Genomic DNA, 72,089 nt, shown 5'->3' on the forward strand with positions numbered 1-72,089 from the left:
TTGTCTTTCCATATTTCTCATGATCTTGACTGTTTTGAAGCCACTTTAGTCAGTTATTTTGTAAAATATCTTTATTTGTGTTTCTCTGATGATCTTTTTATGTTTAGACAGAGTTTACAGGTTTGAGGGAAGAAGATCACAGAGGTTAAGTTGCTCTTCTCATCACATTATATCAGAGAGATACAAAAATGTCAACATGAATGACACCACCAGTGATGTTAACCTTTATCATGTGATTAAGGAGTGTTAAGATATATCTGCCAAGTCTATTCACTTCAAAGTTACTGTCTTTCTGTTTCCATACTCCATTCTTTCAAAGTGAATCACCAAGTCAAGCCCCACTCAGGTGGCATGGGGAGTAGGGAACATGATTAAGTTTAATCTCCTGGAAAGAAGACTATCCAGATATATTATTTGGAAATCTTTTCTAAGGAAGATTTTTCTTTCTCTCTCTCATTAGTCATTGAGTCTATTGTTTATTTATATCAGGATAGACTCATACATTTATTTCACACTCTATGTTACAATCAATAATATGTTATTGGTTTCATTGCTCAACTTGTTTATCTTTTCCTATGTTCATAAGAAAATAGGTAGATCCCAACCCTTTCTTCTTTCCTAATATAAGCAGTTCATGTTATAGTTATCTTTATATCTTTCAAAGCAGTGTTTTATTTGTTTTATTTCAGTTCTTTCAGGTGTTCCTTCATTTATTTTAATTCTGCTATGTTCATACAGATTTAGGTTTGTCTTCTTGTTAAATTAGCCCCTTTTTTTATTGTGAGATGTCCTTTTTCATCCCCATGAGTATTACATGTTTGGTAAGTTAACTTCTCTAATACTAACATAACAACACCAACTTTCTTTGGATTAGGAATGAATTTAATACTTTTCCATTCTTCAACTTTTAATTCATCTTTGTCATTTTATAAAATTGCAAATCTTGCATAGAAGATACAGTCGGTATTGAATTTTAACCTGGTAGACAATCTTTAACTTTTGATTTCCATGTTTATATAATCCGATTTAGTAATTGTATGGCTGGGTTTAAATCTGCAATCTTGCTACTTGTTTTCTATTTGCGTTTTTTTGTTTCTTCTTTCCTCTTTCCTTGACTTATTTTGGATTATATTTTTTAATGATCAATTTCATCATTACTCTTAGTTTTTTAGATATTTTTTCAGTGTTTCCTCTGAGTTTTATAATATACATCTGTAATTTTTCAATCTACCCACAACTTCATGTATAGTTTTAGAAATACAGCATATCTTACATTTCCACTCCAAATATTCTTTTATAGCTTTCATGCATTTTCATTCTATACATGTTATAAATGTCATATTATACTATTTTCTCAATTATCTTTAAAGTAGATTTAACATAAAATATGTCTATTACATTTTCCCACATATTTTCCATTTTTGAAGCTTTTTGTGTCTTCTACCCTAGATATATTCCAGTATGTATTTTTTGTCTCTATTTTTTTTAGTAATTTTATTATAATGTATATTTATGTGGTTTTCTTTATTTTTCCTCTGCTTGGATTTAGTTGACTTTTTTAGGTCTGTAGGATATAGATTCCAACATATTTGGAAAACTTCTGGGCACTATTTTTTTAAGTAACTTACTATCTTTTCCCTCTCCCCTTTCTCCTTCTAATAGTCCAGTTACATGTATATCTTTCTGCTTGGTATTCTACTGGCCACAGAATCTATATCCATTTATGTTTAGTCTTTTTCTTGTCATGCTCCACTTGTATATAAATTCTATTGCTATTCCTCCAGGTTCACTGGTTTCTTCTTCTGCAAGCATCTAATCTTCTTTTTGATATCATATAAAGTCTCTCTCATTTCAGATATTCTCATTTTCATCTCTAAAAATTATATTTGGTCTTTTTAATGCCTTCCATTTCTTCTCAATTATGTATATATTTTCCTTTACATCTTTGAATCTATTTACAAGATTTATTATGTCTACTCATCCCATCTTCCTCACATTTTTGGCTTATTTCCACTGATTGCTATTACTTTTATTTCTGGACATGAGTCATATCTTTCTGCTTTTTTGATGTTGACAGTGTTTTACTGGATTCCAGATATTGACTGAAAGTTAACATTTTTGACTGAAAGGGATCTTCTATATTCCTTTGATGAGCATTAAGTTATATTCTAGTACATGGTTCAATTACTTGCAGATGTGCTTGGTCTTTGTGAGGCTTCGTTTTAAAGTTTTTGTTTTTATTTTAATAGTGGTTCCAAGGCAGCTTTTATTCTGGGTCATTTTAACCCCTTTCTGAAGGCATATTCCTGAGGCTCTACTCCACGCCCCATATTTAAAGATCCTTATACTCTACGAACACAGATGATCCTCAGCCTTGTTGGATCTCTGAGATTTGCTCATCCTACTGCTTTCTGGTGGTTCTTTGTCCATCTTGAGGGTTTCCTCTCTCAACTGTTTACATCAGTGCTCAGCCAACATCTTCAGCAACCCTTCTGGAAGATCTCTAGAGCTCTTTCACTGTATGGCATTGTCTTTTTACTTTGTCACACAAATTCTCAGCATCTCTGAATTCTGATCTCTTTCTCCTCAACCCAGGTGAAACCCCAGGACTGTGTTTTATTCTCTCTAATTGCACTGGGGTCTGGAAACTACCTCCAGGCAATAAGTTAGGGAAGTGTAGCGTCCAATCTGTTTCTCTTTCTCAGGTATGATACTCTTATGGTGTCTTTGTCTAAAATTACCAAATTATTGCTTCATATATTTTATCTAGTTTGTTATTTGTTTATGGAGGGGGACACTAATTCCTAAAGTGGTTAATCACTCATGAGTGCAAGCAGAAGTTATATCCAGTTCATCAATTTCTAACAAGTAATTTAGAAATAAAAATATTTTTTAATTAAAAATTCATCTAACCAGCCAAAGAGGCAAGACAAGAGAAAACTAAACTTTATAAAAATATTTGGATAAAATTAAATATTGTGTCATATTATACCAAAGAGTGTTTCATCACTTTTATTTATATTAAGTAAATATTTTAATTAACACCTTCTCACTGTAATTTGCTTATAGCAAACTAACTATAATAAATGAATCACAGCACCCATGTAGACAGTTTTCTTACTACTTTAGTTAGCCTGCATATATTCTCTAAAAATTATTTTTGCATTCAGGAGCATAAGAGAAATTGCAAATGTATGTATTTCTAGAAATTACCCCAGTCTTATAGTATCTACCTTTATTTCTGGATATACACCACAAAATAATTTAGAAGTAAAAGATTTTTAAAAGTTGGTAACATCCACTAATATCGAAATTTTTAGTTGTGGTTTGTGTATGTGTGGGGAGTTTAACATGTCTAATTTTTTGATAAAATGTTGTACTGTTCCACTTGCTCTGTACATATTTAAAAACATCTGTTTTCTTTCTAAATGAAATTTGTCCTTGTCTTAGTACATTTGGGTTGTTATCACAAACATTTTTGTTATAACAAAAATACTGCAAAGTAGGTGGTTTAAAAACAACAAATACTTATTTCTCACCAGTTCTGGAGGTTAGAAGTGAAAACCATGGCACCTGCAGATTTGGCAGAGTTGATGTCCCCTGAGGGCTCTCTGCCTGGAAGGCTGCCTTTACTTCTCTGTAACCTCACAGCAAAAGAACTCCCTCTGTTCTCTTTTCTAAGAACGTTAATCTCATTCATGAGGGCTCTGTCCTTGTGAGCTGATCACCTCCCAAATGCTCTACCTCTTACAACTACCAACTTGGGGGTTAGGATTTCATCATGTAGATTTTGGGGTGGACACAAATATTCGACCTGAGCATCTTCAAGGAATATACCTTGAAACTAGCTCCTTTTAATATTGTTGTTGTAAGCTTGACGTGTACAACCTGTTGGCTTGATAAACATATATTGCAAAATGATTGCTACCATAGCATTAGCTAGCACTTCCATCCTGTCACATAATTACATTTCCTTTTTGTAGTGAAAACATTTAAGATTTACCCTTTAAGCACCTTTAAATATATAAGGCAACATTATTAGCTATCATCATCATGCTGCACATGAGATCACAAGAACTTATTAATCTCATAACTGGAAGTTTTTACTCTTTGACTAACATCATTCCACCCCCAACAACCCCTAGTAATCTGTTTCTATGATAGTTCTTTTTTTAACTAAAAATAATAATCACTGCAGAAATTTCCCAGTTTTAGTTTTTAAGTTTTTACTTACATTCTAGTTAGTTAACATACAATGTAATATTAGTATCAGGAGTGCAATATAGTGATTTAACACTTTCATACAAAACCCGGTGCTCATCACAAATTCACTCCTTACTCCCCATCACCTATTTAACCCATCCTCCCCACACCCACCTCCCCTTTCTTTGGTAACCATCAGTTTGTTCTCTATGGTTAAGAGTCTATTTCTTGGTTTGTCTCTCTTTCTCCTTTTTTTCCCTTTTGTTCATTGGTTTTGATTCTTAAAATCTACAAATGAGTGAAATCATGTGGTATTTGTCTTCCTTTGATTGACTTATTTCATGTAGCATAATACTCTCTAGCTCCATCCATGTGATTGTAAATCACAAGATTTCATTTCTTTTTATGGCTGAGTCCCACTTTTTTTTTTGAAGTAATGACCTATTACTTCTTTTAAAAAATATCCAAAGTTACAGACCTGTTGCCTGATTGAATGTAATCTACTATATCCCTGCAGACACAAAAAGCTTCTATCTCCTCATCTATAAGAAAGAACTTCTGGTATACTATATTGTTAGTTATTGTGCATTTCAAAGTTCAACATAATGTTAAACATTTTCTGGGTAACTAGTTTGTAAAAGTTTTAAGGATTTCCTTAAAACTTATTTCTACTATTGTTATATTTGCAACCCCCACCCCCACCCCCCCAAAAAAGGGCAAGAGGATCTTCTTCCTTCTCAAAACTTAATGAAAATGTCTTTGAGGCAGCCTGCCCAGACAACACATGCAAAGGTGAAATTTATTACCTCTGTCAGGACAGTGTGCTCCAGGAAGAAATGCTCTCTCTGCTGCTTAAGCAGGGATGACTGTTTCTACCACTGTGTTTCCAAAATGTCATTTCTATGACGAGTGTTCTCACTTACTCAACTCTAGTGTTTCTTGTAATGAAAATACATGACAGTTTTAGTTTCTAGATAACTTTCTTTGTTAATATTTAGGAAAAACTGAACTGTCTCTCATTATCTTCTTGTTCATGGTAGGCTAAAGAAATATATTTACAATGCCACAATGAGTGCTGATAGAATTCCTTATTATTTCAAAGGTGGGTCCCAAAGTTTTAGGAAGGAGGCCTATGAAGTAAAAGCACAGCTTGTGAAGAAAAAAGAAATTAAGCACAATCTTTTCTCTTTTTTTGGATTAATTTTGTGTGGTCTCTGCATTGTAAGCAAATATACCTCATAGTGGTTTTCTTTAGGTGTTCCAGTAGAGTATAAATAAAATGCTCAAAATAGGTTTCTTCATTTATTGTCAGAGGTAGATAAAATGCTGACTTTTGGAATACACTGATAGAAATACCCAGAGACAAACCAAGAAACAGACTTTTAACTATAGTGAACAAACTGATGGTTACCAGAGGGGAGGTGGGTGGGGGAAATGGGGGGAATATGGGATGGGGATGAAAGAATACACTTACCATGATGAATAAAATAAAGTAAAATACTTTTGAAAAGACAGTTACAGTTAGAAAAAGGGAAATATCCATGGATCAAAATCTACTTAAAATTATGCAGAGTAATAATGGAAGACAATTTTATCCTTTATTTAATAATTTTGATCAATGTTATCACAACTCAAAAGTTTAGGATTCAGACTACCCATGATTTCTCCTATAGAGACAAATTTGGAAGGGCAAATATGGGAGAGGATATCCTGGGGGATAGGATCGCTCTTTGTCTTATAATATGGTTCTATATCCAAACTCAGAAGTCAAACCCATGACCCTAGTGAGCTAAGCTGAATCTTGGGGGTCCCAAATGTCATTTTTGCATGAGCAAGGAAATCCTAAATTGCCTAGGATAAAAGCAAGCTAAGATGCCTCTGGTCCTGATCCTCTATGTCCCATCCCAAACTGAAAGCCAATATGTAATTTTGTTATGATTTTTTCCCCCGTTGCTCATGAAGAAGAAATTGAAAAAAAAAAATGAAAGGGTTACAACTCTGAAACAAAGAACATAAAAAGTGGTATCATTAATTTTATTTGCTTTTTAGCTGTTGCTCATTAGAAAATAGATGTTCCTATGGAAAAAGAAATAATCTCTGCAAAATCAGGCGATGAAAATGAATTACTGCATTTCACAGATGTTTTCACTTTAAAATGGAATATTATGATGGTGCTAAAACTTTTTACCACCATTACTGTAATTTGCATGTCATTACCAGTGATGTTTATATTTTGAGAAGTTGAAATGTTTTTGAGCTCATCATAACCTAGTACTAATGATTCTTAGTACATCTGTGGAAAACCAACATCTAGGCAGTTTTTTCCAGCTCAATCATCTTTGATGAGTTTGCAGTGTCTTCTAAAATATTCAACTAAGATTTTGTATGTACTTAAAGATTCTGCTTTATGTATACACAATCTGAAACTTAAATGGAAGGTAACAAATCAAAATTATGTGGCAACATATGAATATACTTGAATTCTGGCATCTGTTCTAATAAAAGCATTCTGGTGGACTCATGCTATATTTTCAGAATAGCCAGAGCATTTTAATTCTGGATTCATAGAGAACTGATGCTTTGTTTGCAAATAATGAAGTGAATTAGCCTTAATTTAGAGTCTGATGTTTGGAAAAAATATAAATGCTGCAGGTGCCAATAGAGGAAGACTCTAAAGGAAACAATTTCAAATGTAAAATATTTCAGGACAGAAATAATCAGCAGAATTGATGTGGACATTAAAGAGTGAAAACCAAAGGTAATAAACAATTAACAGATGTATTTTTTTAATAAAATACCATAAAGTGGAACCAGAGCTCTCAGTGCATAGTTTCATTATCTATTATCTTCAAAATAAGGGTAATTTTCAAATGCCTTTGAACTGTTCTGAGTGCAACTACATTTTTCATTTTCCTATTTTCCACATAATCATGAAAATATCTTAACCATTAACCATGCACATAACAGTAATGCTAAAATTATCCAAGCAGCAGCTTGCATTATGCAGCATTTCCTGTATAAACAAAGTTTCAATTGCATGAACCTTCTCCTTCAGTACTATACATGTATTTGATTAGCTTCAAGCAAAATAAAAACTAACTTAAGCAACTTAAATGTGAATTACCCTTCATGTAAAAAAAGTCCAGAAGTAGGCAATCCAGGGCTAGTATGACTACTATTCAATGATGTGAAGGATCCAAGCTCATATCTATCTGCTCTATCCTCTGTATATTTTTTCCATTGTTTCTTAAGGTCACCTCATAACAAGCTGGTGAAGCAGCAACAATACCAGATTTTCAGAAAGAAAGAAAGAAAGAAAGAAGAAAGAAAGAAAGAAAGAAAGAAAGAAAGAAAGAAAGACTACATGCCTTCTCTTTACAAGATTTCCTCAAAGTCCAACATTGCATTTCCTGTGTGTTTTATTTTTTAATGTTTATTTATGTTTGAGAAAAACAGACAGCATGAGCTGGGGAGGGGCAGAGAGAGGGGGACAGAGGATCCCAAGCAGGCTCCATGCTGACAGCAGCAAGGCCGATGAGGAGTTGGAACTTACAAACCTCAGGGCCACAGTGGGAGGCTCAACCAACTGAGCCACACAGGCGCCCTTACATTTTGTAGGTCAGAATGTAATCTCATCATCACACTGAGCTGGAAACATTGGGGAACATACAAGAATAAAAATTGGAGCTCTGATATTAAAGATAAAGAGAAAAATGAACATGGGGACTTCAGCTAATAGTTTCAGCTACAGACTATATATATATATATATATATATATATATAATTCTGGGCAAAAAAAAAAAAAATATATATATATATATATATATATATATATATATATATATATATATATATATATATATAATTCTGGGCAAAAATCAAAAATTCTGGAGCTGGAATATTTCTGTCCTGACTTGGTGGTGTCAGATCCAGAATCAATGTCTAGAGTGTCATGACAACATGATAATATTGACTATAGATTTTCTTAAGTGTCCCAAATATTTCACTGCATGATCTATTACTTTCACATATGTCAAGACTAAATCAGAGACACAGAGGAACTTAATCTTTTGATATTCAGTATTATCTGGTTTAAATATGGCTAATTTCTAACTAAGCAGACTCATTTATTTCTGATCTACTAATTGTGCTTTCTGTTGTAGTCAAACCTGACTTCTCTGATCTTTCATAACACCATTTCTTGTTATTCAAAATGTTTTTTTAAAGAAATCTCTCTCTTCTTGCCTACCATCCTTTATAATTTTGAGGTTCAGCTCACGTATTATTTCAAAACCTTCTTCGAAACTAGTGAACAATGGTTAAAAATAGGGTCTTGAAAAATCAGGCATTCTTGGCTCAAGATCTGCCTCTATCCTAAACTAGCTATGTTATCTTTCATAAAACTGTCAACGCTCATTTTCCTGCATCTGTAATGTGCAGTAATAATAGTACCTGCTATTTAATGTCATTGCAAAGTTTAACCAAAACAATGCACTTAAAGTAGTTGGCGTATTGTCAGTTATATAATAAGTCCTAATATATTTACATTGCTATTACTCTTAATGACTCATCCTTCATTGATTCACCTCTATGATTCCCTATAGGATTTATAACTAGGATTACATAATTTTAGTGTGTTTTAAATTGTTTTTGATGTATTTATGACCCCCATATATTAATTCTATTTCTCCAGTAGTTTATCTTTATAAATATGTTTCATGAAGTATAGCATCGCTCACTATATCTAGCAAATTATTCAATAAAATGGGATTTATTCTGTGAGAATATATGTTTTGGCACTTAATGATATTTATTAATTATTTTATTTGAGATTATATAGATGAATATTACATGATTTCTGATATCAAGGAGCTCATAATAGGTGGAGGCAATGAGAAACACAAAATTCAAGAAACAGGCAGTGGAGGCAATGCGAAACACAAAATTAAAGAAACAGGCAGTGGAGGCAATGCGAAACACAAAATTAAAGAAACAGGCAGTAAACTCTTGGACATTGGTCTTAACAGTATTGTTTTAAATCTGTCTCCTCAGGCAAAGACAACAAAAGCAAAGACATATACTCAGGGTTACATCAAACTAAAAAGCTTTTTAAAAAAATTTAATGTTTATTCATTTGTGAGAGAGGGAGAGAGAAGGAGACACAGAATCTGAAGCAGACTCAGGTTCTGAGCTGTCAGCACAGAGCCCCATGCTGGGCTCGAACTCATGAACTGTGAGATCTTGACCTGAGCCGAAGTCAAATGCTTAACCAACTGAGTCACCCAGGTGCCCCAAAAGTTTTTTCACAGCAAAGAAAACAATCGAGAAACCAAAGGGACAACTTACTGAATGGGGGAAGATATTTTCAAATGATATATCCAATAAGGGTTTAATATCCAAAATATATAATGAAGTCAGATACCTCAACACCAAAAACTCTAAACAATCCAATTAACAAATGGGCAGAGGACCTGAATAGACCTTTTTCAAAAAAAACATATACAGATGGCCAACAGACACATGAAAAGATGCTCAATAGCAGTTATTTATGAAGGAAATCCAAACCAAAAACCACAATGAGAGATCACCTCACACCGGCAGAATGGCTAATACCAGAAAGACGAGAAATAACAAATATTGTCAAGAATGTGGAGAAAAGGGAAGCCTTGGATACCATAGGAGTGTAAATTGATGATGCACTATGGAAAACAGCATGGAGGTCCCTCAAGAAATTAAAAATAAAAAACAATATGATCCAACAAGTACACTTCTGGATGAAAATGAAAACACTAATTTGAGAAGATATGTGCACTCCTGTGCTCATTGCAGCATCGATATGTTTGCTTTCTTTGTGATTTATATAATACTAGTACTGACATCAGCAAAGACTACCAGCTAATGTTACATCAACATTTTTTGGTAATTGGATTCATCACAAAGCAACCTGTTTGGGTTCCTTATTATCTACCTCCTTACAACTCTGAGTACAGTATTTGCTGTTAAACTCTAAGGAGATTTCAAAAGTCATACACACTACTGCTCTCTCTGAAGAATCCATGAACAATCACTGAAATCACGGCCACACCAGAATTTTGTTTTTTTTTAAAGGGAAGTACACCTAATTGTGACATATTTCCCCCCAAACTCTATGTGCCTCAATTGTCAATCAGATAGACTCCTTACCACTGAATCTGATGAAATATATAGAGCTTTTCAAAAAAGTATTTGACGGACAGGAAAGTTTGTTACACATAAATCTGACACTACAGTTGAGTAACAAAGGTTTTGACTGACAGCTTAACAAGTGAGCTATCCACCTTTACTGTTTGTTGCTTTCTAACATTCCCAAAATTGAATAAAGGATCCCAGGATTCTAATGCCTACAGGAGAAAAAAAAAAAGGTAAGCCTTTTTTTTTTTCTTTTTTTTTGAAAAAGGTAATAGATTAAAATCAGAAGAAAATGTAGATAAAATTATAAGATTGGGAAAGAACTATTTTGATCAGTCTAGTTTGGAAAATTAATTTTATATTTAAGATTTTTTAGGAGTCAGGAAAAAAACACCCAATGCAATAAATTATTGCATTATAAAAGCTAAAGAAAAAAATCAAAACAAACTAGCAAGGAAACCCTGCCAAATAAATGAAAAAAAAAATAGTCCCGATACTATTTAGATTTTTAATATGATGATTTATTTCTATGAATTATAAGTAATTGCCTAATTTTAGTTACAACTCAAATTTTTGTTATGAAAGATTGTAAAAGTTTATGGGAAAAATAAGTATCAACTGTACATATACTATTTCCAGTATTGTAAATTCAACTTGAATATACATGCTTGTATTTTTAATGTAGTTTCATTACAAATGGAATGAGAAGAAGGTTTCATTTTTACATTCAATTATGTTCCAAAAGAAGAATAAATATGCTACTCATCAAAGTAAATTTAATATCTATTATGATTTTTTTAAACCCTGCAACACAATGATTTCATTTTAATCAATAATTGTGTTTCTGTTTGGCATGACTCAATTGACTGGTGTACAAACCTCTTAAAACAATGGGTAATCCATGTTATGGCAAAACTTGTAAGAATGAATGTGTTTAGAAAGAAAAAAAATACTGGGACAGCTGGGTGGCCCAGTTGGTTAAGTGTCTTGATCTCAGTTAAGACTCTTGATCTCAGCTCAGGTTGTGATCTCATGATTCATGAGATCGAGCCCTGCTGCAGGGCTCTGCACTGCTGGTGCAGAGCCTGCTTGGGATTCTCTCTCTCCTCTCTCTGCCCCTCCCCGGCTTGTGCTGTCTCCCTCACTCAAAAAAAATAAATAAATACACATACAAATAAAAGTTTTGAAAGAAAGAAAAAGAAACTCCAAAGAAATGAAATTACACTTCAAAATAAGAAGCCAAAGATAAAACTGCTTTGCAGACAAGGTACTAAACTAGAATATTAACAGTTATATTTTTAAAAAGAATGAAATAACATTTCATTGAATCTTTTGTTAAAAAAAGGAAATTGAATTAAGCTTTTGTTTTTTTTCTATCATAAGGCACTTATGGGGCTCCTGGGTGGCTTGGTCGGTTAAGTGTCCCACTTCGGCTCGGGTCATGATCTCTTGGTACGTGAGTTCGAGCCCCGCGTCGGGCTCTGTGCTGACAGCTCAGAGCCTGGAGCCTGTTTCAGATTCTGTGTCTCCCTCTCTCTCTGCTCCTCCCCTGTTCATGCTCTGTCTCTTTCTGTCTCAAAAATAAATAAACGTTAAAAAAATTTTAAAAAAATAAGGCACTTGTGTTTTTTTCTTTCTTTTAAAATATTTTTTTAATGTTTATTTATTTATTTATTTATTTATTTATTTATTTATTTATTTTTGAGAGAGAGAGACAGACTGTGAGTGGGGGAGGAGCAGAGCGAGAGGGACACACAGAATCTGAAGCAGGCTCCAGGATCTGAGCTATCAGCACAGAGCCCGATGCAGAGCTTGAACTCACAAACAGTGAGATCATGACCTGAGCTGAAGTCAGATGCCCAACCGACCGAGCCACCCAGGTGCCCAGGCACTTGTGTTTTCTATTGTTGCTATAGTGGAATTTATTGGAAAAGCATTAGGGAGTTGCAGACATTTTGCATCGCTTAAGCTTAATTCAATCTGTAACACTAAACCCTAAATAACAATGGCTTATTTACAAGAAAAACCAAGAGTTTCTCTCTGCCTTTGAGAAACTTCTATCTCTGCTCTACTTAGGAACTATATAATACCTTAAAAAACTAATAATACTGATTCAAATGCTCTTAACTCTGTTTTCTAAACATGGTCACCTCAAACAATCTCATTCCCCCATCAATCCTGTTGTTTTTTCTGATGGACACATGTCTATAATTGCACTTCTTAAATTTTGGCACTAAGAACTAATAAATATAAACAAAAACAAGGATAAGCTTCAGTTAAGTATTTTGTGTTAGGCACTGTTTTAAGCAGTGGCAATTCACAGGCAAATAAAACAATCAAATCTCTGCTGTTATGGACCTTATACTCTACTGGGTGAAGTCAACTATAAACCAAATTAAGTTAATATTTTCTTTCATTTTATATAGTGCAATATGTTTTGGAAGTAAAACCAGTGGAAGTAATTAGAAAAATGTAAGAGTTGATATCGTTTTGAACTGGTGATTATTGGGTAGACAAAAAAATGAAGACAGGGAGAGGGATATGTAAGTGTACAGGAAAGTTCATTCTACGAGACGGAGATGCTGGATCAGAAATATCCCACAAAGACTTGAAACCAGAAAAGAAAAGCGAATGAGTGAGTGAGTGTGTGTGTGTGTGTGTGTGTGTGTGTGCATGTGTGCATGTGTTGGGGGTATGCATGGGGTGGAGGGGAGTGGATTACATAGGCCTTCAGGTCATGAGAACTGTAGAACATAAAATGAAGGAGAAAAATAAGGAAAAGTAGGGAAACAAGTTGGAAGGCCTGTATCAAAAATAATAATTCTTGGGGAGAGATGGTAGTACTGTGTAAGAGGGCGGCAGTGTGAGAGGTTTGTTGAGAAATATTCAGGATTAAGATAGTTTGAAAAAAAAAATGACTGACTTGATTTTGACTGTGAGAGAGGACTAGTCATCAGTAGTTTTTTCTGGGCACCTGGATGGCTCAGTCGGTTAAGTGTCAGGTTCTGGATCTCGGCTCAGGTCATGATTTCACGGTTTTGTGAGTTCAAGCCCCGCGTGGAGCTCTGCGTGGACAGCATGAAACCTGCTTGAGATTCTCTCTTTCTCTCTGTCTGCCCGTCCCCTGTTCCTACTCTCTCTCACTAAATAAACTTAAAAAAAATTATTTTTAAAATCATCAGTAGTTTTTCATATATCCTTACCAAAAAAGAACAATTAAATGCTTTCTGTTGCATAAGCATATAGTGTGAATAATTAAAAATGTGGAATTTGACAGAAGTTATATACACCTGCTGCCTTAATGTATCTTTAAACGTAACTTGGATATTTCATTTTCAAAAACTAAAAAAGAAACTTTTTTTAAAAAATGGACTTTTTACATTATAATTTGATTTGATAATATTTCTAATATAATTACTATCTAATTTTATCTGTACAACTTATGTAGGCAGAAAAAAAATTTCCTCTAAATTTCACGAATATGTGGACAGGAATTTTGCCTAGTTGTTTTATTTATAATAAGATTAGTCATCAAATTTAATGAATCAAACATCCTACAGCTGATGAGTCTTTTCAAATATAATTTCCTTTGACAAACACAGTCTCAATTTTAAGTGAACAAGTACTACACTTTGCCACAAACATGTTTTACGAACTTACTTTCATATAACATTTCAAGCATCAGATTTACAAAAAAAATTGAATATTACCAAAAGCAGGATTCAGTCTTTATTAAACAGACTTAGAACAAAATTCAACATTATAATAAGATTCAGAACAACTCTGAAGCTCTACCTTGAATTTTCTGAAAACAGTTATCTAAATATTCACCAATCTTAATTCTTACTTTTCTCCAAACAAAGGCAAAGGGATGCCATATTTGTGCAGTGCAAAAGTCTTTCTAAACAGCTTCATTTAACTTCTTTTTCAAGATTTTCTCATTTACTATGAGTTGAAACTTACTGTCCCTGGAGTCAACAAAATTTTAATTAAGACTGAAACAAGGAATCTGACCTGTATAGTAATTTATTTCCACATAATGAATTCATCTTTGAGCTTGAAACCATAAATAGAGGAGAAGGGGAAGTGGATATTAATCAAATGGAAGAAAGTAATGGAAACCAGAACCATGTTGTCAGTAGTTATATTCACCATTTTGTATAATTACTGAGAGAGATACTCAGGATTCTGTTTCATAAAATGTCTCTTGAAAACATTTATGTTTAATATAGAAAGGATAAATCTCAATCCACAAAGACAGGAATAAAAGAAATAGAACATTCTTCCATTTTCAACATATCTTTGTTATTTCTATCTGGAGGCTGCCATTAAGTCATAAGACGCAGAGACTTAATTTCAGTCAATGAGAAATCCTTACATCTCTCTGTGTATGTTTTTCAACTATCAGGACACTGATATCCCACCAAAGAATTTTGGCTCATCAACCATCTGTCCATGTATGTGGGCATTGAGAAGGCCTATATTTCAGCTGCCCTGGTTTATTCAGAAAGCTCTGGTATACACAAAATGAAATCTTCAAGCAACACATATAAGTTTGCCTATTGTCTCAATAATTCTGATAAATGTATGACTCTCACTCTTTAATCATGATTCCATTTATATCGACACCATGGAATTATGCTATTGTGTCTAATTTCCTAATACAGTATAAGGGGGAAAATAGTCTCACACAATAGTCTTTTTTCCCATCCACCTGTCCATAATTTGGGGATAAACTTATAATATCTGTTTTTGTTATCTAAGGGCACAACTTGAAAAAAAATTCTTTCTCAAATGATGATTGTTACTGGCTCATTTTGTATCTAGAATCACAAAGAGAAATTTTTCTCCATTTTCCCCACTGCCAATTTCAGCTAGAACTTTTCACACAGCCATCAACTGTTCTCTCTTGACAAGATTTTGTACATAGGTCACAATTTCCCCCCTCATTCTCTAGTTGAAACTTCAACGCCTATGTTGATGGCCCTTACAATCTCTGAAAAGAGTACTTTTGTAGCCTATTCCTCAATCTCAACAGCCTTCATGAATTGAATCTGATCATCATTCTGAACTACTCCAACCTCCAAAATTATAAATTCACTCTTGCATGTTAAGCTTTCTTTCATGGGAACTACATCCACCATAAAATCTTTAATTATAATCTCTATATGAATAATGCTAAAACAGGCATTCATGGGAGGCTCAGTTAATCATCTGACTCTTGATTTTGGCTCAGAACATGGTCTCATGGTTCGTGAGTTCGAGCCCCATGTCCGGCTCTGCACTGACAGCACGAAGCCTGTTTTGGATTCTCTCTCTCTTCCTCTCTCTCTGACCCTCCCCTGAGGGTCTCTCAAAGAAGTAAATAAACATTAAAACAAATTTCTTCAAACAAATTTTAAATATTAAAAAATAAAAAGGAGTAATGCTAAAATCCACATATTGGTTCTTATCCTGGCTCCTCAATCAAGACATCTATTTTCTGCATTTATCAGAGATGACACTGATAAGCTAAATCACAATTATTTACCTTATCAAGATCCCTTCAAAAAAAAATCCTTCTCTGTTTCCTGTATTGGTTAAGTTTCCTATTATACTTTCAGTCACAGGAGCAAAAACTTTTTAAAGTACCTTTAACTTTCAATGTACTTTTCAGGTTTTTCTCTATGTTTCCACAGACTAAACTAAATTTTTTTCTCTATATTTGTTCTAACTCAAGACCTAATTTCCTCTAACCCAGAAAAGTACAAACATTTTCTAATTTTTCATCTATTTTTTCCTCTTTTTTCTATATGTTATCTCACACATTGTTATCATGGTTTTTTCCCAGACATAGCTAGATTCCATCATACCACTCTAAAATAAGGAAGACAATGAATGCTTCCCTTGCCATTAGAATATATTCAATTTTTTACAAGATTGAAAGCGTTCATTGATCCATATCTTTTATTTGTACACTGAAACATCCAAACTCCTAGAATACTTCTCTCAGTATTTTAATTTCTAAGCTTCATACACCTATTTGTGATCCTCATCTAGCCTAATATTTCCTTGCCCCAAAACACTGCCAGAGACCATACCACTTAGTGGTTTCATCACCTTGAATTAGACACACGTGAATATGTGCACATGTACACACACAAACATACACACAATTGTTCTTTTGAAAATAATAATGGGGGTACCTGGGTGGCTCAGTCAGTTAAGCATCTGACTCTTGATCTCAGCTCAGGTCTTGATCTCAGGGTTGTGAGCTCAAGCCCCAGGTTGGGCTCCACACTGGGCAGAAAGCCTACTAAAAAATATAAATAATAAAAAATACCATATGATCCAATAATTCCACTACTGGGCATTTACCCTCCAAAAATGAAAACACGAATTTGAAAAGATATATGCATTCCTATGTTTATTGCAGAATTATTTACAATAGCCAAGATGTGGAAGTAACCTAAGAGTCCATGGATATATGAATATGTGTGCCTGTGTGTGGGTGTGCGCACCGCACCAGGATAATATGCACACCACATGCACACCAGAATAATATTACACAGTCATAAAAAAGTATGAGATCATGCCATTTGCAACAACATTGATGGACGCAGAGGATATTGTGCTAAGTGAAATGAAGAGTAGTGTGCTAAGTGAAGGGTAGTGTGCTAAGTCAGACTGAGAAAGATAAATACCATAGGATTTCATTCATATGTGGAATCTTAAAAAAGCAAACAAATGAATAAGCTAAGAAATAAAGAGCAGAATCAGGCCTGTAAATAAAGAATAAACTGATGGTTTCCAGAGGGCAGGGGTGTGAGAGATGGGTAAAATGGGTGAAGGAGTGTGGGGATACAGCCTTGCATTATAGAATGAATAAGTCATGGAATAAAAGGCACAGCAAAGGAATGTAGCCAATGATATTGTAATAATAGCATCGTATGGTAACAGACGGTAGCTATATTGTGGTGTGCATAGCATAATGTACAAACTTGTCGAATTACTATGTTGTACACCTGAAACTAATGAAGCATTGTGCATCAACATACTCAAATTAAAATGAAATTAATAAAAATAAAAATAAAAAATGCTCTTGTGGAATGGTTTCTATATGAGTCTAAATTATAGACTATCACATCCATCTGCATATTATAAAATAACTAAATACTTTTTATACAAGCTAATTAAGGGGAAAAACACAGCCTAATAATACAGGTGTCACAAAGAAAAAAAGTGGAAAAAAAAAAAAACTTTGAGCCTCTGGATTAGTGTCCTTATTCTCCAGTCCCTCTGGTCACTGATGTACTTCATAGTTGGGCATCTGGGCTGCAGGGATGGCAGGGGCCCAACCTAACCAAAAATGCAGTGTTCTTGTTCCTTCTGGAATATGACCAAGTTCTACAGCTGCCTCAAAGATTGCTGTTGGGGGTGAGATTTTAGGGATAGGCAGGTAAAGAAATGGGAGCTCTATAAAACATCATAAAAAAATGCATGCTATGAAAAGTTCAGGGGCCATGATGGGACCAAAACTCAAAACTTTCTTGGATTTTCCTTCCTTTTCTAATTTCTCTTTATCAGCACAAGTCTACACGTAAAGTTAGTACTTCCCAAAATCCCTTTCAGAAGAGTTCATGTCAAATGATTATTGTTTCAAATATTGTATCATATTTAGGGAAATATTAATCAAGACATTCTTTTCTGTTGGCTCATATGACTTACATACGCCAAACATATTGAAACTCTAAATATAGGGGCAGTTTTCAGGAACTAATTCCTTGGGAGAAATTCATATCAACAGGCCACAGGACAAAAAAAGAAATCATTTCACTAAATTTTGCTTGTCTTGTCTCTCTTCCAGTGGCTGAAATAAATGAACAAATGAATAAATAGATAAATAAAACTAAGAAATCTTATAGAGACATTCATTGTTATGTACTTGGAGAAGCATAGATTAAACTACAATAGATTAGAAAGTTTGAATCGTTAGATTATGTTGCAATGAATTTTGGGATAGACAATCAAAAGAATACTTTTGTCAAAATTCCACATATTGTGAAATGGAGGTTTCGAACTGAAATTAAATCCGTACAGCTTTTATTTATCATTCAATGAGAAAATAAATGGTTACTTACCTCTGATAGTAGGATAAGCAGGAATGCACAAAATTTGGATGTGCATTAAATTTTACTAAATCTCTGTAACATATTTTTAGCCGATCTTCCTGACTTCCTTCCCTCTTTGATGTGTGACCATATATATCCATATACTATACATATATATAGTATAAAAATGCCACAATACATAGTATAGAGTGTGTGTATGTACATGCATATAGATATGTTGTCCAGTATATAGACAGAATGATAGATACACAGAAAGACATAAGAAAGTGAGTTATCTGCTGGGGAGACTACATGTTCTAATACTTGAAAAAACCAAAAATACTATAAAGGTTAAAAAGGTAGATTGCTATATTTCCTTTCATTTGAAACTGCATTTCCAGTATGTCATGTGGAATTTACCGTTTGTAAGTTTTCTTACAAATGCCACCAGCCATATGTGGCAATTTAAATTTAAATTAAATTCATTAAGATGAACTAAAATTAAAAATTCCGTTTCTTCATCACTCTACCAACATTTCAAGTGCTCAACAGCCTCAAGTGACTCATGGCTACAATATCGCAGAGCCTTGGACAACACTGTAAAGACTTTTAGATTCCACAAAATTCCCAGAAGCACATTGAACTACTGCATTTGAAACAAGTTATTTTTTTTTCTTAAAAAGACCTGTATAGGGTAACTTTTCTAATTTCATTCTAGTAGGAAAAACACAAACTCAATTTATTCAGTTAAATAAAATCTTCCCTAATTTTCAGGTCTTCTCGTACATTTGGTAACCGCACTTCACAGAGAAGTACAGGCTTAAAAGTAAAGTGATGCCTTGTTCAAAATCGAACGAGTTATGAAAAAACTCAAAGATAAATAAAAACCAAGGAGACTCTGATGAACACAAATTTCTTCATTAGTTCAAAGTTTTTAAAATGTGTTTATGACTTAGAAATACCTGAAGATTTTCCCATAGTTTAAAAATGAAATGACTGAGCAGCATTTGCATGTTTATATGATGTTTGTAAAACTGGCTCCTTTTTGATATTTCAAATACCATAGGACTGGGCCACTTAGAAGACTTAACTAATTGGATAAATTACTAAATTATTATGATCTATAACCTTCATTAACATCACAAATCACTGTCACATTCTAATTAATTCTAGTAATTGTATTTTAAAAACTAACAATTATAGTTTATATTTACTGCATACTTACTATGTAGATTATCTCATTTAGAGCTCATTAGAACCCTGTATTTATTATCTATTTTCTGATGCAGAAATCAAGACTCTGAGCATTTAGTTAACTTGCTTAAGATCACACTTCTAGAAAGTAGTGCAGCAAGATTCTGAAATGGGGCAGATTATCTCAAAGGGCTCTACTTCAAACTTCCATGATAAGACCGATGCCTCATCTATTTATTCAACAAAGGTTTGTTTAGCCCCCTTTTTGTATCTTGTGTGTGTATGTGTGTGCGTCTACCACCATTTTATTTTATTTTTTTACCCTGGGAATATAACAGAAGACAAAAAACACACATACATACACATACACTGTTGAAACAAAATTGAAGCTTTATGTCACTCATTTTAATTTATGAGGGTAACATAAATATAAATTCTAAAATTTAATGTTTTAATAAAAAGTTTTAAATACTTGAATATTTGAGCCCCAGGAATTACATGGTGTGGTTATATAAAGCAATCGCTCTGTATATAATTTTGTTTAAAATTTGGTAAGCAGTGAGGAAAGAGGCAGATCACAAATGAAATATTTTATCTTTCATAATAATAAATAATAAGTGAAACTTTGAAAAATATTTTCAAAGACAACTAATTATAAATCTCTAATTTTGCAAGACATCAGCTTTGCTAAAATTCTGTGACTTAAAAGGGAATTCTGGACTCCAAACTGAAAGCCTACTACCTAATATTTAGTATGCATATGACATATTTCGAAGACTTAGCTACCTGAATAATGTATTTAATCAAGAAACTTAAATGCAATGTGTTTTTCAATGTCTGCTGATTAGAAAAATCATTATCAGCTCCCTAACATTTAAAACTAAGTGCTAATAGTATGCATAATGTTCATTTAAAGTGTAGATTTAAGTCTTGAAATGAAAGCTGAATATAAAAACTCTGGTATATTTCTGGGTTTAACTCATAATGCATTTCTCAAACTCCATAAACAGCAGTGAATAAGAGATATCTTCAAACTAATGAAAACAATATGTGGGGCGCCTGGGTGGCGCAGTCGGTTAAGCGTCCGACTTCAGCCAGGTCACGATCTTGCGGTCCGTGAGTTCGAGCCCCGCGTCGGGCTCTGGGCTGATGGCTCGGAGCCTGGAGCCTATTTCCGATTCTGTGTCTCCCTCTCTCTCTGCCCCTCCCCCGTTCATGCTCTGTCTCTCTCTGTCCCAAAAATAAATAAAAAAAAAACGTTGAAAAAAAAAAATTAAAAAAAAAAAAAAGAAAACAATATGTAAATTTTAATCATAGTTTTTAGATGAATAAAATCAGTTTTTTTTAAAACATTTTTTCTTCTTCTCAAATGCACAGTTGAAAGAAGTCTCATAAATATCTAATAAATATGAAATGCCGGATATGGACTTGTTCCACAGAATAACATGATAACAAGTTTCCTAGAACACTATACTTGTAGAGAAAAGAGAAAAAAAAAATTATAACATGCCCCAACCAGTTAGATTATTTGAATTGCAGTTCATTCTTTTCTTATTCCTAAGACATTCTTCTCCTACAATCAGTGTTAAGGATAAGAGACTGAAAATGTTGCTGAATATTGTTCAAATATTTCAGAATGTGCAATGTTGCCCCTATTTACTGATATAACTGCCATGGCTGTTGTCAACAAGCCTAATGTGTATTTCCCTCCAGGAAAGGTGTTTTTTCAAAATGCTTTATTCATCTTTTAGGAGGGAGCACTCTCAGTGTGCATTCTAAGAAATCCTAGCACAAGCTACTCTCCATAAATAACTCACTTGGTAGGGTTAGATCTTTCCCTAGGAAAGTAAAAACCCCTGAGCTCCCACTTCCCGAGTTTGAGATTATGGGCCTTATATCTTTAGGGTGAACTCCTTTGAACCTCCTATAAACAAACACACATACTTCCTATCTGAACTTTCCAGGCTGCGTCTACTTCTCTCACCAGTATGAGTAATGAATTCTTTTTTTCTGTGAGGATTTACCATGTGCCTACTCTGTTCCAGGCACTGTGCAGGGAACAGCACATTAATGGTGAACCTGCCCTAAGGAAGCTTAGTCCAAAGGACAGAAACAGTATTCAAATGAAGGCACAATTGACAGGGGCACTTGTTTGTTTAGGGATTGTTCATATTCTCTTCATTCAGAAAAACTTTGCAACACTTGGAAAGTTCTGAATAATCTTCCTGGAACTGGATGGGAGACAGAGAAGACAAAAATCCTAGTGACATTGTTGAGATTCATCTGAAACGTAACGTCTTTTCTCCCCTGTTTCTTAAAGCTCAAACTTTAGTGCTGTCAACATAAAAAAGAAGAAAAATCTAGCCAAATATTTCAAAATGCTAATCCTCTGGAAGTGAAAATGGATTGAGTATAGATTCCGGTGTGTTGGCCAACTAGAGCAATTCACATACTACCCTTTCTTCCTTCCATTCTTCCTATGAGTTGGTGCATTCTCCCTGGAAATCCATATATGAAACCCATTGCATATATGTCTAATGTGCAATGTATATTTCTTCCAGGCTGTACAAGTAACTATGAAAACCTTTTTGGAAATGGCTGGTAAATTCATATCTTAGCATATTTATGACACCAAGATTTCTACTTTCTGAATTCAAAAGCAAAAATTATTCATCACTAGTCCTTTAATCCATGCGACTCCATGTTGTTTCAAGTAAAAAGTGCATGGATTTTGAAACAATTTTCACAGTGAAATATGCACCATCAAGTTTCCTGTAGTCTCTGTTCCTTCAGTTTTACATTTACAAGTCAGGGATAACATTTTGTAAAATAATGCAATCCATGTAAAACACTTGAAGCCGTATCTTGCACATAATACATATGCAGTTATATTGTTTGATTGATATTAACGGCACATTACTTGATATATAAAAAATATTGTGCACACTAATTCTAAAGTTTTGCTGCTATGAATAGTTCTCAAATGTGCTACATCAATTAAATTTATTTTTTTAGAAATGCACCTTTTAAAATTCCCGGACGTACCTCTAAAGACAATAGATATTTAACAAGTAACCACGTAATGTATTCTTAAAACGTCACCTGTATTATTGCAATATGCATTGGTAGCATAACATATAAGACATTGTCTTTTATACACACAGCTACCATTTATGGAAAAATGACTACTGTACATTTTAAGTTTCACTCCACTTCATTTGCCTTGTCTAGAATTTCCCAGGATAATTCCTGAGATCTCTTAAAAAAAGCAGCCCCATTCTAGCTTGGAATTACTGTAGAAAACATCCTGGTCAGCAATGACATGCCTTCAGCATCTATAAAGTCCTTTTGCACCACCTTCACTTACATTTATCTGATGGCCAGCTTTTCCAGTCCTGTGATAGGTGCTAGAAATACAAAGATAAGTGCATCTTTTCCCTGCTGTAAGGACCCAACATCCATCAGGTAGACACCTTTGAAAGATGATCTGCAATAAAAAAAAAAGGGGGGGGAAATCCTGATTAGTATCACAAAAGAAGGGCTCAGAATATAGAACATAATTAAATCCAGCTGATTAAGGTCACTTTATAATGAGATCGCATTGGACATGTGCTCAGAAGAGAACTGCTGAAGGGAGAGTATTTGAGGCTGAGGGCACAAACAGCCCAGTAGAGGTAAGAAGATGTAAAAGACTGTGCTGTGACTGGAAGAACGGTGAGTGCTTCCGTTTGGATCAGTGTTGAGCATCCTGCAGAAGGAAATAAAACTGAAGCACGAGTCAATATTAAGTGTGAATTCTATAAGGAAAGGACAGCATCTGTAAAAAGTATTTTATGTGAATAAATAGGGAGCAGACCGTAGCATAGATAGCCTGAGGTGACAATGGAAATATGGAGACCACATAGGAAACAGTTCAAAAATTACACATGGATATGCTAGTGATAAAAGATGATGAGGAAAGTAGGGGATTAATGAGAGAGAAACGAGGGAAGATTTTACTAGATGTGGAGCCTGACCGGAGCTTGCAGTAGACAGAAAAAAAGAGAGACGTAAACGTAAGGGGAATGAAAATTGCGGCAGATTGAAATGATTTGGGATGGAAAGTTTCGTTCTACATATCTTGTATAATATGCAAAATTCAAAGAGTCACAGATCAGATAACGTGCCATGCCACGATTTCCACAATAGACCTATTTTGATGTGTCCCATTTTCATTCTAGAGTAGAGACAAGCTTTCAGATATAATAGTTTATTCTGTCTGAAACAATATGCCATTTAAGGCAATATCCAATTAAATTTATGTATAATTATCTCAGGAAATGTCAGAGCACCTCCAAGCTTCTTTATTCAAACATTTGTGTCTCCCCTGTATGTTAGCTCCATTTCTATTTTTAACAGAGTTTGTATGTGTTGATATTCCCATGATATCAAGAAATACAGGAAGAATGAATTGGCATATAGGCACATAGATTGTAGGGAGGTTTAAACACATGGCACTTTTATTTGGCATATGGGAAGCTCAGAAATTGGGTCCACGTGAAAATCATCTCTAAGAGAAACCTGGAGAGAACACTCCCACCACTCATCCCACCAGTGGGCGCCGAAGCTTCTCACACCAGTTTTAACGGTCAATTGTGTACAATCTTCTCATCTTCCTGCTCAGTGACCTCATATTGGTAGCTTGAGATGGGCCATGGTGACGATATTTATGCTGAGGAAATCTTAGCAAATCCTATGTACAAGGGTACTCTTGTCTCATCCCCAAAGCAGTTTGTTAAACATTTCTCAGCCTCTCCCAGCTCCCCTACTTAGCTATTTTTTTCCGATTCTTCTCCTCCGGAAATCAACAGCAACAAGCACGTTTGTGGGGTCTGTCACTCAGAGAAGTCCCCATGATAGGCGGGTGTTACTTTTTTTCAGTTCATAAACAATTCCTACATATTCTTGGGGTGTTCTCTTATATACCTATCCCCAATCTTTCATCTGGAAATCATGTCTGGGATAAAAGACACACTTTTCTTCAATGTTCTGATAGAGTCACAGAACTTCCCTCATGGAAGTTTCATGGCAAGAGCTAGAGCACCAGTTCTGAATCTGCCAAACTCTGTTTGACTCAACCACTTAGAATCTGGTGGTTCCACCCACTTCCCATGCCTAATTGTACACTTATGTGAGAAGTATTCTGTGTCTCCGGTTTCTGCCTTACACAGAATTTATGTTTAACCTGACAACGAGAAATGCCACAGTAATACAGGATGAAGTTCACTACACATAATTTAATATATTTCTCAGTCTATCCTAAATAAGTGTGATGTCTTAAATTAGCATAAAATCCAGGAATTAAATCACGAAACTGTTCAACACTTTGAAGATGTGAAAATTACTATTGAAATCTTTTAATTCATTAAATAATTTAATGGTATTTAATGAGTAGATACTCTAAGTCAACTATGACTTAGGTGTTATACTGTATGATCAGTGGCCTCAAGGTCCTAACAGTTTAGTAAAAAGTCAAAATTTAACTACCCAAAGTTTAAGTAGTAAAAAGAAGTTTAGTGAAAGAAAAACAAAAGCCTCAGTGAGAAGTTTAATAGATTCAAATATCCATTTGAAATCACAGGGCTGGAGATAGATCATGAATGATTATTCCTAAGAGCAGAATGAGAAAGAGGCTACATAAATTATTAGGTATATATGAGAGACAATGAGGACTTTTAATGGTCAAACATAATGGAAGAATCCAGAGAAATTGGGGAATATGGATATCAAAAGAAGGAGGGAAACATTCATGAAGTATCTTCAAATGCAGAGACTTTAGGAATTGATGTAAAAAATGGCATATTATAAGTTCTTAAGTGGCGGTAACGCCATGATAAAATGTTGTCAGTGAACATTTCTTCATCACTCTTGATATTTTATGTGAAGGCAGCCACTCTCTGTCCCTCTAATCCTTTGCTCCAGGAGCACTAAAGTTTATCTGATTGAGAAATTAAAAGAAAACACTTCACATGAGTTCACCTCTCCTCTTTTCTTTCTTGGCAGTAGGCTTAACTTTACTCTCCTCTCTCCTCCTGGATGAAGCTGCCACATGGGGGGTCTGTGCCAGGCAAGTGTTATCTCTTTCTAGGTTGGTAAATCTGTCATGTTCCTGGGTTCAGATATCAGGCACATTTGAGTCTACTATTAATTAGATTGTCCAACATTGTCTTCATTGGTTTATGGATATTTTGCTCTCCTATTTGTTTTATGCTTTTGTCTTATTTTCAAAGTAGTTGAGAATTTGAGAAAGGAAGAATGCTCTTTATTGAACTGGTTAATACACATCAACACCAGGGTGTTGGGAAGAATAGTTTCATAAATTGGTAAAATGAGCAAAGCAAGCAAGGGAAGGGTAAAAACCCAGCTAACCAGCTAATTATGGAAGTATTTCTGTGTTTAGTGATACGTAAAATTGGACATGGTGGTGGCTTTAAGAATAAGAATGAAAAAGTATATTTGGGAAAAAAAGAAGCAGAAAAAGAAATTCTAACGTATGAAAGAATACGTCAAACCTTAGAAAAGTCAAAGAGGTGGCTCTCTTCACTTGAAGACTACCAGTTCATAAGAGAATGGAATTTCCATATCTCAGAGTTTTTTTTTTCTTTTCATATATATGTCTTCACCTACTTTTAAGAAAATATGCTCTTGGTTGGGATCTACTATTTTCAACCATGCAATAAAAAAAAAAAAAAAATACCTGTCCACCTAAATGAAATGTTTTCAAAACATTTTAATCACATTTGCATTTTTCTCCTTCTTACTTCTTAATCGTGGTTCTAATCAAAACTGAATGAATTCCTCCATAGAAGAAAATTTACAGTCCTTACACACACTGTTATACTTGAAAGATTCCGACGAGCCTGCTAATTAGGTGATTGCAATTCCGCCTGAGATCACTAGAACTCCTAGACAGAGAGAGAAAGGGAAAAATGCAGCATCTGAAATCAAATGAAACCAAAGTCTCTCTCTTCCTCATTTTGTTTTGGAAAATAACCCTGGATGAAAATGTGACCTCGTGCTCCTTTTCACCTGCAATGTGTTTCAGTGGGTCAATCACTTTTCACTTGGGGGTCTAGAGATGCAATTTCCAATAAGGTATGGAGCTTTTCATGTCCAATGAGAAGAATACTGTACTAATTTACATAGGTTTATAGTTGTCATTTTATGAAACAAGGTTTATAAAATTAGTAATGAAGAGATGATTTCCCCAAATCAGGTTGTTTCCCTCTGGTGTTACCTTCTGTAATGGTTGCTTAAATAAACCAGATGGGCTTTGCCACGTTAACAGGATAACTGAGATAATAATAAAGATAATAATAATAATATCATTAATAACTATAATGACATTTAGCTATAGCTTACTATATGTCAGATATTTTCTAAGCAATACTACTGGTTTTTATTACATTGAGCTCAAAATTTTCCAGCAATGTATATAAATTACATGTGTTTGTATGCACAGTAATGGGTAGAAGTTATTCTTCATTAGTAGAATAATACTTTTTTTTTTTAATTTGAAGAAGCCTCTATCAACATATCTGGATGGAAACATTGATACAGTTATGAGCACTGCGTATAACTCCTTTCTTTCACCTTGTCACATTGTTTTCTAATAAATTCAGAGGAGAGAGAGGTTTTAGTTTTCTTAAGAAATATTCCTTAGCTTTTCAGTTTGCGACACAGACTTGTAGCAATTAGCTAATGAGATGGGCAAATAAATGAACTCTGCGAAGATTAGGAAGGGCCAGGATGAAAATTCAAGAGACTGAGTTACATAGTACAAACTGATAGAACAGGCAAGTTTGAAAATACTTACATTCTGTAACTAAGGACAGGAGTAGCATCTCCTGGCTAAAGTCTATTTCCCTCTTTCACATCTTAGTGTTATCAAGAGAAAAATAGTCTCGGCTGCAACGTGAAAATTCTAGAGACAGAGAGTTTTGTCTCTAAAGGCAGGCAAGCAGATTAATATTTTGCTTCGTGCCATTTTGCATATCCCAGTCAAAACTGAAATCAACGCTCCGGAATGTTTGTTGTTGTTGTTTATTTTTTATAAAGACCATAAATATTAGAATATGTTACTTTAACCCAAAATTCCCACAGATGAAAGAAAATGAAATGAATAAATGAGTAAAATTAAGAGGCTGTGAATAAAAACTGTCACACTGTAATAGTGATTAGAAGCACAGACTCTAGAGTCAGATTACCTGAGATTAAATCACAGCTCTGAACTACTGTGTTGAACAACCTTATGTAAGTTATTTAACTTTTCTGTTCCTCCATTTCCTCATCTGGAAAACAAGGAGAGCAGCTACACCCTCCATGGGCAGGAGATGGTGAGGGGTGAATGAGTTATCGATAACATTGTCTTTATGACGTTATTGACACTACTTGAAAGCTACTTGAACATTGAATAAAGGGATATTTTCAGATCTATTCAATTGCTTAAACTCTGCATAATGATTAATAATCTCATAAAATCAGATTTATATCAGTTATTGGGTCTAATTACAAAGCATGCTCTCTCTTTTTTAAAATAGAGACATGGAAATATTCCCAACAATGGTTAAGCCTTCAACACAGTAATATTTGTTCCCACAACTCAAAGTTATTCTTCAAAAAATCAAATAGTTCAAAAAGGCTTCTCTATGATATTTTCTAAAAATATTGGGAAGACTTTTCAAATTGACAGACTACTCTTATGACTTTGCCACTGCATCAGTTTCATGTTTAGGGTGATTTTCAGGGGCTAATTGGCAGTGTAATTCATACCTGAACCTAACACTGCAATATAAAATCTAAATAGAACTTAAAATCTGGTTAATATCTATCAATATTAAATTGATAGAACATGAATGAAAAGTGAAATGCTGTTGGAATCAGCTCAAGATGATGATAATTTTTCATGTTCACTCTGCTTACCTTAGATTAGATTTATTACTTGAGATTTCCATTTGGATTTTTAGTACAAAAGACTTTTCCTTCTTATATTTACACAATTTAAAGGCAATGATGCAGGGGCGCCTGGGTGGCTCAGTTGGTTGAGCGTCTGACTCCGGCTCAGGTCATGATCTCACAGTTTGTGGGTTCGAGCCCCGCATCAGGCTCTGTGCTGCCAGCTCAGAGCCTGGAGCCTACTTCGGATTCTGTGTCTCCTTCTCTCTCTGCCCCTCCCCTGTTCACACTTTATCTCACTCTGTTTCTTAAAAATAAATAAATGTAAAAAAAAATTTTTTTAAAGGCAACGATGCAATAGGGGAAAAAATAATGAGTGAGCAATTGTTAGTAGTACTTGCCTCAATTATGGACAGTAAAAGGGGAAATAAAATTATAAAAAAAGAATTTAAATACATATATACATATATTTCTAGTATTCATTATAGGAAAGTGAATCATTCAATCAGAGTGCAGTCATTAATACAGAGCAGCCAGGTTTAGTGTATAGATTACACAACTCTTAAAGAATATTAGCGTAATTGAGAAATCCAATAAAAAAATCTAAATTTTCAATTCTCCTCATGATTCAAAGAGCAGAAAGGGCTTATTAATAAATTACATAAAATTAAGAAATGTTTCTGTGCTGCATTATCACTTTAAGAATTTTTCTTTTATTTTTCCCTCATTGTTCATTGACATGTTTGGTAAACACAAACTAGTGTTTTCTCTGCCATCTTGGTCAAGGCCTACTAGGCATATACCCAGCAGATCAAAAATGCTCATTTGAAGATAAAAAGCATTTATACACGGAATGGCAAAGCATTTGTCCTTAAGCTTTTTCCCGTTGAAACATATTAGTCCTATCACTGATAAATATCCACTTGAAAGTTAAAATGTCCATCAGCAAACTTCATATTAATGTTTATGAAAAAACTGTGACTCTTCATGTTCTGCACAGAGAACAGATTGTTATTATAAAATTCTGCTTATAATAAGGGCAAAAGCACCTTGAAAGATCTGTTATAAATGAAAAAGTCATCTCTGATTATTCGGAGAGCACATTCTATCTCATGTAACAGAGTAAATGGATATAATATTTGCTGGGATTTAAGAAATAAATTGGAGGGAAATGACTGCTCTTTTCTATTATTCTTTAACTGTATCCCCAGTAATAGTTTGTGCTATAATTTGGGCAATTTGCGTATGTTTTATTTTTTCTCCATCTCCTGTTTCCTGAGCACTATTTCCCTTTGATTGAGGAGTTGCTGTGACAGAAGATAATGGCGCTCATGGCACTCGGTGGGACGCCTGTCACTGCTGACTCCAGCTGCTGCCTTTGTTTTCTTTCCTTCCACTCCTCTGATTTTCTCAGGCACGGTGAGAAACAATTATAAAAGCCATGAGCCATTATAAAATATTATACCACAAAATGGTTATTTTTAAGAGCCCGTCAATCTTCTAGGTCTCTTTGTTTATCTTTAGAAGTGGTAAATTGTATCACTATTTTCTATTCAATTGGCAGCATTGGGATGAGAGATTGTTTTCTGCCTTGGGAGAGGAAATACTTTTGTACCTTGTACCTAGTACTAAAGTCTTCCCTTGTTGACCTTGCTGAGGTGGTTTCTTGTGAATCCCCCTGTCAGGAACGACGAACTTTTTTGAGAGGATGATCTGATAGACGTTTCTAGTGTTCACCAGAATCCAGTTCTTTCTCTTTCTGTCACAAAGAAGACTATACTTTTCAGGCCATGCGTATGTGGATGATTCAGGAAACTGCCCTTACCAAAGAAATATGGGAAAATATGCATCTATCACTTCTAGATTGTGAAAATATCATGGATAATTCCCCATGTTTCCTCTCCTCCTGCCATGGCAACTAAGGAGACCAGACATACAGATGATGACTTATATGTTCGATACTTCCATCAGCATGTGTGAAGGTGAGACACCTTATCCCACCCAGCCACAAATACCATCATGTAGACACATAGGACATATTGAGTAAGGAAACAATTATCTTTTGTCTGGTAAACCACTAAAACTTTAGCATAATCCTATCCAACATAGAGTAGTTTTTTTTTTCCTTTCCATTTTTCTAAAGAATTAAGATCACTAGGCAGTATGAGTATTATTGACAACCTAGAAATACTTAGCAGGCTATACGGGTATGGCAGGACTAAAATGTCCCAGTATTTGCTGACTTACCTCTCCCTACAAAGCAAATTCCTTGCAATAACCATAGAGATAGAGAATCAAGTGTGTGTCATTGACAAGATCTTGACCTAGATTAAGAGGAGTGGGGCACTTTGGAAAAAGCATGGGATTCGGGTTATAACCCTACTGTATACTGTGTTCCATTGAAAAAGTTGGACAAAAATACTTGACCCTGAGTTTACTGTAAACAATTAAACATAGTTAATGTAATGTAACTTGCAAAGTGCCAGGAAGATATTGGGCACTCAAAACATGTAAATTTATTATTATTATTATTATTATTATTATTAATTATTAATTAGGTTAGCAGTCCCATATGTATGCTAAAATGTTTAGGCTTATTACACATTTGGTGTAATTAGTGTAAAATAATAATACATAAAAATTCTCATCCCTTCTCAACCGTAAGAAGTGTTCTTTTCCATTAACTTAGGGCTTTTTTTTTAAACATAAATTTGAGTACTTTCAGGTTTGCTATTTATTTTCAGCCAGCATATTGTTAGAAAAAATGTGAGTTGTCACTAACTTAGTGGAACTCTCCAGTAAACTTCCAGCTGTGAGAAGAAACCCAACAAGCCAAGAGACTGCCTGGCATTCGAACTGTTTGTCTTGCTGCTGGTCCTAACTTAGTCTCCAATTTGTGGCCAGTGTTCATTCAAATGAGAGGAGGGGAAAACTGCCCAGATAGCAACTACAAATTCAAGAGATGTAAAATCACATTATGTATTCTTGAGAATGAAGCCCATACATTATTAATTTTTCCCCTTTAGCATATAACATTGCTCACCATTGCGATAAATAATGAAAACACTGTAAATAACTTTCCAAATGCTGTACATCATTTATGACATATTTTCAGAATTTATGGGTCCCTTTTCAAATCTCCTTATGTTTTCCTTTAAATATTTTTTAATTCCATGAAATTAAAATGAATTTTATTAAATCTGTTAAATGCTCGAGTTTATTTTCATATAACCTATCTTACATAATCCCAACACACAGGTGAACATAGTTTACTAAGTTAAAGCATTAAAGCATAATCCTTAGTCTGTTTTCCAAAAATGCAGATTTTCATTATATTATCCATTGTTTCTAAATCCGCATTTCTGACCAATTTCTATCCTGAGGGCTCTACAAGAAAATACATAATTAATTACCCTTCTGCAGCACCAATAAGCGGAAGAGAAACAAAAAAGTAAATATAATAGTATATTTCACCATATGTTTCCTCTGAGCAGAAATGTTTTAGGTAAACTTTTTGGCAAGAAACAACAAATTTGGGGGGAAATTAAAAACAATATTTAAAAATCCCTCTATATTCTTTCATTTTTAACTTAGTAGCAAATAACAACTATGAGAATCAATCATGCAGCAAAATATATACCATATAATAAGTGATTCAAAATTATGACCATTCAGTTTCTCTAGTCTCTGGGAAATGTCAGCAAAAATAATTTTACATTAAAGTGTCAAATTCACAGCAACCCCACATAAAAAAGTCACATTTACGGATCTTATTTTGACAGTTTTAGTAAAAATTGATTGACCATATTGAAGTACCATTTTTTCTCTCATCGTTTCTCTTTCTGTGTTTGAAACACTGCAATAAAGCAAATCTTAAATCTAAAAATTTTCTTGAAATAAGAAGATATTGTTCTTGATACTGTAAGGAACTCTTTTTAATAGTTTCAAACGGGGTAAGAAAGGAACTTGAGTCATCTGACATAATGTCTGTAACTTATGAAGATGTAGTGTATGTGTATTTCTTGAATGTCATGCTAGCTCCATCACTTAATGCTTACTGGTTTGGGGTAACTTGCTTGAACTCTATATGACTCAGTATCTTCACCTGTAAAACAAGGTTAGTGAAAGTCACTGATGCAAGGATGTATATGAAAATTAAATGAGATTAGGAGTCAAAATACTTAATTAATTTCCTAGTAATTGTGAACAATGAATCGTAGCTATCACTATGGTCACCATTCCATTTCCAAATATCAGCAAAGATTAAATCCTCACTAAATTTCCTAATGTAGATAGAGTTCTATAGCATATGCAGATGGCCACTTTCTTTCAAACGCTTATTTTATGTAGTGTTTTGATATTCTATTCTAAATCTCCTCTGATCTTTCAGAGAGTTTCAATTTTTGTAATTTATAATTCTGAATGATACTATCTTCTAGACCCAACAAAAAAATCAATACATTGATGTATTGTATAGATGCATTGCCCATCTTTACTTATTTTGTTAGTTTAAATTTTGTAATATTACTATCAACTTTTAAAACATGCTTGAGTCAATCTGTCGATATAGGAACATTTATCCTAGTTTTGAAATACATTGTTTACACTATTTATTTAGGTAAGTTTTGCATAATATTAGCTGTTAGATTTATCTACCAACTTTTGTCTAGATTATCAGAAAGTACAGAAAAGAGAACAACTAGAATATTATATTCACATAAACCATGTATGGGAAGTCTATCTTCATAAAGCTGTTAAATGAATATATGACTAAATAAAAAGGAAATGTTAATTTATTAGGCCTTACTATCTGATAATAGTGTGACAATATAAGGGTAATAATGTTAGACATTATGATTTACTAATTTCATTTTAGGCAATGCTTTATCTGAAATATAGTGCCTTTAAGTGTGGTACTGTATGTGACTCTGTGGGTTGAAGTGGGATTGGGTCTTTTCTTATATGTGTATTTTTTTTTTAGATTTTATTTTTACCTCTTACTATACACTTTTCCTAGCTTGTTCCAGTTTCTCCAATTTAGTTTCTTCTTAACTCATCATGAGAACTTTTAAGATATTTGTAGTTGTATTGTATGCTTTTTAACTATTTTAAAAAGGGCATTTGCTCTAATATCTTAGCTTGAAACTCTTCTTTCTAATTCTTTATATACCTGCACTTCTAACATATTCAGAACTACACAAAGAAATTTCTCCATTTATCTATGTAAACATTCTGTGCAAAATAGGACTATCATTTCCTTTTCCCAGTTTCTGCTGCTGTAAGATTAGGAATCATCCTGGGCCTAGCTGAAAAACGATCCTATTCATAATCTGGAATTCCCCTCTTGTATCTCTTTTGAATCATGTCTCTTCCTCTCTGTTTATATTGTTTCAGATTACCTTATAATTTCTGATCAGGTAATTATTCTTCTCATCATTTACTACAAAGATGGTAATTACTTTGTATCAGGCACTATGCTCTCTTTTATGTTTTGCCTCCGTAACCAAACCAATTTAAAGCCTTTGGACCACCCAGTGAGAAAACTACTTAAAATTTCATATATAGTTTGGGGAATATGAGCTAGAGAAGGATGCTGTCCAAGATTACATGGCTGTAAGTGGTAGAATCAGTATTCAATCTTGGGTCTGCCTGATGATAAAGTTCCAGCTATTTGCCACCATACTGCTTATGGCAGGACAACACAATATGTAGTATATTTACACTGTTCTTATTTAATGTTTTTAAATTTTCTCATGGCCTTTTGGCTAAGAATAGAGTTTCAAGGGCCCAACTCATCATCTGGGAATCTGATATTTTCCTCTCTCGAGCCTTTGGGGAAGTGACTTATCCATAAATTAGTGTGGAACTTGTAAATGAAGATCAGCATACTACTTGTCCCTATTTCTGAAATGTAAATCCTCATACAGAGTTGATTAAATCCAAATTTCAAATTTAGATTAGACATACTGTCTGCTTTGAGGAGACTGGCCATACAAGTATGAATGAATGAATGAATGAATGCATGCAAACAGGGTCAAATTTGTGATTGTGCAGTTATGCAGAAATGAGAATGACTCACATACAGTCACTTGTGTTAATTTTAATATATATCCATATAGCATTGTCTTAAATTTACAGCAAAAAAAATTATGTTGAAGTTGTTCCTGAATTAAAGTAAGACAGACTATTCTTGTATAATTTAGTCAGCAAATATTTTAACTTGAGATAAATCTTTGAAGGCAAACTGGAAATTTTCAAATTTGGAGAAAATAAAAATGACTATTCTGCCAAATTATATACATAAGGGTATAGATTATTATTTTCTTGATTTTCTATTTTTCTTCTACACATTCAGCTGCCTTTGTCTAAAGGTCAATTACTTTGGCTAATGTTGAAATTAGTTTACTTTAATTCCATTTTGATAGGTACACAGTTTCTGAAATTGTGACTTTTTAAATATTTGTTATTAAACTGTTTATGCATCTTTAAAGTAAACACTTTAATCAGCCCCTTCAGATTATAATATGAAGGTACACATGATTATAGATACTTCTAAATCACATTCCCTACTTCTGTAATCATATAAGCATATGTTCACCATAATGACGAACATCAAGTTAATATAGATATATAATTCATTTTGGAAGTTAGCCACAGTCCTGCCTGCTCTGAACACAGAAACCCAGCCATATGAATGCATTATTCTATGTGAAGTGACGATCAGGATGAATATCCATTTTTTTCTAAATCTGGAAAAACAAAAACCAAAGCCTAAACAAAGACCAGAATGAGCAAACAACAGTGTTGCAGCCTTACATGGATCTCCAACTGAAATCAGGTTCTGTCGTTTACTGTTATTACATTTTATTTATGCTTTATTTATTTACCTATTTTTAATTTCAGCTTTAGGACATAAAAAAAAGATATATTCAGTTAGACTTCTTAAAGTAAGACTGATGCAAACCCTTTTTAATCTTCCACCTGATTAAAAAAAATTGTTAATGTTTATCTTATTTTTGACAGAGAGAGAGAGAGAGAGACAGAGACAGAGACAAAGAGAAAGGGAGACACAGAATCCAAAGCAGGCTCTAGGCTCTGAGCTGTCAGCACAGAGCCCTACATGGGGCTCGAACTCATGAGCCGTGAGATCATGACCTGAGCTGAAGCTGGACGCCCAACCGACTGAGCCACCCAGGTGCCCCTTCTCCACCTGATTTTTAGTTACTCCACAATCACATTTCAAAACTTCTTTGAGGAAGAAACTGAAATGATCTATGTTCAAAAGACCTTCTTCCATATAATCATATATCACTGTGCAAAAAATAGTTTATTAATTGCATTTCAGATGTTTGAAATATGAATGTCTGGTAGTAACTTCCTTAAAAGAAATATAAGATGCGATCTTCCTTCAAAAGAAGTCTGATTATCTTGGTAATTCTCTTATGGTTTGGTTTAGTTATTTCTATTCCTTATTTTTATTCAGTTGCTATGGTTTTTGGACAAGGTTTTATAGCTTTGGGCAGAAGAAAATCAGTGACAAAAACTTAGTGGAACCTTAATCTCATGAATGAAATAAATGCTTGTCAATCAAGCAGTTATGACCTTTACCATGTCTTGACCTTTACATTTTCAAGGTGAGCCTATTATTTGGTAGGAAGTAACACAAAACTCCACAGGATGCTCTATGATCAATACAATCAACAGACCTTCACACTGTATGTTTAAAGGTATTAAGAAGATAAACAAACACATCAGAATTTTACCAGTTGGAACAATCCTGTATTGGAGGCTTGCCTCATTTGGGGATTTACAATCGATCTTAGCTCTGTCCCAAACTCCACAGTGTTATAATTCTCAATGACTCCACAAAAGGGAAGGAGAGCTGCTCGTTAATTGTTAGCAAATGTTTTGGAGTCTAAAGTTGAAGGCAATCTGTATATTTACCAGTTATATCAACTGAAACATAAGGAAGGCAAAACTATCATTTTTTCAAAATTACATTTTATAATCATAAGGTTTTTCCCCTTTATTCATCTATTAAAAGTACTTTGTATATCTGTTCTGTTCTCTGAGAACATGATGATGAATAAAACATACTTATCTTCCCCTCTAGAGCTGACATCCTAATGCAGAGATCAAGTTTGAACACTGAAGAGAGTATTAAAATATGTAATCAAAATTATGATAATAACCTCAAAGGAGAGGCATGTGGTAAAACCATATGATAAGAGGCCCTGATGTACTCTAGATGAATATGAGAAAACTTGTTTGTTGAAATGGCTACGAAAACTTGTTCCCCAAACTTGTTTGAGGAAGAGTCATTTGAGCTGTCTTAAAAGATGCAAAGAAACTAATGAGCATGCGAGCGTATGACTTAGGTCAGAGGGTGGATTTGGGAGAGGAATTTGGGAAAGAAGATGTCCCAGCAAATGGATCACAAAGTTCAACATTCCTGAGATGGGAATGAGCCTGTCAAGTGTCAGAAACTGGTTGAGGGGAGGGGATTAAGAGTGCAGACACTGAAGGTCTAATGTTGCTAAGTTTTACTCTTGAAGGGCATTTTCCCTGGGTAGGCTCAGCCCGCAGGGACCTCTGGGTGAAAGCTTTCTCTGCATCCTCAAAGAAGAGCAGATTATAAAAGCACATACTTTAATTTTATTTCTTATTCATTCTTATTCATTTTATTTCTGATTTCATTAGTCCATCCTTTTTAATGACAAAAATAAAACAATTTTAACAAAAGATGAGAAGTACATTGAATATCAGTATATACTGTACTATATAATACTATGATTATCAGTATCCCACTGTCTAGATTCAAAAAATGTTAAAGTTTTTTAAAAAAAAATTTTAATGTCTATTTTTCAGAGAGAGACAGAATGCAAGCTGGGGAGGGGCAGAGAGAGAGAGGGAGACACAGAAATCGAAGCAGGCTCTAAGCTCTGAGCTGTCAGTACAGAGCCTGATGTGGGGTTGGAACTGACGGGACTGCAAGATCATGACCTGAGCCAAAGTCAGACACTCAACCAACTGAGCCACCCAGGCACTCCAAAAAAATGTTAAAGTTTTGCCCTTTGTGCTTCATATAAATTGTGACATCTCATTGTTAAATTTCTCACGGTGCATTTCCTGTTTAAAAGATAAGTGTCTTATATAACCATAAGGTCATTATCACTTTTGAGGAAATTAATCATATGAACTAATATGCCCATATTATATTTCCCCAATTGCTTGCCAAATATGTATTGCATATCTTAGTTTGTTTATTGTCTGTTTGGACAAGGATCCAATCATGGTCGCATAATGCATTTTACTCCCATATCTCTTTAACCTCTTTATTTTTGCCTAGCTTTATAACTAACAAGATAAAATTACATGTATTTAAATCATACAATGTGATGATTTGATGTATATATACATTGTGAAATAATTATCACAATTATGTCAATTAACACACCCATTAGCTCACACACTTATCATTGTTGTGTGTGGTAAATATGCTTAAGATTTACTCTCTTAGCAAAACTTAAGTGTACAGAACAGTGTTACTAACTTTAGTCACCATGCTGCACATTAGATCTCCAAAACTTCATCTCATAATTGAAGGCTTTTACCCTTTGACCAGTATCGCCTCACCATTTTCCCCACTCCTAGCCTCTGTCAACTACCAATCTACCGTTTTTAAGAATTCACATTTATAGATTACTCACATGAGAGAGATCATACAGAGATCATCTTTGTCTAGCTTATTTCATTTAGCCTAATGTCCTCTGGGTTCAATCATTTTGGCAAAAGTGACCTTTTTCATGGTTAAATACTATTCCATAGTGTGTGTGTGTGTGTGTGTGTGTGTGTGTGTGTGTGTGTGTATCTTCTTTATCCATTCATCTGATGATGGACACTTAAGTTGTTTCCATATTTTGGCTACTGTACATGCAGTTACCTTTTCCGTATCCTGTTTCAATTTATTTTGGATATATATCCAGAAGTGGTATTGCTGGATCACGTGGTAGTTGTATTTTTAATTTTTTGAGACCCCTCTCTACTATTCTCCACAATGGCTTCACTAATTTACATTCCCACAATGTACAAGAGTTCCCTTTTCTCCATATCCTTGCCAACATCTGTTATCTTTAGTCTTTCTGATAATATCATGCTATTTTTTATAAGATTTTGCTTTTAAGTAATCTCTACACTTAATGTAGGGTTCAAATTTATAACTCCAATATCAAGAGTCACATACTCTGCCAACTGAGCCAGCCAGGCATCCCTGATAATAGTCACTCTAACAGGTGTGAGGTGATATCTCATTTTGATTTTGATTTGTAGTTCCCTGATGATTAATAATAAGCACCTTTTCATGACCTATTGACCATCTATATATCTTCTTTGGAAAAATGTTTATTCATATCTTTTGCCCACTTTTTAATTGAAAATTTTTGCTATTGAGTTAAATGAGTTCCTTATATATTTAAGACATTAATCTGTAATCAAGTATATGGCTTGCAAATATCTTCTTTCACAGTACAGATTGTCTTCATTTTATTGTTTCCTTTGCTGTGGAGAAATTTCTTGGTTTGATATCTCATTTGTTTGTTTTGTTTTTATTAGCTGTGCTTTTGATGAATATATATTTCCCCTAGACATTTGGTTGGATATTGTTTTCTATTTATTTTTATTCTATTTGACAATATCTGCCTTTTAGTATTTTTTGATTTTCATTTAATATTATTTAGTTGAAGTAATTCTATCATTATGACATTTGTTTTCTATTCAACTTACCAGCCTTTATTTTTTCCCTGTCCTCATAAAAAAATAGCTATTTTTAGAAATTCAATTTGATCTCTGTTATTAAATGATTAGGTAAAACCCTGATTTGTGCACATGCATATGTGTGCACTATTGTTCTAAATTTTATAATATACACCTTTAACTTGCTACACTTAAAATATTAAGCCACTTAATGTGTAAGAAACTTATTAAAATAAATTTCCATTTTCTCTCATGCTTTTTTGATATCTTTGTCATATATTTTTACTTTCCTTAAACCTCAAATGTATTGTTATTGTTTTATTTTAAACAGTCAACTAACTAAAAATAAAAAATAAAAAAAGTATATATTCCAACATATATACCAATTCAGGCACTCTCCGCTACTTATTGAAATTTTAGGAATTTCATTCTTTTGGAAATGTGAAGAATTTTCATTCTGATATCACTTATCTTTGGGAGAACATCTATTATCACTTCATAGTGAAAATGTCTTTTGGCAATAACTTTCTCATCTCTTATTCTTCTTAAATATTTTCTATTATTCTTTAACTTTTGAAAGATATTTATGATGAATATAGAATCCTGTATTTTTTTTTCTGTATCCACTTTTAAAATGTTCAACTTTCTTATGCTGCCCTTTTTCACATGTCGGGTGTTTTTCTTATTAAATGCTGGATATTACTATGTATTACATTATGGAGTGTGTATATATTATTTTCTAGCTTTAAGGAATTTAACAGAAGTTTCTGGCACAGATTTAAGTTACTTTCAGATCAATTGGATCATTTGAGGTTTCTTTTATGCTTTATTACAGTAGGTCCAGGATACATCAGTTCTAATCTATACTTAACACTTAAGGCATGCCATTTTAGGTCTCTTAGGATTGCTTAATGGTTCATCAAGGTCTCTCAGGCTGGATGGAATCTGAACGTCTCCAAGCCCTGTGTATATTTCAAGAATTGCTTAATTTATACCTCTCTGGCAACTTGTCTTTACTCACTCATATAATTTCATGTAACACATGATATTATCAATATTCAGGAAAGACTTAAGGAAACATGTCTGCAGATTTCCAAAATTTTCTTTTTTGTTGTTGTTATTAATTTGTTTGTTCCTGGATAACTCTTTTCTCTGAAGCACTGCACCTAACAAACTTCAGCCACCTTGCCCTCTGTCTTCTTAACACAAAGAAACCTCCATTCTCTGCCTGAGTTCCCATCCCTTTTCCATGATCCAGAATTTTTCCATAGGCCCAAAGCCAGAATGATTACTAGGGTCTCCTGATTTGTTTTCCTTCCACACGACCACAAGCCCGCACTGCTTACTGTTCCAATGTCTGAAAGCAGTTTTGTATGTATTGTCCAGGGTCCTAGATGTTTATGTCAGGCTGTCAAGTTCTATACCCCTACCTCCTTTCTTGCCAGAAGTCTTACTTGTCTTTTTTAAAGTTGTTTTAGTGATAGTGTTGCTGCAATAATAACTTATTACATACTAATGGAAAGAAGTTCAAACTGCCTTTTTCCTCAGTTTAGTATTGTTTAAGTCTCCTGACTTTAACAATGTCACTAATAAACAACATATGGCTATAAATAAAAATGCTTTTTTAAAAACTCTATTATGATCAAAACCACCAAAGCTGTTAGTGAGTTTCATTTAATATACCAACTGTATAAATAAACCAATAACCACCAATATACTCTTATTAATAATTCATACTTCTATAATTTTAAGTGTTTTTTTTTTAACTAGAAATAAACATTGAAACGTGTGCCATAAGCACATTTATCTTTTAAGGCTCCTCTATTTTCCAGTTTGAGAAATCTCTACTAAATAACCTTCAAAGAATTTAGAATTCATATGTTTGTGTGTAAATATATATATTTGTATATTTATATATTTATATATTATTTATATATATTTATATAATATTACAATGTCATATGTAATAAATTATATAATAAATAAATATAATATTACAATATGACATATGTAATAAATTATATATAACATATATAATTATCTATAATCAATTTACAAGTATGGTGCTCATAACAGCTTCCTTTTCCTGACCTGAAACAGCTGGGCCTCAGACTTTCTATACAAACAAACAATTCAGGTAAAGTTATTTCCGTGGTGCAAAAATAAAGCTTCAGTACGAGTCTTCAGGTTTACTTTCAACAAGTTTGTATCGCATAAACTCATTTGAACTAGAAATTTCATGGCTTCTCTCATGAGAAACATTAAAGCAATGAAGTATAAACTAAAATTATTGAGAAGAGAAATTCAAAAATAGAAAACAGAAGAAAATAGTGTCCAGGTTCTTTTTTTAAAACTAACTTCTCTTACAGAGTGACTATCTCTATGGCTGAAATTGTGCTTGCTTATATTCACACTATTTATAAATCTGTCATAAAGGTTTACCTCAGACCAATGTTACTTAATATTGGGACTGATATATATAACTATATTAAAAGGTTTTTCTGAAACACTTTAACATGAGTGACTTTTAATGGTGAGTGCCAAAGCAAAGTTCTAAGTGGAGATAAAAAGTCTGCTCATAGTCCTATAAATAATAATTTTGCAAGGCTTAATTTCAATATATCCCAACATACGAAAATGGCAAACTAAAGAGGTTTAAAAGGAATTTGTTTGACTTTCTCATATGTCATTTTCCTGTGTCTCACTCTTCAAATAATCCTTTTCCAATAATCCTCAGCTATCTAAACAAGTTCATGTATGGACCCCCTCCAGTGTTGTGTTACTATTCTCTGCTAAAAGCACACCAATGAGCAACGCTAATAAGGTTGCCAGTCATGTAAAGAATGTAGTTGCCATGTGTTCTTATTGTTATCTGGCTGTCTAGTGGTATTAATAGTGACTACTCTTTCGTGCTCATTCCATGAGCTCATAGGACTTTTCCCTACTCCCACTTAATTAAAATGTTCATCCTCCCTAGCTAGCAATTGGGAGACCACTGGTTTTAGTCAGTAACATAACATAAAGGTATAGAAGATACATACGCTGGATTTAAAGTATTAACAGTTTAAAGAATATTTAAATTTCTTTTTTTTTAACACAAAAGAATGAACCACTAGGAAAATAATAGCATTTGAAATGCAAAGTGAACTGCAGAACTGTGGACAGGCATTATTACATGCAGATGATTTCAAACAGGATGAGAAAAAAATTTTTTAAGTTTATTTATTTGCTTTGAGAGAGAGAGAGAGAGAGAGTAGTGGCGGGGCAGAGACAGTTGGGAGAGAGTGGATCCCAAGCAGGCTTCATGCTGTGCTGCCAGTGCACAGCCCAATGGGATGCTCAAACCCAGGAACCATCAGATCATGACCTGACCAAGATCAAGAGTCTGACACTTAACCGAAGAGAAATGATTGAAACAGGTGATACATCAATTTATCCCTAAAAGAGATAATTGTCTAATTTGATAACTACCACATTTAAAAATGACTCCATGGTCAATTCTTTGGTGTTTTATTCATTTGTGAGAAACAGAGCACAAAAGGAGGAGTGGCAGAGGGAAAGAGGGGGACAGAGGATCCACAGCATGCTCCGTGCACAGCAGCGAGCCCAATGTGGGGCTTGAACCCAAGAACCACAGGATCATAAGCTGAAATCAGACGCTCAACTAGCTGAGCCACACAGGTGTCCCTCAAATTCAATTTTTAAGTGAGGATCGAAGCTAATTTGGCTGTTTGAAAATTGGGACTTATATTCATACATATGTGTAGCCCTGGTGATTAGAGACAATTGGGATTATAAATATCCTTTATCACAATCTCGCAAACAGAAGGCTTCAATAGCAGCAAGGATTAATAAAAAACAATTATGTATTGCCCAATGTACAAATACATAAAAGCAAATTGGCACTGAATGTGTCAAACAACTGGTGTTAGTGAATTTCTTCTCTGAAATTGACTTTCAAAGCATATATCATATGTCTACATATAAGAAAACAACTTCCCATAAAGACAAGATAGGACAAACATTTCATTAACCAATTCAACTATTTTCTTCTTTCCTCAATGTTCGTATTTGTTGTTTTTATTATGTTTTTATTATTACAGAGTAGATGTTCATACGGACTTCAAGAAATTTTACTCTTTTCTTTCTACCACTCAATTTCTATGTAGATCCAATTACTCAATAATGTAATTAATGACTTAAAGACAGATTTTATGACTATTTTTTCACCATACTTATCTATTTAAAGAATAATTCTTTAACTTAACATGTGCTATAATTTATGTTGCATTTGTAAAACAATAATCAAAAAATTAAGTTTATTTATTTAAATTTTTTTTTAATGTTTACGTTTGAGACAGAGAGAGACAGAGCATGAGCAGAGGAGGGGTAGAGAGAGAGGGAGACCCAGAATCCGAAGCAGGCTCCAGGCTCCGAGCTGCCGGCACAGAGCCCGATGCAGGTCTCGGACTCACCAGCTGTGAGATCATGACCTGAGCCGAAGTCGGACACTCAACCCACTGAGCCACCCAGGCGCCCCTAAGTTTATTTATTTATTTTGAGAGAGATGGAGATAGCACAAGTGGGGAAGGGGCAGAAAGAGAGGAAGAGAGAGAGAGAATCTCAAGCAGGCTCCACACCCTCAGTGCAAAGCCCAATGCAAGTGTGGAACTCACAAAACTGTGAGATCGTGACCTGAGCAGAAACCAAGAGTCGGACGCTTAACTGACTGAGCCACCCAGGCAACCCTGTAAAAAGTAATTTAAACTAACTTTCATGTCTGTCATTATAATGCTTATTTCCTGACCTTTTTGTCACAGCTTTTCACTTCTTAAATGTTTTCACCCTCATTTTACAAATGTATTTCATTATGTATTGATTTCCAGAAGGTGATTTGAATGGTTTCTCAGTCCCTAAAGACATACATAAATTTTTCTGACTTTCCAAAACAAATGATAATAGGACTGATTATATATTCTTAGCCCCTCTATAGTCTTTTCAAAAATATTTAAATAGTATTCAATTGTCTTTTGGCATTTAGTATCATTGAGAAAGTGTATAAGAAATCTAATTTTTGTTCTGTAGCTGGCAAATATTTTGACCCTGCATATTTCTATTTTCTGGGAAAGCTCACAGTGTTATTCACATCACTGTTATTGACCTGTTTTCTTTCTTCAGTGATGTGGAGGAATCTATTCCCATCCATGTTTTCACAATGGACAGGTTACAGGGTGGTTTTTGCCTCTGCCCATTTAGCCATTTCTTAAAACTATAGCAGATAATATCACTCGTAACCCAACTTATTGTGTCTAATAGACACTCATCTCATGTGCTTCCTCCTCAACTGAAGTAGAATCTCCCCACCCCCAACACACACACACACACACACACACACACACACACACACACTATTTTAACTTATGAAATACAGTACATTTCACATTCTTCACTACCACAGATCTTAATGTCCATGTACGTCGACTGGACTATTATACTAATGAAGTCAATAAATCACTTCCTCATCTTCACTCACCCATAGCATTCTCCTAATTTGTATCTCATTGGCTTTGTAATGGAGAATGGAAACAACAACAACAACAACGTTATGTACATGGGAGAGTGAGATTAGAGGTAACCTCAGTACATTAGTTATCTACTACTCTATAAAACTTACCACCAAACATGAGGCTCAAACACTAACAAATGTTTATTATCTCACAATTTCTGGGTCAGGAGTTTTATAGAGGCTTAGTTGGATGATTCTGACTCAGGTTCTCTCATGAATTGGTAGTGAGGGTGTTAAGCTAGGGATGCTGTTGTCTCAAGACTTAATGGGTCTAGAGAATCCACTTCCAGGATGGCTCGCTCACATAAATGCCAAGTCATTCATGTGACTCCATGTGATCTGCTGGCAGGAGGTCTCAGTCCCTTGACATCTTGATCCCCCCAGAGAACTGCAGAAGTGCACAAATCTTGGGTTTGGCGTCCCCAACAGTGATTGACTCATGAGAGAACAAGATGAAGGTAGCAGTCTTTTATGATGTGAACTCAGAAAAAACAGTGTAATTTCTACAATACTTCATTGGTTACATAGGTGAGCTGTAAATGCAGAAAGAATTGTACATGGATGTGAATGCTAGTCAAAAGGATCATTAGGGACCATCTTGGCAGCTTAAATCATCCCTATCTTTCTCACAAATAGCCAGCAGAAGAAAATTCACCTATTTTTGTGTTTGGAGCAGGCTTTGCATTGCTAAACCCCAGAGCAAAGAGCGTCTGAATATTAAATCACCTGACTTTTTCAGGTATTTATATCTTTTTTTTTTTTCCTGTGGGAATACTTCTTACATCAGTGATCTTGGATTTGTTGAGTATTTGGACCTGATTTCTCGAATGGCTTGTGTTTAGTAAATATTTTGTCCTAATTCTGATAATGAAAATTCTAAATGCCAATGTTGTGAGTCTTCAATTTTTTGTCTTTATATAACTTAATTTTGAAGAAATTGATCCAGCGATTAATAGTCGTATATACTTCCTATTATCCAAATAAAAGTAAGTCTAAACTTGGTAACCTGTTTTATTAATTTACATTTAGTAAAATCAATGTTAAGACTTTTAATGTTATTAAAACTAATTAAGTGTTAAGAAATCTTAAGATCTTATCTACGCATAGAAAATTATCAGTAAGTCTATTTATTATCAATATACTTTTAATTTTAATCATATTATATGTTGTTGGCACAATTATATGAAAGGAGTACAAACCAAGAACATGACCATAAAAGAATGTAAACTAGCTGGACAACATATATACAGTAAAAGGAAGTTTAAAGATAAAACACACTAGTTTTTCAGAGAATGGAAAGTTAAAGGTAGATTCATTAAGACTGTAAAATTTTTAGATAAAATATTAAGAAAAAACAATATTCAGAAAAATTGAATAATCCTTTTGGTGATTTCTTATTCGGTTGACTTATTTTTGAATGTTATACCATATTAAGAAAAAAAAAGATTTAAAAGATGGGCTGCAAGTCATATTCATGACTATTTTAAGTAAAGTATAAGGACTATACTTATAACTCCACTTGCTGATTTTGATGATATAATATCTGATAACAGAAATTTTTAGTACCACATAAAACATTGAATTATTTCTTTTCCAAGATTGAAATACTATTTTTCTTCCCTGGTGTGATGTTGAAGCTTTAAAGTCTTGTCATTGATATTGTGTTTCATCTGCAGTGATCCACACTTGAATAATAAAATGGTAGTTGCTGACAAAAAAACAGGTAAGAAAAATGCTTGTCTTGCTGATTTATGTACATCTTACATTTATATATAATCCTGCCTGAATCTATGTCATAATATGGAAGAGTGTGAAAAACTATGAATTTTTTCCTGATATGCAACTATAAAATCTACTTCTTATATTTTATCCTTGAAAGAAATTTTACCCTAATACATTATCTCTAGTAAATGATGTAAGTAGCATTAAGAAGAATCAAGTGGAAAGTGTGAATTAAAGTTACTAAGTAAAGTACTAGTAGCTGTATTTTTAAACATTTTTTAAATGTTTTATTTATTTTTGAGAGAGACAGAGACAGAGTGTGAGCGGGGCAGGGTTAGAGAGAAAGGGAGACAGAATCCGAAGCAGGCTCCAGGCTCTGAGCTGTCAGCACAAAGACCAACGCAGGGCTCTAACTCACAAACCGCGAGATCGTGACCTGAGCCTAAGTTGGATGCTTAACCAACTGAGCCACCCAGGCACCTAACTACTAGTAACTATATTGAAATTTTGATTAGAGATGATCCCCTTTTATTTGATTCATTTTCTATAATTCAATTGTGGGAAATACCGACATTTTGCTTTAAGTCTAACTAAATTTCTCAAAAACCATATTCTCTCTTTCTATCCAAACTGATTTATAGTTTTTTCTCTTTCCTTTCTTCTATCTAGCCTAATGAATTAACCCCTTAATTTTTTAAGCAGATTCATAATCATTTGAAGATCACAACGTTTAAATAACAAGCATACTAAAACCTGTTAACCCAATTATTTTGGAAATATGGTGGCACCTTCAAATGGGCATATATTTAAAAAAAATCTACAATTTAATAGATTCAGTCAGTAATCTCTCCCTCAATATGAAGTTAATACTCTTCCCTGAGATAGGCGGACAACTGGATTTGTGGCCAAATAATTGATACAATATTGTGATTTTTTTGTTTTAATATATTATATTGTCTCTTAAAAACATCAATTATTTTTACTTACAAAATAACTCATGTTATCCCTAGTTTCTAGGCTTATGGTAGATAGATTATTACTTGTAAATAATAATTATCAATATAATGCCAAGTTTATACACAATATAAAGTTGGAATATTTAAAAGAAAATTATACTTAATTAAGAAAACAATAAGAACTTCGATCTTGAAAATTTCTTCCACATGACTTTAAAATCAACAGTGAGTGGCGCCTCGGTGACTAAGTCAGTTAAGTGTCTAACTCCCGGTTTCAGCTCAAGTCATGATCTCACCTTTCATGAGTTTGAGCCCCACATCGGGCTCTGGGCTGGCAGTGCAGAGCCTGCTTGGGATTCTCTGTCTCCTTTCTCTCTGCCTCTCCTCCCTTGTTCTTGTTCTCTGCCTCTCTCAAAATAAATAAACAAACAAAAATAACAGTGAAATTTTCTCTCTTTATTAGAAGCTTATAAAACAAATATATTATTAAAACTAAAATGGATATTTATAGGTAGAGTGTTTATTATTTGTGTCCACAAAAGTGTGATTTCACAAAGAAGAAAATACTGCATTGCATGACTGTGATCTAATATAAGAATGCCAAACTTAGGAAACAAAAATTTCCAAATATATATGTTGTAAATCTGTATAAAACCTAATATTGTAGATATGTTTGTGTTCAAGAAAGTGTATTTTGACTAAACTGATTATCTAAGTTGGGAAACCTCACATTTTAATTTATAACGTATGACTTTATACTTGCTTTTTTTATTGGCCTTCTTCTCCAAACTTCCCACAATATTAATGATATAAATTGAAATGATTAAGCAGAATATTAAAACTGGCTAACACATTCAAGAGTCAAACTAAAAAACATACTTCTATGTTAATGATTGCCAGCTGAATATTGATACATCTATGAAGATCCCAAAAGTCTGACTTATGGAGGGCTCCTGGGTGGCTCAGTCGGTTAAGCCTCCAATTTCAGCTCAGGTCATGATCTCAGGTTTGTAGGTTCGAGCCCCACACCGGGCTCTGTGCTGACAGCTCAGAGCCTGGACCCTGCTTTAGATTCTGTGTCTCCCTCTCTCTCTGCTTCTCCCCCGCTCACACTCTGTCTCTCTGTCTCTCTCAAAAAAATAAATAAGTAAAATAAATAAACAAACATTTAAAAAAATTGACTTCTGAAATCTAGTCTCTAGCTTAGAAAGCCTAGGCTTTAGATGCTATGTGTTATTGCTTCTGTGCTATTTGCATGGATTTGGGGGTAACATAAAAAGACAAAATATAATAAGTGTTGGTGAGAATGTGGAGGAAAGGAAACCCTTGTACACTTTGGTGGAAATGTAAACTGGTAGGGCCACTATGGAAAACTTTATGAAAGTTCTTCAAAAAATTAAAAATGAACCTGCTATATGATCCAGCATTCCACTACTGAATATTTATCCAAAGAAAGCAAAAACATCAATTCAAAGAGATATTACATTAGCCAAGATGGAAAAAACACAAGCATGTCAAGTGGTAGATGGATATATAAAGAATATGTGAGATATGTATATGAGATATATATACAGAAAGAATAATTATACATAATAATGGAACTATTATATACATAATGGAATATTACTCAGCCATAAAAAAGAAGGGTATTTAACCATTTGCAACAACATGGATGGACTTACAGGGTATTATGCCATGTGAAATTAGTCAGAGGAAGACAAATACTGCATGATTTCAGCTATATGTGGAACCTAAAAAACAAACATATGAAACAAAAGAGATTGATAGATATAGGAAACAAACTGATGTTTACCAGAGTGAGAATGGGTTGGAGGGAGGCAAAATAGGTTGAGGGGATTAAGTGGTACCAACTTATAGTTATAAATAAGTCATGGGAATGTAATGCACAGCATAGGGAATATAGTCAATAATACTGTAATAACTTTGCATGGTGATAGATGGTAATTAGACAATGTGGGAATCATTCCATAGTGTACAAAAATAGCAAATCACTATCATGTACACATGAAACCAACAGCATATTGTATGGCTATAATAAATAAATAAATAAATAAATAAATAAATAAATAAATAAAACTTGGAATGGAAAAACATGTGGCTTATCGAGTGGCTTATCAGAGAACTTTTGTAATGTTAATAAAAAGATCTTTCCCATATGATTTTTTCTCAAAGGAAGTTGGATATATGAGGATCAAAGTGTAAAAGCAGAAGGCAAATTACTGGTAATAAGCAATGTTGAGGAAATGTTAAAAAGTATGATTGAATATGTACACTTTTTAATTAATTTCTTTTAATTTTTATTTTTTACAAGTGTTTATTTAAATTCAGTTAGCATACAGTGTATTGTTAGTTTCATGTGTAGAATTTAATGACTCATTTACATACAATACCTGGTGCTTGCCACAAGTGACCTCCTTAATACCCATCACACACTTAACCCATCCCCAAGCTCACCTCTCCTCCAGCAACCTTCAGTTCTTTCTGTATAGTTAAGAGCCTGTTTCCTGGTTTGCCTCCTTCTCTCTTTTTTCCCCCTTATTGAACATGTGCATTTTAAATTATCACCTTCCAATCACTGTTGGTTGTATTTCAACAGAATGGGTGAAAGGGAAGTATGTAAATTACCAATTATTTTTTAAAGAAATTCTGGTGGCAGTTTGTTAAGCAAATTTGCCACTTGGTGGAGAAAGAACTCATGAATTTTCCCCAGGGTCAAATGGGTACTGCAGAAGGAAATCAAACTTAAGTTGTTTTTGAAACTCTGCAGCAAAGAAGGCTGCCTGCAGACACACAATGGCAGCCTTGGGAGAAAACAGTTGAAGATGTACTATCTGGGACATAAATGGTAAAGAGATTTTGGTATCAGGGACAAGGGGTCACGGATTTGCCCTAAGACGACAGTCAGTGTTTGGGTACCTGTTATACAAGGGGATACTTAATAATTAAAAGAGAATTTTACACAGTACCAGGTAAGGACAAATCATTTCATCCTGTTACTCTTCCTTCTTCTGTCCCCTCCTCCCACCCATCCAACATCAAAGGGTTTACAGGAGATGCAGAGGCAGAAAAAGAACGAACAGTTCACGGCTGCCACCATCTTTGTAAGTCAGCCTGAGATGTGGTGAGAGGAGATGCTTTCAACTACAAGAATTAATGTCACAGAATAGGACACCATCAACAAAATGAAAAGGCAACTTGTGGCATAAGAGAAAATATTTGCAAACCACATATCCAATAATGGCTCAATAACCAAAATACACAAAGAAGACTCGGTGGTAAAAAACAAACAAACAAACAAAAACAAACAGCCCAATTAAAAATGGGCAAAGGATCTGAATAGACATTTTCCCAAAGACATACAAATGGCCAACAGGTGTGTGAAAAGGTGATCAACATCACTAACCATCAAGGAAATGCAAATCAAAATCAAAATCAGATATCTCACATCTGTTAGAATGGCTATTATCAGAAAGAAGACATAACAAAGGCCGGCCAGCATGTGGAGGAGAGGGAACCCCTGCACATTAGCAGTGGGAATGTAAACTGGTAAAGCCACTATGGAAAACAATGTGGAGGCTCCTCAAGAAAGAACTGCCATTTGATCTAGCAATCCTGCTTCTAGGTATGTATCCAAAGGATATGAAAAGAAGATATTGAAGAGATAGTTGTACTATCATGTTCATTGTTGTATTATTCACAAAAGCCAAGGTATGGAGACAACCTAGGATGAATGGATAAAGAAAATATGATATATCATTATATAGATATATACCATTATATATCATTATGTTTATACTTTTACATATATTTATATATAAAACAATAAAATTATATATGAATATAATCTTTATCAATATAATTTATATAACATAATACATACAGTATAATGTATAATATATATTGTATATAATATATGTGATATATATAATAGAGTATAATTCAGCCTTAAAAGAGAAGAAAATCCTGTCATTTGGGACAACATGGATGAAACTGAAAAGAATTTTGCTAAGTGAAATAAGCAAGACAGAGAAAGACAAATATTGCATGGTATTACTTATAGTGGAATATAAAAATCAATTTTAAAAAGTGCCACTCATGAAACAGTAGAAAAATGAGGGGAAATAGGGAGAGAATGGGTAAAAGATAGAAATTTTCAATTGTAGGAAAAATAAGGTCTGAGGATTTAATGTATAACATGGTGATGACTATTGTTGATAACATTGTATTTTATAATTGAAATTTCCTCAAAGAGAAGAATGTAAACGTTCTGGCCAGGGGGCCCTGGGTGGCTCAGTCAGTTGAGCATCTGACTCTTGGTTTCAGCTTAGGTCTTGATCACACAGTTCGTGGGTTCGAGCTCCACATCCAGCTCTGCAACTGGCAGCATGGAACCTGCTTGGGATTCTCTCTCTTCCTCTCTCTATGTCCCTCCCCTGCCTCTCTCAAAATAAATAAACTTAAAAACAATTTTTTAACGTTCTGGCCAAAAAAAAAAAAAAAAAAAAGCTAAACATGTGAGGTAGGGAGAAGAAATCCTTTCACAATGTAAATGTATAGCAAATCAATATTTGTACACTTTAAATAACTTAAAATTGTATTTGAAATTTTACCACAATATAGATTAGAAAAAAAATAAGTTAATGCTCAGATTCCCAGTGGGGAGATCAGTTTAAATTGAGATGTTACCAGGCCACAAGGAACTAGATCCAAAACTGAATTTAAAGATAGTGATGAGGGAGCATGGGGCAGGCTGAGGACGAAGTACAAGCTAGCCCACCACCTCCCCCAGGGTGGGGTATGTATTATATTCCTCAGGCACTCCTGGCTGCCCCCAAAAAAATGAAAGGAAAGAAAAAAGTGTTTAACTGACAGCGATCACAGAGATCACAGTCATACAGGACATGGGTCTCCATCAGTTTACAAATATCTTAGTAATTCTAAGAAAAAGGCAATCTTATCAACGGCCCAATCTCCAGAAACCTGTAGACCCAGTTTTCTGGAGCCCCAACATGACCCCTCCATAGTGATATGGGGAAAAAAGGCAAGAAGGAAATGGCAGGTAAAATTAAATTTTGTTATAACCTCAGCCCATTGACAAATACTTGAGGCAAATATAGAGTATAACCCTCTGCCATCCTAATGTTAATGCCTTACTAGAGGGAAGACAACCTTAGCTTGACAATAGCAAGGCCTCAAGTATCTTAGGAGTCCTCTTTAGCATATCAAAGTCCTCTGGAGGCCTCCCATTTGACTCTACTCCCCCAACTTCATAGTATATAGGCGCCACTCTTTGCAACCCCAGTGCACTTCTTTCTGCCTATGGGTCCTATCCCTGTGCTTTAATAAAAATCACCTTTTTGCACCAAAGGTGTCTTCAAGAATTCTTTCTTGGCCATCAGTTCAGGACCCCATGAACTCCCCATCACCCCAAAACCTCATCAATAGCAGTGAGAAAAGGGGTGCAAGGGGTGCCTGGGTGAATCATTCATTAATCTTCCCACTCTTGGTTTCAGCTCAGGTCATGATCTCATGGTTTATGAATTTGAGCCCCTCATCAGGCTCTGCACTGTTAGTGCAGAGCCTGCTTGCAATTCTCTCTCTCTCCCTTTCTCTCTGCCCCTCCCCTGCTCCTGCTCTCTCTCTCTCTCTCTCTCAAAATAAAGAAATAAACTTAAAAAATAGACCAAAAAAAAAAAAAAGCAGTGAAAAAAAAATCAAAATAGAAAACAAAAATAGAAATTTTCCTGTGTTCCTATTTCTACATAGGCTGAAAGTGCCTACTCTTTCAGGGATTCACATTTTGTAAAATAAATAGTAGCAATGATATTATCCAAGGAATATTCTACTTTTAAGATTAAAATCTAGATTAAAAAAAATATTTACTTATTTTGAGAGGGAGAGAGAGTGCTTGCACACACAAACAGAGGAGGGGCAGAGAGAGGGAGAGAGAGAATTCCAAGCAGGCTCTGAGTTGTCAGCACAGAGCCCAATGTGGGGATCATTCTCACAAACTGTGAGATCATGACTTGAGCCAAAACTAAGAGTCCAGCACTTAACTGGTGGAGCCACCCAGGCATCCCAAGATTTTTTTTTTTTTTTTTTTTTTTAACCAGGAATTTCTCCTGACATTCTTATCATACCAAGATGAAGAGTTCCTCTAACTGTTAGGTACTGCAGACCCTGATGAGGAACCTCACCAACTTGTTAACAGTAACCACATTGGGAATGAATGTGTTTAGAATACATCACAATTTTTAAATGCTTTAATTTCTGTAGATGTGCCTCAGGGGCCATCAATGGGTGAGGGTGGCTTAGGGGCAGAACTCTAAAGTCTAACCTAGTTTCATTAGCAGTAGTTCCTTTTATAGCTGGATATACGTTGAGTATACACATTTCTTAGTATGCATATACATAGTATATTTATTTCTTAGTATACTTTCTTTAAAAGAAAGATTTCAAAGCTAAAATACATTACATATTGGAAATATTATCAAGATTACTGGGATTATACCAAAACAAAGCACAGGAATAAAAAGTTTATTCACATGGAATCAAACAAATGTTAAAAATAAAGTCAGCACCCAGTGAATAAATAAACTGTAAAATGGAATTAAAAGATAAACATGTACTTTTAACTGATAAGTTTACTGCTTTGCTAAAACAAATTATTTCATTAAAATATGTGATTTTTCTTTACCAAGGGTTCTTCTTTGAGACTTAATAGTGTAAACATGGATCAGAGATTATCAGTATCAATTCAATAAAATCAGGGGAAAAAATGGTTTGGACCATTTGCTTTGATTTCTGGGCCACAGTTGCCATTTACTGCACGTTATTTTTCTTTGAAGTTTTAATTGCATGTGAATTGACCCAATTTAATGCATGATTTTGTATTCATTTACTCTAGTTTCCTCTGTTCCTCTCCAGTTCCTTCTTCTACTTACATTCCACCAAACGACACTCAAGTCGCTTTTGTATACTGTGAAATAGAGCCAGTGAAGACAAATATAATTTTAACAGTACTGTCTATTCCTAATGTATAATTTAAACAATCTTTTATGTTGTTACTAAAATGTTCTCTCAGGATAAATTAGTATCTCTATAGAAAATTGACTCATTCGTCTAACCTTACCTTTCCAAAAGTTTACAACTAATATAATTAAAATAATTAATGAAAATTAAATAAACAATTAAAATTAATTAAAATAATTAAAATAATTCCTGTGAGGACAAAAATAAAAACTTAATATTAAGAATAACAGACATATTATCAATTACCAATAAGTGCATTTCATTGATTAATAATTAATTAATGTCTATGCAATTTACATGTCTAAAGCTCTTTTTGCGAGAGTCTTATTGGAAAGGAATGCATTCTGGTTATTTGATTTAAATATTACATTTTTTTACAAAATTTAAAGTCTATATATATTTTTTTCTTTTTTTTAAAAAACGTTTCTTTATTTTTGAGAGACAGAGCGTGAGCGGGGGTGGGGCAGAGACAGAGGGAGACACAGAGTCCTAAGCAGGCTCCAGGCTCTGATTTGTCAGAGTCAGGGTGGATGCGGGGCTCCAGCTCACAAACCATGGGATCGTGACCTGGGCCAAAGTTGGAAACTTAATCAAAAGAGGCACCCAGGAGCCCCTAACGTATTTTTTTATAGTTACTTTAAAAAGTTCCCAGGGCACCTGGGTGGCTCAGTGGGTCAAATGTCTGACTCTTGATTTTGGCTTAAGTCATGATTTCACAGTTTGTGAGAACAAGCCTTGCATGGGGGGCTCTGTGCTAATGCAGAGCCTTCTTGGGATTCTCTCTCCCTCTCTCTCTGCCCCTCCCCTGGTCTCTCTCTTTCTCCCCAAGCAAACTTTAAAAAAGTAAAGTAGAGAAGAGTAGAGTAGAGTAAGCAAAACAAAGCAAAGTAAAATAAAATAAAATAAAATAAAATAAAATAAAATAAAATAAAATAAAATAAAATCAATAAAATGTTTGCAAAGCAGAGCAAACATTTATTAGAGTTTACAGGTAAAAACAATTACAAAGCATAGAGGTAAAAGACTTCCTGGCCCTCAATATATTTTAAACCCTTGATGAAGAAAGACCCAAGAGTAAAATTAACTTGTGTTAGCACAATTTGAAATGGTCTCAAATATTGTCCAATAGATGGTGCTTTGAATAATACATCTTATCTATATTTTAATTTTATGTTAATAATTTCTGTGGGAAATTTGGAAAAATATTTAAAGTTATTATTCCTGATATTGGAGGTTAGCATCAGGGGACAAGGATATTAAAATCAATAGTGTATTTTCTCAATCGCCATTTGCTTTTATTTTTAATAGGTTTAATACAAGTTTGATGTTTTCCCCAGAAAAATAAAATGTGTTGAGTCCTATAAATGTGCAACTTACTGTTCATATTACTCTCATATCAATGGATTTATATAATGCCAGCTGTTCTTTTATTAAAATGGTTTTAATACTTGTGAAAGATAGCAAAACACTGAAGGCAGTAAGCATCTGAGGCTTCTAATTATGCATAGCACAGGTAGAGCTGAGGAATTAAAAATAGAGTGACTTAAAATTTAAAATGTTCGAAAAAGTATATTGTGAATTAAGAAGATGAGAAATGTTTTGATAAAGGTAAAATTATACTTTCCAGCCCATTTTTCTTTAAGTCTTGAGTATACAAAGAATCTTAACATACTATCTATGGGAATTTATGATCATGCTAAAACTGCACATAAACGTTGTGTCTGTGGATTGGAAGGGGATGGGGAAGAATTGGGGTGGAGGAACAGGTCAGTTGGGTAATGTTTTCTTAAATAGCTTTATTGATATATAATTGATATACAAAAACTGCATGTATTTAATGTGTAATATTTTATATATTTGGACATACGCACATACCCATGAAACCATCACTACAATCAAGGGGTTAGTGATATCCATCACCTCCAAAAGCTTCTTTGTGCCTTTTTGGTTTTTATGTTTGTGTGTGTCTTTTGAGGTAAGAACACTTAATATGAGATCTGCCCTCCTACCAAATGTCTAAGTGCACATAAAGTTCTCTGCTTCTGTGAGTCTGTTGTTTTAGATGCCTCATATAAATGGTATCATGCAGTATTTCTCCTTGTGTTATTGGATTATTTCACTTAGCATAATGTCCTCCAAATTCAGATCCTGTTAGAGATGACAGGATTCCCTTCTATTTAAGGCAGAATAGTATTCCATCACATGTACATACCACATTTTATGTTTCTACTTATCTGTTGATGGCCATTTACGTTGTTTCCATATCCTGGTTATTATGAAAAATGTTGCAACAAACATGGAAGTCAAGATATTTTTTTGAGATCCTCATTTCAATTATTTTGGATATATACCCAGAAGTTATATTGATCATACATATATCTGTCAAGGGGGCTAATACCCAAAATATTTCAAGTCTTTTAACTCAATAGCAAAAACAAAAACAGGGGCGCCTATAAATGGTTAAGTGTCTGACTTCAGCTCAGGTCATGATCTCACAGTTCGTGGGGTCAAGCCCCGCATCGGGCTCTGTGTTGACAGCTCAGAGCTTGGAGTCTGCTTCAGATTCTGTGTTTCCTTCTCTTTTCCTCTCCCTTGCTCATGTGCTGTCTCTCTCTGTCTCTCAAAAATAAATGAATGTTAAAAACATTTAAAAAAAACAAACAACCCCCCCAAAACAAAAACAAAACAGAACAAACAAAATAAATAACCAGATAAGGAATAAACAAAGGACTTGAATAAACATTTCTTCAAAGAAGACATAAAAATGGCTAACAGGTATATCAAAAGGTGCTCAATATCACTAATTAGCAGGGAAATGCAAATCAAAACCACATTCATGTATCACCTAACACCTGTTACCATGACTATTATTTAAAAAAAAAACAAACAGGAGCTCCTGGGTGGCTCAATTGGTTGAGTATCCAACTCTTGGTTTCGGCTCAGGTCATGATCTCACAGTTCTTGAGTTGGAGCCCTGCACTGTGTTCTCTGCTGGTGTATTCTCTGTCTCCCTCTCTCTCTCTCTGTCCTTCTGCTTCTTGCTCTGTCCCTCTCTTTTTTTTTTTTCAAAAATAAATACAAAAACAAACAAAAACAAATGACAATATGTTGGACAGGATGTAGAGAAACTGAAATTCTTGTGCACTGTTGGGAATGTAAAATGAAAATAATATGGAAGTTCTTCTAAAAGTTAAAAATATAATTACTGAGTCTGGGTGGCTCAGTTGATTGAGCAATAAACTTTTGATTTTGGCCCAGATCATGATCCCATGCTTCTTGGGGTGAGCCCCCTGTTGGCCTCTGCTCTGACAGCACAGAGCCTGCTTGGGATTTTCTCTCCATCTCTCTGCCCTGCCCCCACTCATGAAATAAATAAACATTAAAATACATATATAATATTATATATATATATATATATATATATATATATATATATATATATATATATATATAATTACCATCTGATCCAGCAGTCTCACTTTTGGGTGTATGTCTAAAAGAATGGGGGTGCCTGTGTTGTTCAGTCAGTTAAGCATCCGACATTGGCTCAGGTCATGATCTCATGGTTCGTGAATTTAAACCCCATGTCGGTCTCTGTGCTGACAGCTCAGAGCCTGGAGCCTGCTTGCATTCGGTGTCTCCCTCTCTCTCTGCCTCTCCCCTGCTTGTGTTCCTTCTCTCTCTTTGTCAAAAAATAAACATTTAAAAAATTTTAAAAGAATGGATAATGTTTTAAGTTTTCAATAAACTGGCTCTCTGACACAAACAAGTTTAAAGATAAGTTTAATTTCACATCTAATGTACTTAATAAGAAATAAATAATAATATAATATTTATTTGAAATATAGATATCCCTATTAAGACCCATTAAATCAAGGAACTGTTGTTATATTCATATTAATCAATTGAACAAATATAGTAGTTTTACAAATAGCATCCTTATTCCACAAATTTAGAGTTTAAAGATAAACTTCCAGTTTGACAGACAACAAAAGAGAAAAGCACAGCACTAAAGCTCATTATACATGAAATTAGAGGGAAAACCATGGTGACAAACTGAAAATCATTTTATAAAGTCATTACTGTAAAAAAAAAACAGAAACAAAGAAAACACCATGGTGTGCTATATCTCAGACTTAAAACAAGCTCTTGACATATCACTCTTTTAGTACTGGGGAATCTGCCTGAATTTATTTTTGCTGTTGATAATTGCAAGCAATATAATTGTGTAATTGGCTAATTGCAGGTTCAGTGAGCCTTGCTTCCTCTAAAATGATCGGCAGATGGAAAATTGTTTATAAAATTATTTTCACATAATAAAAAGTATGTGTTTAAATTCTATAAAGAAGAAAACCCTTATGTTAAACTCTGTCTTCATATTTAACACAATTGACAAAGTTATGTAGACAATGTCATAACTATTAAATCCAGTAAAAATGTCTTCTTTTCCAAGAGAATTTCCACAATTAAAATATTTTCTCACAAAAGACTAAGGAAAAATTAAGCAGTGGGAAGTAGGTAAGGAAGTATATACAAATTTCCTATAATAAGGCACTTGGTTATCAGACAGTCTGTTAATTGAGACAAGCTAAAAAATAATAAGAAACTACAAGTATTTGACAAAGTAACTTAAACAAAGAGAGAGGTACAAACACTTGAGAATCTTTATGAGAAGAGGTTGGGAGTTACAGCAAAATTGTACCACCAAAATAAAGCAAAGAATGCTGGAGATTACAGAATATATAGTAATATGCCAAACGGCATAAGTTCTGATTAAAGCAACATGAGATGTATACCTCTTGAACAATATTCCTTTTTGAAAAAGACACTAAGGTTTATAGTTTCTTAAGAATATTTTATAGGACACTGGTGAAGCCATTAACAACTTGTATTGTTTATTAAATAAAACCTTTTAGAAGTTTAGTAAGGTATCATTAAAAAAACCTGACATTATCTGATTGCAGAGGCTAAGACTTCCAATACTATGTTGAATAACAGTGGTGAGAGTGGACATCCCTGTTTTGTTCGTGACCTTAGGGGAAAGCTCTCAGTTTTTCCCCATTGAGGATGATATAGCATTGGGTCATTCATATATGGCTTTTATGATCTCGAGGTATGATCCTTCTATCCCTACTTTCTTGAGGGTTTTTTCAAGAAAGGATGCTGTATTTTGTCAAAAGCTTTCTCTGCATCTATTGAGAGGATCATATGGTTCTTGTCCTTTCTTTTACTCATGTGATGATCATGTTAATTGTTTTGAGATATTGAACCAGCCCTGCATCCCAGGTATAAATCCTATTTGGTTGTGGTGAATAATTTTTTTAATGTATTGTTGGATCCGGTTGGCTAATATCTTGGGGATTTTTGCATCCATGTTCATCAGGGAAATTGGTCTACAGTTCTCCTTTTTAGTGGGCTCTCTGTCTGGTTTTGGAATCAAGGTAATGCTGGCTTCATAGAAAGAGTTTGGAAGTTTTCCTTCCATTTCTATTTTTTGCAACAGCTTCAAGACAATAGTTGTTAACTCTTCCTTAAATGTTTGGTAGAATTCCCCTGGAAAGCTATCTGGCCCTGGACTCTTGTTTTTTGGGAGATTTTTGATTACTAATTCAATTTACTAACTGGCTATGGGTCTGTTCAAATTTTCTATTGCTTCCTGTTTCAGTTTTGGTAGTGTATATGTTTCTAGGAATTTGCCCATTTCTTCCAGATTGCTCATTTCATTGGCATATAATTGCTCATAATATTCTCTTATTTTTTTTTGTTTATTTCTGCTGTGTTGGTTGTGATCTCTCCTCTTTCATTCTTGATTTTATTTACTTGGATCCTTTCCTTTTTCTTTGTGATCGAACTGGCTAGTGGTTTATCAATTTTGTTAATTTTTTCAAAGAACCAGCTTCTGGTTTCATTGATCTGTTCTACTGTTTTTTGGGTTTTGATAGCATTAATTTCTGCTCTAATCTTTATTATTTCTTGTCTTCTGCTGTTTTGGGTTTTATTTGCTGTTCTTTTTCCAGCTCTTTAAGGCGTAAGGTTAGGTTGTATATCTGAGATCTTTCTTCCTTCTTTAGGAAAGCCTGGATTGCAATATACTTTCCTCTTATGACCGCCTTTGTTGCATCCCAGAGGTTTTGGGTTGTGGTGTTATCATTTTCTTTGGCTTCCATATACTTTTCAATTTCCTCTTTAACTTCTTGGTTGGCGCATTCATTATATAGAAGGATGTTCTTTAGTCTCCAAGTATTTGTTACCTTTCCAAATTTTTTCTTATGGTTGATTTCAGTTTCAAAACATTGTGGTCTGAAAATATGCACGGTATGATCTCGATCTTTATCTAAAGAATTATGAAATAAAAGGTGGATGGTTTTCATTTTGTATCAATTGTTTTGGATTTGAAAACTAAGAATACAGCATTACAATTCAGTTGCCATCTTATTGATGACAACACATTCGAGTTTATGACATTTTTACAAACAAAACTTTAGTTTTTCTTCCACATTCAAGAATAATGATGAATATCAAATCATTATGTTGTACACCTGAAACTAATGTTATGTTATATATCACTTATAAATTGTGACACACACATATATAATGATGGTGAAGAATAAAGCATATTATGAAAAAATTCCCAATCTGTGTTTCTTTAATTGGAATGTTATTACCATATTAAGTAATCTTACTGATACACATCAATCATTATTTTAAAGTACCTACTTCTCATTATCAAGAATTTAAGAGAATTGTAGCAAGGAAGACAAATGGGATAGTCCACTTGGACAACATCTTATTTGACTCATAATTTAAAGCCAGTTTTTGGCTCTGCAGTGTTAATTATCTGTTTTTGTTAACCAAATAAAGGTCCCTGTGAAATGATCTCAAACTATACAATTCAAAAGTGATCATTGTATGAAATAAGATGCTAGAGTATTGTTATGTCACAATGTGAAATGTTAACTCTAAATTAAATTGAAATATCTGGTAATACAAATAAACTGTAACTGTAAACACTCAAACACACACACACACACACACACACACACACACACACACACACACACTGCCAGAAAAAAAATCTGTTATAATATGAAGGCTGTTTGATGTTTATAAAATCAGAATAAGGGGAGTGGTTGTATCACTCAAATACAGTTTGGCATCAAACACTTAAGCCTATTACAGCTCTTTTCATAATAAGAATATACCTTCCTCTGGTCTGGCAAGTTCAGCCATGGGGTAAAGCACTAACTTGCAATGTGAGTTCCATTTTTATATTTAATATAAAAAGCCATGATAAAATCCATTTTTCCTCTTACATGTATGAAAACATATCTCTTTAAGATAACTGTATATGTAAATAATATTACCCATCACATATTAACATCTCTTATCATTTAACTGTTGAATTTAACATCTCACCTAGACTTCAATTAATAACAACAACAATAAGAATCAAGGAGCCTCTTTAAAGAGAAAAAAAATGCCAGGAGCTTAACATTTTCTTTAATACACTTATATAACTTGAGAGAGAGAGGGAAAGAGAGAGAGAGAAAGAGAAAGAGAGATCCTAAGACAAAATAGATACTTTCTCTGATGAAAAAAATTTCCTTTGCATCAACAGCAAATATATATATATATATATATATATATATATATATATATATATACCATCCACTTTCAAACCTTTTTAATATATATATATATATATATATATATATATATATACACACCATATATATATATATACCATCCACTTTCAAAACTTTTTAATATATATATATATGTATATATATATACACATATATATGTATATATATATATACAGAAAATATATATATGTGTATATATATACATATATATATATACACATATATATATATATTAAAAAGTTTTGAAAGTGGATGGTATGCTTTTCATACTCTCTTTCCCTTTTCCCAGCAAATGAAAGAATTTAAGATAGAGTCTGATCAAGTAGACTGGTTTCTACAGTAAAGATCGAGAGGTAAAGCCTGGAAGAACTAAATCTAAGGTTCTTGAGTTGTTGGTTAGAATACCATAACCTAATTTATCTTAAGTAATCCTGAAGTTAGTATCTAGAAATCGGTCATGTATGGTATGTGTGTGTGTGTGTGTGTATACATACACATATCTGCATACATAGATAGAATGTGTACATACACAGGTGTATATACATATACATATGCATTCACATGTACATACACACATACATAAACCCACAAGGCCTGAACAAAATAATGATAATGAAATGCTAATGGGTATTTCTGAATAATAGAGGGAGTTTTTAAACATTTCATCCTTTGAGCTTTAGCTATTGCCTGCATTTTTTTCAGTAAGAATGGTTTATTTACTTTTTCTAAAAAAAAAAAAAAAAGAGAAAGACAATGTTTTTTCAGAACTTAAGAAAATAACATATGACCATGGCACACCTGGTGGGGAGTGGCCACAGTGCACTGGGCATTACAATTTAGGAAGGAGGATGGAAAGTAAAGAGATTGCAGGAACTCTGAAACCTGGAGAGACAGCGCTTCTCTGCAGCAGAGATGACTCATCAGTTTCAGCTCTGTGGACTAATGTGCCCCATCATTCTTTACTGCTCACCATTCACCTCTAGAGAATCTTGAGAAATTTGAGGTCTTTCTCGCAAAATACTAGACTCAGAGCTGCAGCTCACCAGTCTGTTTTCTTTGGCTCGGCCTTTAATGACCTCTCACTCTTTGCCACTCTATGATTGCCAACTGCCTTCATGGACTGAGCTGTATGACAGCTGGGGAATCCATAATGACTGAAGTATGTGGACACGGCAAGATCATTCAGTAGCTTAGCAGATACAGAACAAATTGGAGAGAAAATAAATGAAATAGAAGGAAAAATTTTAGGTGAAGATTTATTACAATTACTGATTAAAGATTAAAGTTAGAAATGTAAATTAAAATTTCTATAATTTAAAATTCAACAGGAAAACTGAATAGTGGACACTCGTTAGTATTAAAACTACATTCATTATTTGGAACATTTAATGGAGAAAATATGACAATAAAGAAGAAAACATAAAAATTACTTATAAATATAAAAAGAATGTCTGGAGACAAAAGCAAAGGGCATCATACAAAAATAATAGGAGACGCCAAGAAAAGAATGGCACAGATTGTAAAAATTATAATCATATAAAAACAGAAGTAATATCCTTATCTAAAAAAATGCTAAGTTTTTTGAATGTCAGGCCAGCTAAATAACATCCCAATTTGAACTGATGTTTTTCATGCAAGATATTACCCCAACACCAATCTTAAGCTCTTGGCAGGCTTAATTAACTAGAAAGGTAGAAGGAGCTAGAGCTAGAACTAGAGAGAGAGAGAGAGAGAGAGAGACAGAGAGAGACAGAGAGAGAGAGAGAGGAAGAAAGAGGAAAAAAAAGAAGACAAGAATATGAATACATTGTAAGAAAACTGCTAAGACTGGGGACAAAGGAAAAATGTTCCTTACATTCCAACTGGTAAAACAGTTGCTTCAAAAGGAATAAGAACCAGAATGACCTCATATTTCTTGTTTGTTAAATCATATTTCTTACTGAATGTAAAATGGAATGCCACAAAGCAGTGAAAAGATCTTGCAGAGCTCTGAAATAAGAGGCTGAAAGCCAGGAATTCTATTCTTTCAAGATGGTATTTCAGATGAAGGCAAATAAAAGTTGTTATTGTTGTTATTTTTCATGCAAAAGCTCAGAAAATATGTATAATTTATGAGAATAAACCTAAAGGAAGTACACCAATATAAAATAAAAAATAAATCAAAGCAATGACCTCCAGAAAGTAGATGAAGAAACTTATGAGAAAGATTTTTCTAATAACTTATACTTTAAATGAAAACTGAGAATCAGGTTGAAGATGCCTTTATAAATTGTTCAAATTTTCACCTTATAAGGTAATCTATCACAAGCCACACACCATTAATATGAGTGTTAGTCTCTGTTCAAATTAGCAGTGAGTTATGTTCAAATCTTGGACTAAAATATAAATTGATACATTTGGTTGCTCTACTTTCCATGGAGTTTCAGCTGAAATTTATCTGGTACCACAAGCATACTCTTACCATTTGTCTATGGCCAGCAACTTAATGGACTGGTTGGTACTGATGCTGTAAAATTTCCTAATTATTTTTGAAATCACTTCCGTGTATGGAAATAATTTTCTTTATAACCTTCATAAAATGTAGCTTTCTTTCTTTCTTTCTTTCTTTCTTTCTTTCTTTCTTTCTTTCTTTCTTTTCTCCTTCCTTCCTTCCTTCCTTCCTTCCTTCCTTCCTTCTCTCCTTCCGTCCCTCCCTCCCTCCCTTCTTTCTTATCTGTCCTGTTTTTCATTAAGGGTAATTGAGAGGTTTCATATTTAATTTCTAGTATAGAGACTGTTTTTTCTTTGTTTAGTTTCAGTTGTTGATTTTCATTCACGATGATACTCTAACATATTTTCTTTTATAAATGTACCCTAAAGAGTTACATTTTTATTAGATTGATATTCCTAAGGCAGCTTCATGAATCTGAGCCGAGGAAAATACCAAAGGCAGATTTAAGAATTCACTTATAATTTACTGGTACTAAGTACTTTTTAAAATTACAGGCTAACAAAATAAATTCTAAATAGGAACTGTGGTTTTATTCCAGGACATAATATCCCAACACTAATTTAAGACTGTTTCAAAAAAGGGAGAATTTTCACAGAAGGATTAAATCAACATGATATGGGGGGTACAAAAGTAACTATAATCGTTCTACAATTTTTCTATAACATTCAAATATTTGACTACCTTCAGTATCTTGTTATTTTAAAATAATTAAATTTCATAATTTAAACTATATATCTTAAGAATCACTGTCTAATTAATAAAGGCATGTTTGCACGTATTTTTCTTTACCTTCAAACACTATATTTATCCTAGAATATTGAAGAATCAATCAGTACAGAAATCTTTTGTTTTATTCTGCAGATAGCACCAGGCTACAAAAAATTGTGTGATTTTTTTTTCTTTTTAGCACTGATGTTACTAACCTGTCTCAACTGTTCCCGATTTTCTATTTATAAACTTGGCTTCTTTTAGTCCTAACATGTTGAGACAGTATAAGCAAGATTAGTTTGCAACACCTGGCCTAGAATATTTAGCTCATGAGAAATCCTGTCCCCAAATTAAAATAACTTAGAGTTTTATCTCATGGCCACTGTGTAAAACCAAAACCACTTGAGAGTGTCTCCATGAAAGTAGGTATACTAAGAAAAAGTGTATTGATTACATAAATAAATGGAATTCCTCGGTGAAAGCTGCCATTTCTGCTTACAAGCCCAAGTCAGCAAAAGATTATTTGAAAAGTAAATCATTGCCAAGAGCCCTTGAGTTCCAGATCTGCTTTATACACACTAGTTTTAAAAATAATACCTAAAATAGCATCACATTTCTGTAGAAATCAGCTGGCTGAATTACCTAATAAAGGTTGGGAAAATAATCCATTTAATATTGGCATTAGTTTCTACTTTCAAATACAAAGTGTAAATATTTAGTTTCTCCGAAATCAAGTCGCAGGGTGCCTGGGTGTGTCAGTCAGTTGAGTGTCTGACTCTTAATTCCAGCTCATGTCATGATCTCACGGTTTCTGAGTTCAAGTCCTGGGTAGGGCTCTGAGCTAACAGAAGGGAGCCTACTTGGGATTCTCTGTCTCCCTTTCTCTTTGCTCCTCCCCAGAGTGTGTGTGCGCTCTCTCTCTCTCTCTCTCTCAAAAGTGAATACACATTTATTTTTTTAAAAAAGGAAATCAGGTCACAAGTTGTTTTTAATTCCACTTCTACCCGAATAGTCGTGTATATAATTATGTGTCAAAAGAGAAAACACTTTGAAGTTTGCACCGTATTTTTAACAACCCTGAAACTCATTCTAATATTTTGTACAAGAATCTGAAGTGTACTGATTATAACATAAGCCAAATAAAGGAGGGCGTTGGTAGAATCTACTTAACAAAGATACTTTGTTACTTAACAAAGATGAGTATGTAGACCCCTGGAAAGGAGGAAAGGTTCTGACACCGCAGCAAAAAAGTCCATGGGTCTTTTCGTTCTCTAACGAAATACTAGCAAATCCTAATCCCACACAGTTTCTAGAATTTTGCTCAAATTTTCATGTGAAACTATCTGATCTGTTCAACCCAAAATACAGAATGGTTCATTTAGGATCAAGCACGTACTTGGCCCAGTTGGTTATGACCTATGAGGCAAGATAACATGGCTAACACAATTTCTCTAAAACAACCCAGATGAGGAGCCAAGGTAGGCATTTTAACTTCACAGCATACATATTTTTCCCTCCTCAGATACATTTCTAAAAATTTGTTCACATAACTTACTTCAAATATCACAACTACAGATGATAAATGTGCACTCACTTCCCATCAAGAGACACAAAGCCTATCCAGTTCAGTAAAATAGGAGTGGGATGGGGCACCTGGGTGGCTCAGTAGGTTAAGCATTTGACTTCGGCTCAGGTCATGATCTAATGGTTTGTGAATTTGAGCCCCACATCAGGCTTTCTGCTGTCAGCATGAAGCCGGCTTCGGATCCTCTCTCCTCCTCTCTGCTCCTCCCCCACTCTCTCTCTCAAAATAAACATCCAAAAATAGGAGTGGGATGGCAATAAGCCACATAACTTCTCTTTAATTAGAGGGTTAATTACTAATATTTATATTCATCTGGTTGGATTTAAGACCATCATTTTACCATTTATCTTCTTTGTTTCCTCATTTTTAATTGTGTTCCTCAGCTCCTCCTTTCTTGCCTTTTTTTGAAGTAACTGAACTTTTTTATATGCTATAGTTTTAATTCATTTTTATCTTTTGCTTTATTTTATTTTAATGTTTTGGTACTCTAGAGAAAGCTTTCTCAACCTTGGCACTACTGACATTTGGGCCGCCGTGGGGGATGTCTTGAGTGCTGTAGGAAATTAAAAAACATCCCTAGCTTCTATCCATTCAACATTAGTAACACCTCCACCTTCAGCTGTGACAGTAACAATGACTCCAGGCATTTGCCAAATATCCCCTATGATTGAGACCACTATTCAGGTAACTACAAAGTGTCCTTAACGGCTCACAGTCTACTTAGAGTTAAGATAACATAGTATTCTCACCACCATTTTCCTTTTTTGTTTGAGGGGTCAAATACAATAATACAATATTATAATTCTGCAATACAAAGTTATAATTTTGATTATATTCCAGGAGAAAATTTTACGTTTTTTGGTTATATTCCATAATACATTTTAATTTTTGCTGTGAATAATTACCTCGTTTTTAGAAAAGAATAAGAGGATTTAAAAATTATAATTAGCCAAATATTTTCAATTTCTGATGCACTTCGTTTCTTTCTGACCTGAATTCCATTGGTTTTATTTTCTTTCAGGCTGGAAGAACTTCCTTTAACATTTCTGGTAGTGCAGATCTACTGGAGACAAATTCTCTTAGTTTTTATTGTCACAAAATATCTCTCTTTGATTGTATTCTTGAGGGATATTTTTTCCTGAATATAGATACTGGTGTGACAGTTGTTTTTATTTTCTTTCAATGTTTTCAATAGGTTTTTCATTGTTTTCTGTCATCCATTGTTTCTGATGAGAATGCAGCAGCATTCTAATCATTGTTTTGTATGAGATATGCCTTTTATCTTTCCCTGACTGCTTTAAAAGTTTGTACTTATATTTTTATTTCGGCCAAATGCGTTTAGGTATCATTGTCTTTGTATTAATCCTACTTGGTGTTTGCTAAAGAAACACTTCAAATATCAAGTGATTTCTTTTTCTCTTAGCCACCTGGAATTTATCCCAAACATGCCCCAAAAGCATGATTCAGGGGTCAGTATGCCCCACACGTTTGGTACAGGGGCTACCTTTCTCTGGATCTCTCCTTTCATAGATATTGCCCCTTATTTTCTCTCATGTGTGATTGACTTGGACCATGTCCTACAGATCTTCAAAACTTCAAGACTATAGGTTTTCTATCAGAGATTTAACTGCCCATCTTGGACAGACTGGGGCTTGTGAGGCTAGACACCATGAAAATGGAAAAATCCTCTAGAACGTGCTCGTCTAAATGCCATTTCCTGCCCAGTTTCTTACTTTCTTCACTCTACAATACCTTCAAGTAGTCCCCTACCATTCAGATTTTGTAGTCATTTTCTCTGGGAGGTTTGGTTTGATTAAGACCAAAGTGTGGCTATTGTGAACCCTACATAAATAGAAAAACAAAAATAAATATTTGGTGAGATGTTTATTCACGCTTCTATAGTAGAATAGAAAGTAAATATTAAAACCTTTTGACTCCTCTGATTAATACTCAGGAAGTTTGTCTTGTGGTGAATATATATATATATATACATATATATATATATATATATATATATATACATATATATATATATATATATGTTGGAAGGATTCGAGGAGAGAGAGAAAAAGAAAAAATGGAGGATAATAAGAGAGTTGAAGGGAAAAATAAGATATTATATCATTAAGATGCATACATGTGTGTGTTACATATTATAAATATGTGTATATAATATATAGAGATATAGATACAAAATGTTACATCATTAAGAAAATCTGAGGTATCCAACTCTAAATAAAACAAATAAGAAAAAATGATTTGGTTGAATAAAGGCATAAATATTATAGTTGCCCATATGACATATGACTCATCATGTGTGTGCTATTTCCAAATGGCTCTATCAAGATTATATGTAAAATGTTTCAGAGTAATTTTTAATAAACCATTATGTAAAAACACTAAGCTATACAGAATACATAAGGAATTAGAATTATTCATATAAATGCTGACAACTCAGAAAGCAAAAAATGGAAAAAAAAAAAAACAAACAATTTAATACTCCCTATCAGAAAAATCTATTCTATCCAAAATCTATATGGCCTGTTAGAATAGACGAGTACTTGGACCTTAGTCCTAGGCAGTAAGTTGCAGTTTATCTTATGGCTGTCTTTCCTGTCTCATCATTTGTGTTCAGGGCACTTCTGGTTCAGTGATGCGGGTTACTAGCCAGAAAGCCAAGATACGTGTTCTGCTCTGTCACCAGTCCATAAAAGGCTGGGAGGAAGGCTTCTGATCACACCGATTCCAGAGAAAATATCAGTGCAAAGCAAAACTTAGATGTAAACACATTTAATGGAATTACACTAGCATCTGCCAAAACCTAAATTTGCCTGCCATTTATATATATATATATATATATATATATATATATATATATATATCAATCTAACACCTAGAGCAAGACCCCTTTCATGTTTACATGATAAAAATTGTAAAATAAATTAAATTCTAATAGATAGGATTGCTAACTTTAAGTATCACATTTAAAATACAAGTGTTTTCAGAGAATAGGCTTAACTTTTACATTCTGTTTTCCAGAAAGATCCTTCCATAAACTCATTGATAAGAGTTTGAACAACATAAATATTTTCCTTCTTATAGTGGGTAGTAAGTAAAGAAAGTTTTTATTTGCTTTGTATTAAGAAGACTTTGGAAAGTGCTCCTTGATTTAAGTGTGAAATAAAAAGCCATGTTGCAATTGCTTAATGTCTTTATGGAATTAGCTGTGGAGTTTTCTAATGGTTGTATCTGCCCCACTGTGTTTGTGTATACTTGTGTCTTTGTCAGAACAAGACTGAGAACCAGAACGAGACAGTGAGCAAAAGAAGATGTATCTCACATGCAAGGGAGAGTCAGGAGTGGTTCTCACCCTTCTATGAACTATGAACCTCTAACCAACTTCTGTGTTAAATTAGGTTTTTCAGTTTTTAACCATCCCTTCTTTTTTTACAAGCTTATTTATTTATTTTGAGAGAGAGAGGGGGGCAGCGAGGCAGAGAGGGAGAGGGAGAGAGAATCCCAAGCAGGTTCCATGCCCAGGGCAGAGCCCAACACGGAGCTCAATCCCACCACCACGAGATCATGACCTGAGCTGAAATCAAGAGTCAGACAATTAACCGACTGAGCCATACCTTTAAATACAAAGTTTCATGGCCCTGAGCTCCTGCAAGAGTTTGAATGCTGACTTCTCAGTGAAGGTAAAAGTAAAACAAGGAATTATCCAATACTGCTAAACTTTTATTTCTAGTGATTCAGTTATTGCACCAAATATTCAGATAATTAGTTGTAATTTTTATGATGATCTATTTAGAATAAAAGACAATATTAATAGAGGAACCAGACCAGGTCTGTGAATGGAGATGAAAACCTTGGTAAGAAAATTGCCCTGTAATAGCTTTTCTAACTCTTAAGCAGTATGTATGTATGTATGTATGTATGTATGTATGTATGTATGTTTTTTTAACTTAGGACTTTCAGGATGGCTGAAAATATCAAGTTGTACACAGCTACATACTAGTAAAATTACATTGGTAAATTTTATGGCACTGCAATGATATTTATTTGACAAATCTTGAACACTGATAATAAAATAAAAGGAATATTTTTTAACACAACCCGACTACAGCTGAAATGTTTACATTTGAGATCACTTTAGTGTATTCTGTATTTTTTATCTGTTGTGTAATGAAGATAAGAAAATAAATAGCAAAACCACATTGTGTCATAATATTTCAATATGACACTGAAATATAATGTTTCTTTTGCTTTAAGTATTTCTACCACAAAATTCAAAAATGACAATCTGTAAATGAACTGGTATTTTATGCTGCTCAAACTGCTTTCCTATTCAAAATCTACCTTGTGTAATTTAAACCTCATGGACAGTAAGTCTGGGGCATTAGAGCATTTTAGTACTATGTATAAATCAATTACACCCAAATTTCTAATTCTGGCACTTTATTCCTTTTCATATCTAATTGCTTACTCAATAGAGCTAGCTGCATTTTAATAAAAATACCATGTAACATGTCCGAAATCAAATTCTATGTCACCTATAAAACATACTCCCCCCACAGTCATCCATATTTCATTAAATTCCAAAACCCACACACAATATCTTAGCAAGTCATTCAGGCTCTTCCTCTAAAATATTTTTTTAGAGGAAATATTTTACTTTATTTCCATCTTTACTGCTACTATCCTGATGCAAAAACCTATTTTACCTGGATTTTTCCATTCTAACTGATCCTCAAGCTTCCTAGTTTCTTCTCACCACAGCAGCCAGAATGATCCCTTTAAACATAGACTGATTGGATCATGTTGCCCCTCTACTCAATACCCCAAGAGGGTTGTCACTTCACTGGATTTAACTTCAAACTGCTAACCAGGTGCTGCAGGACTTCTGTGATCTATATCAGTTCCAAGCACTCTACCCCCTTCCTCTCAACTTGAGTCATTCGTCTATCTCATTGCCATTCCTTGAAAATGCCAATTGTCTTTCTGCCATCTTTAGGTAATTG

Source organism: Panthera leo, chromosome C1 (assembly GCF_018350215.1).
Source record: "Panthera leo isolate Ple1 chromosome C1, P.leo_Ple1_pat1.1, whole genome shotgun sequence".
NCBI lineage: Eukaryota > Metazoa > Chordata > Mammalia > Carnivora > Felidae > Panthera > Panthera leo.